General features: G+C 43.1%; 1 protein-coding gene across 3 annotated transcripts; it reads right to left on the reverse strand.

Annotated features, from left to right (window-relative positions):
* Window positions 1-17222: 17222 nt before the first annotated feature.
* Window positions 17223-39675, reverse strand: LAYN (layilin). 3 transcript variants are annotated; one of them, XM_069742836.1, is made up of 7 exons: window positions 38028-39675; window positions 30082-30379; window positions 23626-23783; window positions 22117-22161; window positions 20336-20410; window positions 18553-18649; window positions 17223-18060 (listed from the first exon to the last, which is right to left on the reverse strand). In XM_069742836.1, exons 1-7 carry the CDS (start codon window positions 38104-38106, stop codon window positions 17697-17699), a joined length of 1116 nt encoding a protein of 371 aa, XP_069598937.1. In that variant the 5' UTR covers window positions 38107-39675; the 3' UTR covers window positions 17223-17696. The 3 variants fall into 3 exon arrangements, with proteins under 3 accessions (XP_069598937.1, XP_069598938.1, XP_069598939.1); XM_069742837.1 differs by having other exon boundaries at window positions 22117-22158; window positions 38028-38284; XM_069742838.1 differs by lacking the exon at window positions 38028-39675 and adding an exon at window positions 34015-34342.
* Between the last annotated feature and the right edge of the window lie 14648 nt (window positions 39676-54323).

Below are 54323 nucleotides of genomic sequence, written 5' to 3' on the forward strand. Positions count from 1 at the left end.
AACTCTTGACATGACCAGACTGGGTAAAAGGGAAAACAGGACTCAAAACCCAGTCTGGATCATGACACTGTGTATGGGAGATATCATAGCAGGTAGTCTACGCCCACCAGCTCAGAGACAACTGAAAATTATAAATAGAGCCTGCAGAGGGGAAAACTGGTGACAAATACAAGATACAAGTCATATAATGACAAGAAATAATGTTATTCCTCATGTCCATACACTACAGCTTATTCTGTTGTTACGACAGGTGCAATATGTCACCAAAGATGTGCAAAAAAAGACAAAGTAATGAGCAATTACTGTAAATAGATTGCAGCTATGAGGAGTAAGAATTAGAAGCTTATACTACATAGATACATGCAGTTATATAGGGATGCCACAAGCATGGCAGGAAACAATACATATTATATGATAAATATCACAGGAAATAACAAAAGCTGTGCATGAAGTGAAGCAGAAGTGGCCAAACACCAGCACATGAGAACATGGTGTGAAATCAGCCAAATGCAGGAAATGATATAGTAATGGCACATGCTCGTCATAGTAACAACAACACAAACACGAACAAAGCTAAAAATGAAGACAATTGTCCTGAATATCATAGAGAAGAAGAATATACCGAACATCTGCTTCCACCACAAACGCCATTATGGAAAAATCAAACTCTGAGGACAAACTAGTCATCACCAATTACAGAATTCAAAGAGGCGTAATCAGCGGAGGAAAGAAGGTTAACAAGCTAATGGCGAGGAGCGGCCGGCGCTTTATTATTTCACAATGATAACTGTCGAGACAAGCTGGAGATCGGAGATGCCAGCATATTGCAATCATTTCCAGGGATGCTTGTCTGCTAAGCCGGCGCGTTTCTGCCTGTTGAGGGCCATTCTCTTTTTCTGTCGAGGGGCTGGGTGCGCAAAAACAGTTTAGATACTTATCTTCAAGACGTCAATGAAATGTGTAAGCTGGTGATTTCTCCATCTCGGATGTGAATTTTACTTATCTTCTGATCTAATAGAATTTGTCTGGTGGGATTCCACTTCTTCTACTAAATATTATTTAATAGGATATTGAAGGGATCCTGCAGCCATCGTAAAATGGTGGACTATTCTTAGGATTGGTTATCAGTATTGGATAGGTGGCCGTCTGACTCTCTGCACCACTGCTGATCAGCCGTCTGCATACTCAAGTGTGCCACTCCACATCCATGGGGCCACAAAAATATACAGTAGTGCAGGTCAGGTTCTCCTTTCTCCAGCCCGCCTTGCTTTGACTCAGAGGGACTCTCACTTTATGATACTCCATAGCAGGTTACATACACCTTGTCTAGTCATGCGGTATAATTTTGAGCTTGGGTGAATCGTCCCTATTCATTTCAGTAGATGCCAGATATCTGTCCTGTTATCTTTTGGTTCCGACTGATTTACAGATCAGATGCATTGTGTAACGCTGCCAACAGTCTGACATCAATAATGGAACGGGAAACATAGCGAGGACGGTCATGGTAAATTCCTCAACCCATAATCTGGCTCCAGATCCATCGATAAGATCAGAGTTCAGATACTTGCGCAAACTTTGTTAGGCCGGTTTCACACGTCAGTGGCTCCGGTACGTGTGGTGACAGTTTCCTCACGTACCCGAGACACTGACTCACGTAGACACATTAAAATAAATGTGTCTCTGCACATGTCAGCGTGTTTTCACGGACTGTGTGTCCGTTCGCAAAACACGGAGCCATGTCAGTGTTCGTGGCAGCGCACGGATCACACGGACCCATTAAAGTCAATGGGTCTGTGTAAACACGTACCGCACACGGATGCTGTCCGTGTGCCATCCGTGTGCCACCTGAGTACCACACGGAACAGCGCTACAGTAAGTGCTGTCCCCTGTGTGTGGTGCTGAAGCCGCCATTCATTCCTTCTGTCCTGCTCGGCTGAAAGCAGCGCTCGCAGGAGAGAAGGGATGAAAGATCAAGTTTTGGGGGGGGGTTTGAATTAAAGTTTGGGGTCACCTCCCACCCCCCTTGCGCCCGCCTGCTTGCATAGAAATACTCACCCAGCTCCCGCAATGCCTCCTCTCAGCGCCGGCAGCCTGTTCTGTGTGAGCGGTCACGTAGTACCGCTCATTACAGTGATGAATATGCGGCTCCACCTCCCATAGGACCCCAAACTTTATTTTTAACAAAAAAAAAACCTTGATTTTTAATTCCTTCTCTCCAGCGAACGCTGCTGGGGAGAAGGAATGAATGCCAGCTTCAGCACCAAAAGCAGAGGACAGCACTTAACTGTAGCACTGTCTCCTGCATGCTCCGTGTGGTCCTCAGTCGGCACACAGGCGGCACACGGCTGCCGCACGTGTGCCACACTGATGTGCCACGTGAGCACACGGACACGGATAACTCCGGTACCGATTTCTCCGGTACCGGAATTATCTGGACGTGTGAAACCAGCCTTATGGAGAGCGTTTCTAAACTCTGTCCTGAAGAAAGATCTCAGCGACGGCGGCTGCCGTGCTCCCTGTGTCTATGCTTTATCCATGCCATGCTGTGTATGTAGGGCCGCCACCAGGGCATTACTGCCATTATTGGTAAATGGGCTCGGAGAGCAGAAGAGGGGGGCCTGGAGTGGGTGAGACACGCTGCGCAGCCTGCGTGGAGGCAGCACTGCCAAGCCACTGTATAAACGGCCTGAGAGACTGCGTGGCTCACTGTAATTACTGTACTTTAATTGATTAAGCCCCTGGGCACCAGCCATTCACAGCCGCAGCTATTTGCATTGTATGGTCGCAGCAGAGGGGGCTGGCCGCATCTGACATCAGTGATGTTAGATGCTATCGGACCACCCTCTGTTCCTAAGCTGCCGGCTTTCCCAGGTCCTTGCGGCACATTATATGCAGGAGGTGAGGGCTAGAAAGTGATGAGGTGTGCATGCTCTCCCGCCACTCGCCCACCCAACCTCTAGTTCCCCCATCCAACCTCCCATTCACCCACCCACCACTCTTGTAGTGCCCTCTCCCTGCTCTTGCAGTATGAAGAACTACTAAGTTCAACCCTACTGACTGCTAACTGTTTGCAATAAGGGACACTTGCCTGTCTTAAAGGGGATATTCTCGTAAGCGAATACTTATCCCCTACCCTATGCACAACATATGGAATAGTTATTAGGGACAGTTCACAAGGTTTGAGGTATGGAGGAGGAGCTGGGGTGGAGCCTGGGGGGAGTATCAAAGTTGCCCTAAAATTCCCGGTGGCAGTCCGTGTGTATGTAATGGTGTCCACTGTACAGTATATACCATGCTCGTATGAAATAGTACGAGCCATAGAGGGTATACGTATATAGCATATCAGCAAGGTTGCATGATATCATACCACTATATTAGTGGCAGTTATACCGTCCTCCTAAAGACTAGTCCCTTTCATTGCAGCCTTGCAGCCCAGGGAGTAATAAAATAGCAGGCTCCAGGCTGACATAGCCACACATCGGCTGCCCGCAATCTCATTGTTGGGCAGAGGGTCACTGAGCCATGGAAGGTTTGCTCCATGCAACTGAACTAACTCTGGTTGTTGATGTATAGACAGAGAAGGGGGCTGGTTTAGTTTTTGGAATGAACATTCAACCATCCCTCTTAAAAAACATTCTTCACTAAGCCAGTCTCCTTCACTGTCAGTAGATCAACAAAGGTGGCTAGCTTGGTATTGCAATAATCTACCGTATATAAGTTGCTAATTTAGAGACAGAGAAGGGGGCTAGCTTGGGAATGAAAATGCTACAACCTACATAAAACATGCACAAATGCGTTCAAAGCCTAAGGAGATCACCCATTAAGGAATGCTAATCTTACCCATGAATGTCTGCCAGTGTGTGTCCAGCCCCGAGGAAGCATACGCGAAACGCGCGTCGGGGCTGCAACTGGACACACACTGGCAGAAATTCATGGGTAAGATTAGCATTCCTTAATGGGTGATCTCCTTAGGCTTTGAACGCATTTGGGCCATATATACATTACTGTTTGGAGGACCCCACTTTTTGGAATAGATATTATACGGTTACATAGTTATATATTATACGGTTAGATTTGCAGAGTACAACCATTTGTACAGGGATGCTAGTTGACCCCTTTTTGCTACTTTTGTATTTTATTACATGTTTATATTCTGTTAAATAAAACATAATTAATTTTCTTTATTTTTCTGGACTTTTTACTCCGTGAGCTATTTGTAGGATCCATGTATGAATTTCCAGTTTGGTTTTCTTTCTCTTTTTGCTCCAATTACCGTAGCAGTGATTTTTGAGTTAAGTGTATTTGTGTCCTGAAACAAACCTCTCTGTGTCCAGATCACCAAATATTTCTATATATTTGCTTTTTCACACACGCGATAAACCAAATATTTATCTCTATTTACTTTTTAACAGTTTCCACGTAGATGACTTTTGCCTAGGACGTGTGTAAATGGTTCCTTCGCTGACGTTTCATGGAGATCAGAGATATATATCGCTGTCGTACCTAATAGCCCAGGCCAAAAATAAGTGCTGCGAACGCTGGGGCTCCGACTCATCAAACACATACAAGAAAGTGCTGCTTTCTGGATGATTTTGGGAGACTTTTGTGCCCTCTGGGAGATCTGCCATCTCTTCTGGAGTCTGTGAAGTTTCTAGTTTTCTCTAAAGTTTCCCAAATGTTCTAGGAGAGTTGGCAATTATTGCCATGTGTGTCGCTGCATGGATGAGGTGGACACCACACTTTTCTGGATATTTGGGGGTCTTAGAAGTTTGACATCCTCCCCTCATGCCAAAATATTTTGGACATTAAAGAGTTAACCTAGAGCTCCTATCTGACAAACGTTTTGCTGTTAGTTCTTATAATTTTATGATCAGGAAGCTCTTTCAGATACTTCCCTAATCCAATGTTCTCTGAATCAGATTATCTATCGTCCATTATTAATATATTGCTGAAATATTTCCCATCGCTGTACAATTAGCGCATTCACCGAGATTTGCCTAACTCACCGTAGAGCCGACACTCTAATTTGTCCAATATTTCAAACATTGTAGTCTTTAAAGCCAGTAAAAATCACTAATAATGCAATTTATAGTACTGGTTTTCTTAAGTGGCAGAGGAACTACTGGGACACCACAAACGCAAGTTCCCATGTGCAACTACTGCCTTTAGACCTAACACCTTTAACATTGAACATGATGCTGTCACTGCACATAAATCATTCTAAGAGACCCTTTAAAATGCATACAATATTATCCCACCATAGGGATACTACATAAAATGAACTGAGATAATGCACAGTGATAACTGCACAATACAAATAATATTGGAAGTGACATCACAACATACAAGTAAAGTAAGAGTACAGGAATAATAGTACAAGTGATGTCACAATTAGGGGCAGCCAGAGATATCAAAGAATTGTGTTTGCAGGGGTTGTTGTTGCACCCATTGCGGTCCCTTTGAACCATATGGGAAGACCAATACATATTCTTAATAGCTTAGGGCCCAATTGGAGATCTTGCATTGGGGCCACATGCTTCAAGTTATGTCACTGATCTGAACATCGTGTAAGAATAGTACGTGTCTCTAGTAATAAACTATGAAATGAAGTAGTTCAGTTACTTATAAGCAATATAATACAAAGTAGGATGGCAGTGGCCCAGTTAACTTTACGGTCCCTTGTGCAGTCGCACAGGCTATGAATATGGTTTATCCACCACTGGTCACAATATACCAACTTTTCATGTTTGTCATCCAGGAATGGAACAGTATGTTGTGCAAGAAGAGCCGGTGGAAATTTTTAGCCATAAAGATGGCCTCTTTTTGAAGCCACACTCATTCCACATCCCTTTCAAATAAAGATGTTCTGTAAAAAACTTGACTATAGAGCTTCCTCTTCCATGATCTATGAATAATGTATGAGATTATTACAAAATCCAATTTACTATGGTGTCAAGAGTCTGTGTTACCTTTACTCTTTGACTGAAGCTAAACATTAGGGTCACCATCAAGGCACCGCAAGTGGTGCTGCTGTTGGAGGGCCTAAAAATTAGTGTAAGGTGCTCTTCACGTCTTCTCTAACCTTTTCCCGTTGCAACCAATTATAGTTAGTTTTTTATTTTTTGCGCTTTTGTTTGTACCTTCCCTTCTACTAAGACCTACCGTATTCCTTAAAATTTTCTGTCCACATAACTTCACGAGGGCTTGTTTTTTTGTAGGACAGATTGTGTTTTACAATCACACCATTCATTATTACAATATACTGTAATGCAAAAAAAATTCCAAGTTCGATGAAGTAGTGAAAAAAACCCTCCCTCCCACAATAGTTTTTAAAGGTGTTCGGCATGCTTTAAAAATGCTTTTTTAGAATGATTCTCTTGGTTAAATACAAGTTATTATTTATTTTTTGCTTTTCGACATTACTCATATGGGTTAATTTTAGATTCAGATAGATTGGATCCGCATGGGCTGATACCATATACTGTATACAAGTGCTTCTCACCAAATTAGAATATGATCAAAAAGTTAATTTATTTCAGTTCTTCAATAGAAAAAGTGAAACCCGTATATTATATAGAGTCATTACACACAGAGTGATCTATTTCACGTGTTTATTTCTGTTAACGTTGATGATTATGGCTTACAGCCAATGAAAACCCAAACATCATTATCTTAGTAAATTAGAATAATTAACAAAAACACCTTCAAAGGCTTCCTAAGCGTTTAAAAAGGTCCCTTAGCCTGTCTCAGTAGGCTCCACAATCATGGGGAAGACTGCTGACCTGACAGATGTCCAGAAGGCAGTCATTGACACACTATACAAGGAGAATGAGCCACAAAAGGTCATTGCTAAAGAAGCCGGCTATTCACAGAGTGCTGTATAAAGAATATTAATGGAAAGTTGAGTGGAAGGAAAAAAGTGTGTTAGGAAAAGGTGCACAAGCAACCGGGATAACCGCAGCCTGGAAAGGATTGTTAAGAAAAGGCCATTCAAAAATTTTGGGGGAGATTCACAAGGAGTGGACTGCTGCTGGAGTCATTGCTTCACCACACACAGACATCTCCAGGACATGGGCTACAAGTGTCAAATTCCTTGTGTCACACCACTCATGACCAATAGACAACGCCAGAAGCGTCTTATCTGGGCCAAGGAGAAATCGATCTGGACTGTTGCTCAGTGATCCAAGGTGTTGTTTTGAGATAAAAGTAAATGTTGCATTTCATTTGGAAATCCAGGTCCCAGAGTCTAGAGGAAGAGTGGAGAGGCACAATCCAAGCTGCTGGAGGTCTAGTGTAAAGTTTCCACAATCAGTGATGGTTTGGGGAGCCATGTCATCTGCTGGTGTAGGTCCACTGTGTTTTATCAAGACCAAAGTCAGCACAGCGGTCTACCAGGAAATTTTAGAGATCTTCATGCTTCCCTCTGCCGACAAGCTTTCTGAAGATGGAAATGTCATTCTCCAGCAGGACTTGACACCTGTCCACACTGCCAAAAGTACCAATACCTGGTGTAAAAACAACAGTATCACTGTGCTTGATTGGCAGCAAACTCGCCTGACCTTAACCCCATAGAGAATCTATGGGGTATTGTCAAGAGAAAGATGAGACACCAGACCCAACAATGCAGACGAGCTGAAGGCTGCCATCAAAGCAACCTGGGCTTCCATAACCCCTCAGCAGCGCCACAGGCTGATCGCCTCCATGCCACGCCGCATTGATGCGGTAATTGATGTCAAAGGAGCCGTGACCAAGTATTGAGTGCATTTACTGAACATACATTTCAGTAGGCCAACAATTCGGATTTTACAATCATTATTCAAGCTGGTGTTATAAAGTACTCTAATTTACTGAGATAATGACTTTAGGGGTTTCATTGGCTGTAAGCCATAATCATCAACATTAACGTAAATAAACACGTGAAATAGATCACTCTGTGTGTAATGACTATATAATATACGAGATTCACTTTTTGTATTGCAGAACTGAAATAAATGAACTTTTCGATGATATTCTAATTTAGTGTTTTGTTTTTTTTTTCCTTTTAGGGGACTTGAACCAGCAATCGCTTACTAACTTGTACTATAAACTTCAGATTTTGGGAAGGGGTAAATCATCTCCGTTGCTATGCTACACTGAGTAAGTCTCGGTCCCTTTCCCCTCTCAACCCCCCAAAATATGAAAAAATAGAGAATATACAAGATATTTTCTGCTCTGGACACATACAGAACTATAGTGGTCATGTTTCTTTCAATTCTAAAATATAAAAAAAAAAATGTTTTTAATTCTAACGAGTGTGAATATATCATCTTGATTTATTACATTAATTATTATGAATTATTATTTATTTTGTTTTAAATAAGACAAAAATATAACAGTGGAGTTTTTAGGATGTAAATTCAATAAATCTCTATACGTTTTAGTATCGGGTTCGAGTCACTTTTTCACGGAATTCCTAATTGTTTCCATAGCAACCAAAATAGGCCGACATGTTTCTTCGTTTTCACTGCAGATTAATAATAAAAAAAAAAAGAAAATGATAAAATCGAAACAAAAAAAAAAAAAAACTCCAAACAGTTCCTAGTATGACCCATAAGTGGCCATTACAATGATTTACAGAAATACTCGATGTAATAGCGGATGGTGAGTTATCTATTGTGATCTGCTCCGATGAAATACAAGTGCGCCCTCTGCTGGTCGTATAGGGTATAACAATGAAGAACGGAGGGGAGGGACGGGGTCAGATTGCGCTTGGCGTGTAAACAGGTCCATCGGGTTACAACAGCCGGGAAGGGTCAAAAGATTGTCGTGTACGATCGTATAATCGATGGGTATGATCATAGCCTGTAAAGCATACATATAGCAAGGCGTCCACCATTGCATCACGCTGTGGCGGTATTTTGGTGAAATAACGCTGTCGATGTAGCGCAATCGTTATTGTACTTTGCTACATAAAAAGCTCAGGACTACGCTTCTTGGGTTCTGCACCTATCGTCAATTTGACAAGCGCTACACCTGTACTTTTTTTCTTACCACAGGACCCCATGAGTGATGGCCGCCACATCCCTCCGTATATATTAAAGGGTGACCCGTCACCAGGTCAAAAGTAGCCATTTTTTTTTGCTCTTATTCTAGTTTTTTTTTATCGACCATACTTTTTATTTACTGTTAAATTTTTATGGTCTTTATCAAGGGGGCGGGGCAAACAGCGGAACACGCTTAATACACGCCCCCGAGGAATCCCACAAGTCACGCCTCCTTGGTAGAGACCATAAAAAAATGGCGCAAAATGAAAACCCCGGTATCTCTGGAACCGTACGATGGATTACAAAAAACAAAAAAACCAAAAAGGTTCTGGAGAGACGGAAAAGTATAATAAACATAAGGCGTAAAGAAAAAAATTTTAAAAAAATAATTAATATCTCACGTCTCGCCTTCCCTGGTCCAGTCCTCAGCGCCAATTCTTACCGCGGCTGTGACATCTTTACACCAGGCCGTGGCTGTGCATGAAAGCCCGATAACAGCTGATCAGTGGGGGTGCCGGGTGTCGGACCCCCATTAATCTGGTAATGATGACCTATCCTAGGGAAAGATAATCAACCCCTTTAATGTTAAGGGCGTCGGGTATTTTTGAGGAGTTTTGCAGTCACTCAGAATAATGTTATATCGAAAAGACGGTATCTGCATCACATCAAACATCATTTATCGAGCATCGTGCCGACAAATAAAGGACGGGACGAAAGAACAAAAAGAACCCGGCATCAATATGTCTGGCGGGGTCAGTGGCAAAAACCCTCCACCACCAGCCGGGAATCGATCGCTATTTACCTTGAAGCGGATGAAATATGATTGGAATTCTGAATCGCTTCTTGGGCAACAATACTGACGCCAGCAGCGGAGGACTATGGCCGGGGAGATTCCTCTGCGGGGGCCGAGAGTTCGCTTATTACTGTTATTGGTGTGACTGAACCGTGACACTGATGGATTGTGTGAGCTGCATGATGGTGACGAGCTCAGGGTCAGCTCCTAACATGGATAGATGCCTACAGTGGCGGCATGGAGGCAGGTGGTGGTGGAGTAACGAGTATCAGTAAAACGGACCTGTCATTTCTGGTGACTTTTCAACATAAGCTGTCATGAGGAATAACACTATTCCTGGTCATCATTTGGCTTGTATCATTCATTTTTCACCAGTTTATCTAATTTCCAGTTGTCTCTGAGCTGGTGGGTGTAGACTAGCTGCTATGATGTCTCCCTTACACAGCACACAGCGACATGAGGAATTCCTGCTCTCCTGTCGCTATGTATCACTATGTATCACATGTTCAGAAACAACAGCAGCAGCATGGGAGACAATATTCCGGAGTACTGAGCTGTGTAGCTGTGAATCCAGGGGTGAGATAAACATTTACTAGAAAGCATCAACAGCATAGAGGAGATTATACATCAGTATTGAGCAGTGTATCTGGCCTGAATCGCAATCTTCTTGTTGGATGAGGTTGAGGTCAGGGCTATGTGCAGCCAGTCAAGGACTTTTACACCAGGCCCACCCAACCATGCCCTTTTGGACCTTGCTGGAACAGAAACGGCCATGAAGCTCCCGGTGGGGGAACATTGTTTGTGCTGTTATGCCAGAGGAGGACATGACTCTACAGTTATGGGGTCAGCAGAGTGATGGCGACTTTTCTGCCCTCTGCTCCTCAGCACTCAGCCCCCCGCTCTGTAATATTATGGGGTCTTCACTTCGTGGCTGAGTTGCCGCAGCTCCTTCCATTTCTCAATAATGTCACCCACAGGTGATGGGAGGAAGAAATGTCATGGACGGAGTTGTTACCGCGGTGGTATCAGTGAGCTCTGCACCACCAAATGTTCTGTCCCAAGTTAGGATAGGCAGGAGGGTGTCCGGAGATTATTCAAGGGGGTGGGGCCAGATTTTATACATTTTATGCTTCTCCTTAGGGTCAGTTCCTACATGGAGCCATCTTCTCCCGACCGGAGGGACCATCAGCCCAATAGTTGCCATTAATGAGAATACGGCTTTAATAATTAACGTACAAAGACGCTGTAAAACAATCTGAGGGACATGCAAGATACAAGGTGATACAGTATTACCCAAATTCATATTTTCTAGCACAACAACTTTATAGCTGAACCTAGAAAATATCTATCTTACCTTCCCCGGGATCCATAATCAGACATAATCTGCCTTCTAATCATTTTTGACAGTCCTAAAGTTCCCACCTTATGAAAATAAGTGTCGATTTTACACGCAATACCACCTCCAGCCATGTGGAGTGCTGTGTAGGGAGTACTTTCATTGAGATCACACTCTCTTACGCCACATAGTGGCAGAAACAGGTTCTGCGCTGGAAAGCAAACGAAAGAGGACGCTAATTGTTCAGAGTTAAACGACGTTTGGTCCATTGTACACCCGTATATTTATTTGGGAATAATAGAGCAAAGTCTATTTAGAATGTTTTTATCTTGAAAGATGTATTTTTATGTTACGGAATAGTCGTTGAGATTTAGCGTGTGTCTGAAATGGGCTGATTTAATGCGTTCAGGCAGAGATGTCAGGAGGGATCCATCTGGAATGTGCGCTCGCAGCACAATGTTTGTGCACTTGGTGATAGCACGGAACATTCCATTGTTCTTAGATTATCTTTGTACCAGAGGTTTCCTTTGAGTCACATGCCAATAAAGAGAAGAAGGCTGAACTAATGAGCCATTGACGTGTGCACACAATGTAACGCTTCTCATGGAATAATCTTCTGTATGACATCTGATGCCTTAAAGGGGCTTTTCAGTATTGATTACATATCCTTCAATCACTGAACAGCGCCATACATAGCGTAGTGGCCAGGGATGGTACTGCAAGATCTCTCCCATACAAATGGGCTTGTAGTACCATTCATGGCCACAACACAATGTATGGCGCTGTGCCACATTTAATCAATTGATTGCTGGGGGTCTCTAGGGGGGGAGACTCTCACCGATCTCATATTAATAACCTGATTTGCACTGTAGCTATGGGATTCTTAATGGAATTGTGTTTTAAACCATTTTGTATCAGATCCACGTGTATTGACTTTTAATTGTTGTTCAGGCTCCTGTTGCTATCTGAAATCATACGAAGTCTATGATGAGAAAAACCCTTAAACTCATTAATAACTATGTTGTCTTTATTTATGGTGTGTGGTCCAGAGCTGGGTTTAAAGGGAATCTGTCACCAGTTTTTTTTTTTCTATTTAATCTGTAGGGGCGGAGAGCCTGATTCCAGTGTTGTGTCACTTAATAGGCTGTGTGCTGTAGTTTCAATACAATCAGTGTTTTATCAGCAGACGATTATCACTGCATGACTAGGTGTCACATGCCAGGCAGTCCAGCTAATGTTTGTAACCCCACCCCCAGTACTGATTGGCTGTTTGCTGACAGTGTACACAGGAAGCTGCCAATCAGTGGTGTGGGCGGGGTTCTGACATTGCTACATCTACAGCAGAGAACACAGGGATTCTATCAAAACTGCACCATGCAGCCCCATAAGTGACACATTGCTGGAATCAGGGTCTCTGTCCCTACATCATGCTGCTCTCAGATTACATAGCAAAAAAATACTGACAGATGCGCTTCAAGGCTCCTTCTTCCATCTTGTGAATGTCCCCAAGTGAAAAAAAAGGATAATAGTAAAAGAAAAAAAAACATTCTAAGCCAAAAGTTCAACATTTCCCAGTAATCCGAGCTTATACACCTCAAATGATAAAATCCATTTTGGAAACCCAATTTAATACGTTTTTTTTTAGAATGTAAATTTGCAAATGTAATGAATAAACTATCTGAACTATGTACATATATTTTTAAACTATGTACGTATATATATTTAAAAAAAACTAAAAAACTTTTTAGATCATTTACACCCTAAAAAAACTAAAATAAAAATAAAAAATAATATAAAATAAAATATTTCTATAATAAGCTATTGAAAATAACCATGTTTAACCCTGCTGTTGTCTTCGGTCAAAAAACGACCGACCTTGAATTTCAAATATTCTTTAAAATATTCAAGATGCGGCTCTGAAACCCGTGGCTGACCGACCCATCCTCATTTACGTCAATCAACCACAAGTTTCAGAACCGCATCTTAAACACCCCAAAAAACACCAAAGTTCAAAATCGGTCTCCCTAGACTGAAGACAACAGCGGGGTTAACAAAAAAAAGCCCCCTAAAAATAAAGAAAAAAAGTTTGGGTCCGCAAACCAACTAGTGCTGAGCAGTGCCTGGTCACTAAGGTCCAAAGCACTTATTATAGTCGATCCATAATCACATTTCCCCCCCTTTTTTTTAGTAGGAGTATAATTTATGGGGGCACCGGGTTCCTAATAAAGGGGTTTTCCATAAAAAATAACTTTTTATAAAAAAGTGCACAGATTAAAAAAAAAAAAAAAAAAACAACTGACCTACTGGACCCTGGTCACTTCTTCGTGTCCTCAGCCGGTCTCTTGGTTTCCGGTAGTGGTATCAGGAGACCACTGCAGCCAGTCTCTTTGGAGAATGCAGGTGATCGGCTGCAGCGGTCAGCTAACACAACTGTCGGAAGAGCTGGTGAAGAGGCCAGCAGGATCACCAGCAATGCGCTGTACATTGGCGCTTGGGGCAGCAGCAGGGCCGGGCTCCTGCCCGATCGCTCCCGTCAGGCCCAGACAGGAGGCGTCAGTCCCATCGTTGCTGGCGCTGCCTTTTGTTTTAACACCCCCAGCGCCATCAGGGAGGTTTCCGTACATTTTGCTTTAGGCGTTTTCTAAAGTTCTGTAGAAATAAGTGTTAGAACCTTGTAAAGCGTCAAGATGTCGCAGATGATCAGGGTAGTTGTCTCCTGACATCTCCAGCGATGCCGGAGGACGTGTTTTCTTCCTAGAATACCAGATGAATCTGCCGCCGTTCTGCACTGAACATTTCAGCTGAGAATTTTGGATTTGAACAATTGGTCATATCACAGAATATTTTCGTTTTTTTTTTTTTTTCTGAAAATCATCTGTGCGTTTGCCTGGATCGCTAGGCGATGCCCCCGTAGACGAGATCTTTCCCGACTTTGTGCTGCGCCTTTTTTTTTTATGCCACCAGGTGGGATTAGCAATATAATGGATGGCAGCCCCCCCCATGATTGCTCTGCTTTATCACAGATGTCTTTGGGCCCGTAAAGATCATAATCAGGATTTATCTGCAATTAGACAGGTCCTAGCAGCTCGATGACCACTTTTGGGAGGTTTCTGCTGCAGTCAGTTGTCTTACGGAGAACACAAGTGTTCATTTTCTTCACTTCGGTGGTTTCCATTTTTGGTTGGAGGGCACTTAGCTGGAGCTTAGGTAAAGGCGATGGACTTTCACCTTATTTTCCTCCTTCAACTGAATTTTGGAAAGGGGGAGAGGCTCCTGCTGCAGCATCTGGCCTTACAATCAGATCGTAAGAAGGAAGAGAGGTGGAGGGGGAATTGATGATCTCCCGAGACACATTGGGAACTTTCAGGATAGGGTCACAACAGCGTAGGTTCTCTCATCTGAGAAAATCAGGACGATTATGCTAATAAAAAAAAAACAATATATCAATTTTAATAAATACTACATTAAGATAAAAAAGTAGGACAAAAATATGTATCAAATAGTAACAGGGATAGTAACACTTAGAAACCCATGCCAGGCAGAATGAGAGTATAATCTCTCCACCACGCCCCCCGAGGAAGCACTAACAGCGAAACGCGCGTCGGGGCCTTTCTTCCACATCTTGGCAGTAAGTTAGTACTTTTGTATTTATTCTCTCACTTTTTTCCCCTTTGTTCCGGCATTTTTTATATCTATACCTCTAATTTAGAGGATAGTTTATTGATTATGGTGATACTAAAAACATTTTATGGCTCCTTAAGCATGTTACATTGAATCTATGCACTGGCAGTTGTTTATGGGCCTTTTACCTGTGCTTACTTACATCTTACAAATGTTGCTATAGGAACAAAGAGATCTATTTATTGTAAAGATTGTACTCTCATTCTGCCTGGCATGGTTTCTAAGTGTTACTAGCCCTGTTACTATTTGATACATATTTTTGTCCTACTTTTTTAGTATTTATTAAAATTGATATATTTCGTTAGTATTTTGCTCTGTGACTCACTTTTTTTCGTTTTTTGGGTAATAGTCTGATTTTCCGTGATAGAGCTTTTTATATTTGGCCATCTCTCTTGAAATGCGGTCCTCATTCCGGACCACGCTAAATAGATGCAGCTCAAACCACATTGTGAAGGGGTTAAAAATCAATTAAAACTGAAAAGAGGGTTATGGAAATAGAATCAGTGTGTTTGGAATCCCGCCCGCTATTACTCCTAGGGGGCCGGAACCGGTGCAAGAGCCACGCCCCCGAGGAACTGCATTCTCGCCAAGTCTATAGAAAGGCCATAGAGGGGGAAACATATACAGTGGGGCAAAAAAGTATTTAGTCAGTCAGCAATAGTGCAAGTTCCACCACTTAAAAAGATGAGAGGCGGCTGTAATTTACATCATAGGTAGACCTCAACTATGGGAGACAAACTGAGAAAAAAAATCCAGAAAATCACATTGTCTGTTTTTTTATCATTTTTTTTGCCTGTTATGGTGGAAAATAAGTATTTGGTCAGAAACAAACAATCAAGATTTCTGGCTCTCACAGACCTGTAACTTCTTCTTTAAGAGTCTCCTCTTTCCTCCACTCATTACCTCTAGTAATGGCACCTGTTTAAACTTGTTATCAGTATAAAAAGACACCTGTGCACACCCTCAAACAGTCTGACTCCAAACTCCACTATGGTGAAGACCAAAGAGCTGTCAAAGGACACCAGAAACAAAATTGTAGCCCTGCACCAGGCTGGGAAGACTGAATCTGCAATAGCCAACCAGCTTGGAGTGAAGAAATCAACAGTGGGAGCAATAATTAGAAAATGGAAGACATACAAGACCACTGATAATCTCCCTCGATCTGGGGCTCCACGCAAAATCCCACCCCGTGGGGTCAGAATGATCACAAGAACGGTGAGCAAAAATCCCAGAACCACGCGGGGGGACCTAGTGAATGAACTGCAGAGAGCTGGGACCAATGTAACAAGGCCTACCATAAGTAACACACTACGCCACCATGGACTCAGATCCTGCAGTGCCAGTACGTGTCCCACTGCTTAAGCCAGTACATGTCCGGGCCCGTCTGAAGTTTGCTAGAGAGCATTTGGATGATCCAGAGGAGTTTTGGGAGAATGTCCTATGGTCTGATGAAACCAAACTGGAACTGTTTGGTAGAAACACAACTTGTCGTGTTTGGAGGAAAAAGAATACTGAGTTGCATCCATCAAACACCATACCTACTGTAAAGCATGGTGGTGGAAACATCATGCTTTGGGGCTGTTTCTCTGCAAAGGGGCCAGGACTACTGATCCGGGTACATGAAAGAATGAATGGGGCCATGTATCGTGAGATTTTGAGTGCAAACCTCCTTCCATCAGCAAGGGCATTGAAGATGAAACGTGGCTGGGTCTTTCAACATGACGATGATCCAAAGCACACCGCCAGGGCAACGAAGGAGTGGCTTCGTAAGAAGCATTTCAAGGTCCTGGAGTGGCCTAGCCAGTCTCCAGATCTCAACCCTATAGAAAACCTTTGGAGGGAGTTGAAAGTCCATGTTGCCAAGCGAAAAGCCAAAAACATCACTGCTCTAGAGGAGATCTGCATGGAGGAATGGGCCAACATACCAACAACAGTGTGTGGCAACCTTGTGAAGACTTACAGAAAACGTTTGACCTCTGTCATTGCCAACATCGGATATATTACAAAGTATTGAGATGAAATTTTGTTTCTGACCAAATACTTATTTTCCACCATAATATGCAAATAAAATGTTAAAAAAACAGACAATGTGATTTTCTGGATTTTTTTTGCTCAGTTTGTCTCCCATAGTTGAGGTCTACCTATGATGTAAATTACAGACGCGTCTCATCTTTTTAAGTGGTGGAACTTGCACTATTGCTGACTGACTAAATACTTTTTTGCCCCACTGTATAAAGGCAAAACCTGACACCAAAAAGTGCATCCCCTTCCAAAATCAATAAACGGTATAGTTCTTCTCATGAACGCCGTCTGAGAGGTGGATGATTACCAAGGACAAAGCTGCAGACATATATGATAACGGCATAAAGAAAACATTACGATCATTATTGGCGGATAGGAAAATGCATCTTTATATTTCCATCATACAGAAGGATGCATACAATCGCGTGAGCAAATTGCTATATTAACCAGAAAAAAACAAAAATATCTCAGAGCTTGAGCAATTTTGCCATGTCTGGGGGCTTCATTTGAGGTAGTTTGGATCAGATCTCCGAGGGGAAAACGTGCAAAATAAGAATAAAAACAGCAATTTTCAGGAGAGAAAAAAAAAATACTGCAAGTTTTTTTTTTCCCCTTTGTCAATGCCGCCATCTAGTGGTGAGATGAGTAATTGCATAGAAATTTGCAAGTTGAAAAAATAAATCAAAATCGCATCATGATCATTTTTTGAGGGTTTGGCCATGAAAATCCATTGTATGATGTTATCCGCATCACGTACTTATTCCACCACAAGCAATCTTCCTAATCGTATTTATACGGAATCCCGCCTTACAAATGTGATTTCCTCAGTCCTTTGGGCGATCTAATAGCCGTAGATTTCGTTCTCTACCCAGCCGGACTCTGTGCTCCTTCCGTATCGGTCGTGGCTGAGCTCATAGAGTTCATTGGTGACAAAGCCGCTTTCCGTGCTGGCCAGAGTGACGAATCCGCTCTCTGAGTGATGTCCTGCGATGTTATCGTAATCGCCCGAGAGGTTGTCGGGAGGCGACGTTTCTCCGGAGGGACCCCGGAAGGACGTGTTCCGGATATCTGGCCTCGTGCCTGCTAAGTCGGCGTCCGTCTGCTTCTTAATGACATTGTAGATTTCCAGGTTTGGGCTGTTGCGCCGGTTTGGAGATAACCAGAAGTTCGGCTCTTTCACGGAGGCTTCACTTCGGTGTTGTTTCCTTCAAGAAAATCAAATAATTGGTCATTAATCCTAAAAAAAATTAAGATGTGTAATTCTGCTGCAGTGCAGTATAGCGCAACCTCCACCAGGGGATGCTGGTGAGGGAAAAGAGGTTGTACACGCAGCATAGCACCACAGGTGCCACCAAGTGGCGAGAGAGTGGTCAGACGAGCTGAGTCAGAAACAGTCAGAACAAGAAGTACCAGAGGTCATACCAATACATGTGGTCAAATAGAAGCCAGAAGTCGTGAGCCAGTCGAGAGCAGAGATAACCGAGACATGAGACAGTCAAACAGGTCAGAAGACAAGCCGGGTCACATACCAAGAGGTCCAAGCACTGGGAGTGGCAGGAAAGGGAAGTCACGGAAGGTTTTTTTTTTTTTACAAAATCAGCAGATTTGACTACAGAGAAAGGGCCGTTTGCTGCAAACTTCTCTTCTTAGAAAATATTTACATGGACATAGATAAAAAAAAAATGAGTAAATCTCACCTCCTCTCTATGATGCAGCAGCACAATACTCCGAGGAATATCATCAGCAGTGTCAGCACCGGGATGGTGGCAATCAGGATGAAATGCACGTTGGACTCTAAAATAATGCAACAAGTTATTCTATGCACGAGCCCCCCCGAATTCAGCCATGGTAACAAGCTAAGCCTGATGCATTGTGCTCCCCATACCCCGGAGACACTCCATCCAGGAACTTCAGACAGCCTTTTTTCCTGACCCTTTCCCCATACACGCTCTACTCATGCCTTAATGCTGACTGACCCGTGAGAGCAGAGGATCGGGCATGTTGACTTTTAACATGTCCAACCCATCTTTTCGTCAACATTTACCAATGAAGGAAAATCAAGACACCCCCAATACACAATAGATGGCCGTCCAGTCCTGCTCTAAATTGTACAGCGACCTTAAAGTGTATCTTAACCTTTTTTATACGTATTTGAGACCCTTAAATGTCCAGTCCCAAGACCCCCACTGATCGCTCAATCCGCCAGGAAGAAGGGCTCAATTCCTGCACTCGCACAGTGACTTTCTGTTAAGCCTGTACATTGCTGTGAGCGAGCTCGTGCAGGAGATGGGCGCTTCTGCCCTGTAGTTTGAGCCATTAGGGGGGGTCTAAGGACACGGACCCCCAGCTGATGTACAGGGCATTTAAGGGGCTGTGTATGTCACGGGGTTACTGCAACAGTGTGGAGCCAGGAGACCGCAGCATCTGATTGCTCTTACTCCGGCGCTGAGAAGAAGCACTTCTCCTTCATTTTAAACGCGTTTATTTCTTCTAGCAGAATAGGGGTTAATCGGCCATGTTGGAAATCCCTGTGCTCACAGCTGAGCTCGGTTATCCACTGCTTTCCCCCTTATAATCTGGGCTCTGATACAAATCCTTGTCAGAGCTAGCATTTGCTGCATGGCTAATGGTGGGAGAGGAGCACATATGAGAAGGAGAGTTGGAGAAGTTATCTGTGACTGTTGCTTGGTTTGCACATGTGGTAATTCCTTATTCTTCTCTATTTTGGTTTATTCCTCTACCTCCACGCCCCAATTCCTCTATTACATGTAAATGATTATTTTGCATTCCTGGAGTTTTCTGTTAACCCTTGTTTGTGTTGCCTTGTTTTTCGGGTTGGTGTACTACAGTGCACAGTAGCACACCTCTTCCCTGGGTGGGGGAACAGAACAGACGGAGGGCTAACTCAAGAGATAAGGCAAGGAAGAGGCCCCGACATCTTCACCTTCAGAAGTATCCCAGGGAGCAGGGCGAGCTAGGGAGCCCCTTAGTGTTAGGGACAGGGAAGGAGCCCCTGGTCCCGAGTTTCCCGACAGCTGTGTCGTGACAGTGTACTTCCCAACTATGCTGGATCCAGCAGGACGTTCCTGGATTTGGGAAGCTGTCCAGGGAAGTCGGTAGCGTGTCTCGATATCAGCTGCCGAGCGGGAGCTGAAAGTCTGAGCCATCTCAGGTGCGGTGATGTCACTTGCTGATGGGGGGCACGGTGGGGACATCATGCACTGCGGAGGGGCTTAAAAAGGGTATCGTACTGTTTGAGAACACTAAATGGCTTCACTAGGGGCCTTATTTCTGTCTGGTGCTCAAAAACAAAAGACTGGACAGGTTTAGCGTAAAAAAATAAATAAATGCAGTATATGTGGCTTTTTTCTATCATTTACATGTGAGAGGTGCAGGGCTGCATTAGAGCAAAAAAGTTATAAAAGTTTAGTTACACTTTAGCTTTGTCCTATTTATTGACTCGGGACGGCCCTCGCTCACCTTCAGCATCTTTGGCCGTCTGATTGACGTTCTTTATGGAAACATCCGGCGGTCGGCTGGCGACGGCTTCTACATCTTAAAAATAAGGTAATAATAATATAGCAGTGATCACTTTTTACAGATGTGCACCAGGTATGTTTACAATAGGAGCAGCGAGGAGAGGATGTGCGGCATCGCCTGCCTGGTCAGACCCGGCACAGGGCGTAACACCGTGTAGTAGTTGTCCTTTAATTACACAAACCCCAAACATCTACAGTGGGGAAAATGCATTTTATTGCAAGAAATAAGTATCTGATCACTGTCCAACCTGCAAGAATTCTGGCTCTCAGAGACCTGTTAGTTTTTCTTTAAGAAGCCTCCTACTCTGCACTCATTACCTGGATTAATTGCACCTGTTTGAACTTGTTACCTGAAAGACACCTGTCCACACACTCAATCAATCATACTCCAACCTCTCCACCATGGCCAAGACCAAAGAGCTGCCTAAGGACACCAGGGACAAATTGTAGACCTTTGCAAGGGTGGGATGGGTTACAGCAGCTTGGTGAGAAGGCAACAACTGTTGGAACAATTTTTAGAAAATGGAAGAAACACAAGATGACTGTCAATCTTCCTTGGTCTGGGGCTCCATTCAAGATCTCGCCTCGTGGGGTAAGGATAATTCTGAGAAAGGTGAGTAATTAGTCTAGAACTACACGGGAGGACCTGGTCAGTGACCTGAAGAGAGCTGGGACCACTGTCTCAAACATTACTATTAGCAACACACTACGCCGTCATGGATTAAAATCCTGCAGAACACGCAAGGTCCTCCTGCTCACACCAGCACATATTCAGGTCTGTGTGAAGTTCGTCAATGACCATCTGGATGATCCAGAGGGGGCATGGGAGAAGGTCATGTGGTCAGATGAGCCCAAAATAGTACTTGTTGGTATCAACTCCATTTGCCGTGTTTGGTGGTAGAAGAAGGATAAGTACAACATCAAGAACACCGTCCCAACAGTGAAGCATGGTGGGGAAAGCATCATCCTTTGGGAATGTTTTTCTGCAAAGGAGACAGGATGACTGCACCGTATTGAAGGGAGGATGGATGGGGTTATGTGTTGTGAGATTTTGGCCAACAACCTCCTTCCCTGAGTAAGAGAATTGAAGATGGGTCGTGGCTGGGTCTTCCAGCATAACAATGACCCAAAACACTAAGCCAGGGCAACTAAGGCGTGGCTCCGTAAGAAGCATTTCATGGTCCTGGAGTGGCCTAGCCAGTCTCCAGACCTGAACCCAATAGAAAATCTTTGGAGGGAGCTGAAATTCAATGTTGCCCAGCGACCGCCCCAAAACCTGAAAGATCTGGAGAAGATCTGTATGGAGGAGGGGGCCAAAATCCCTGCTGCAGTGTGTGCAAACCTGGTCAAGAACTACAGGAAACGTCTGACCTCTGTAATTGCAAACAAAGGTTTCTGGACCAAATATTACATTTTGTTTTTCTATTATATCAAATACTTATTTCATGCAATAAAATACAAATTAATTATGTAAAAATCCTACAATGATTTTCTGTTTCTAATGTTTAGATTCCGTCCATCACAGGTGACGTGTACCCACGATAAAGATTACAGACCTCTCCATTCTTTGTAGGTGGGAAAACTTGTATCAAATACTTATTTTCCCCACTGTAGGTTTTCTAGTAATGAACCCTCTAAAGCAAACAACTATCTAATCTGTAGGTTCCCATGTACCCGGGATAACTTCTGCAGCTGACGTGACATTATTACTTAGTTACTTACCGATGTGCGGCCCGTTTTGTGTTGGGGGACGCGTTGACTTCACTGCTAAGAAAAAGAAAAATGTTAAAATCAGATCTAATGTAATTATATGACTCCATATAATAATTTAATAAGTACTGAGCGTGCGAATGGCCGTAGATTTAAAGGGCTACTTCTATCTTAAAAGTGGTGGCAAGCGCTCAGTAGAAGCTTAAACCGATCCTGAGACTAAAGCGGGCACAATGCTGATCTAACTCCGCCGGCACCACCTGGCTGTGCAGGGATAGAGAACCCACTGCTGCATCAGCATTGCAGGATGTGTAGGGGGGTCCCAGTGGTTGGACCCCTCCGATCATAAACTGATGACATTCCTTAGCCATCACATAACATGAGAATATCCGTCTCAGAAGGTTTGGTGAATCCTGCATTGAGCAGGGGGTTGGACACGATGATCCCAGAGTTCCCTTCCAACTCTAACATTCTAGGATTCTATGATCCCTTTAAGATTATTTTGGGTTGTCGTTTTCATGGTGATATTTTTTTTCTCTTCTATGATAAGAGATGAGTGAATCTCCCAAAATTTCTTTCAGGCAGGAATGTTTCAAATAAATTTGGTCTGAATCGAATGGCCTGATTGGCGCAAAAAGGCGTTTATTATGCTCTGAACTGTTTCTAGACCCCCAAAGCATAATCAACAGAGGGGAATAAAGGGGTTAAAAATAAGAAAAACACATACTGTTCGCCTGTACATGTCTCTCCCTTGCCTCATTACGCCGATACAGCTCCCCGGTCCTCCACTTCTGTCTTGGGTTCTTCCCATGGAGAACTTCCATATGGAGAACTGGGGGGGGGGAGAGCTGAGGCAACATAAGGAGTCAAGTGAGGGCCACATATAGGTGATTTTTTTTTCTTAACCCCTTCCCAGCCCTCGAAAGAATTCATCAGTCGGCCGACGTTCGTAAGAACCAAAATCCCCAAATTTTGAGATTCATCAGAACCTAAAATTTCCAGGAAATTTGTAATGAATCCCAATTAATTTGCTCATCTACAGCCATCCAGAAATGTCACCTCTGGTTCTTCATTTCTCGACAACTTTTAACGATGCGAGTTACTGCCTATCTACTGGACCTCCGTCTCCCCATATCTTTCCTGGTCACAGGTCCACAGCAAAGAGGAGCTGAATGCACGGGTGTCCTGTCGCTCCACAAGCCCGTGACCCTGATGAAGATGGCCAAATGCAGAGCAGCGCTCGGCTACCTTGGGTGTCACCTGGGTCAGAGACCTGACCGTCCTACCCACACCCTCCACCAACACCACGACCGGGGTGGAACCAGGGGAAAACAGGTGACTCAAGTCCATTACTCTGGCGTTGCGTCCAATGGTTAGGCAATGACTTGGTTAGGTGGGAAAACCCCTTTAATTCACATCTAAATTTGGAAGCCTGTAGGGAATTCTGGGAGTTGCAATTTTCTTAAAACATGGAGAGAGACTCATTGATCAAAGAATTAGTGAAGAGATGAAAGCTCCGACCTTCTGAATATTTACAGATGAAATTGTTCTTCATGTTGCATCGGTCGTCATTCCACTGGAACATGTACCGTCCGCCCACACCGGGGGAAGCAAACGGCTGGTAGTACATGACCACGCACACCTCGCTGCCGCACGACGGCTCGTCCGCGTACCAATTCCTGCCAAATGAGATGTTAAAAATCCTTACAAAGAGCAATAATGGTGCCAGAAAAGTAACAATCCCCTCACCAGGGAGAATCACATGGATCATACACCGGCTAGGCCTCGTTTACCAAAACCGTCCACTGCCTTTGTTGTCCATAACAACCAATCAGAGCTCAGCTTTCATTTTTCAAACAGCTCTGCTAAAATGAAAGCTGTGCTGTGATTGGTTGCTATGGGCAACATGATGGCCATCATTTTACTAGAAACAAAATGCTAATATGAAGGAATCTATGGCAAAGCTCCAAACGTAGAGGATGCTCACTGAAAAATGAGTTACCGTAATTGTGAGGAAGGCCTTGGCGGTGTGATTTACTAGGCCAGTTAACAGGACAAGTGCTGGGACCCTCAGCATCTGGTGGGTCTGACCTGTCCTGGGGCTCAAGAGCTGCTCCAAACAGCGTGGGTGCCGGCTGTGTGCTGTACAGCTGGCACCAGAGTCAATCTGCTGGCAGTTTAACCCCTCAGATGCTTCAGTTAATTCTGACAGAGGCATTTAAGAGGTTGGAAATGGGGTCCCTACTGAGGGACCACTAGTCTGCCATGATTAGACACTTAAAGAGGTATTCCCGTCTCCAAGATCCTATCCCAATTCGTAGTAGGTGTAATAGTAATATTAGGAAATACCTCCAATTAGAAATGCAGCATAGCTTCTCTGAGCTGCGTCACTTACCTCATGTACAGGGCATCGCAGTGGCTTAGGTATCCATGGTTATGACCACTCATACAGTGACAGTGAGTTGTTATTGGTCGTAACCATGGGTACCTAAGCTTCTGCAATGCCCTGCACATGGGGTAAGCGACATAGAGAATCAGAAGAACTGTACTTCATTTCTAATTGGAGCTATTTTCTATTATTAGGGATAGGATCTTGGAGATGGGAATACTCCTTGAGGCTATAGCTCGGTTTCAAAGGAGATTTGTAATTTTACAATACACGACTATTATACTGTTCCAGTGTTTTATACAAGCGATCGCAGGTTGAAGTACTAATAAATATTGGAAGAAACATTTTTAAAAGATCATATCACCCTATGTTACTGAGAACATTATTAAAATCTAAAAACTAAAAAACATTTCCATATTTGGTATCACCGTGTACATAACCGTCCAAACTAATAAAAGATTATAATATTCGTCCAAGAACGCTGTTTGGATTAATATTGATTCTGTACGGTTGATTGTCCGGGGTCCCAGAACATGGAGTCCAGGAGTTTCTGCTAAGGTGATGAATTATCATGGCTGACTCCATTCTAGGACGTTATCATTTATCGGATTCAGAAATCACAAAAAGAGAAGAATGCTGAAGAAGGGTCCTAGAGTTATCAGGCAACTAGGACAAAGTCTTTAGAAGGAAGGTGGCTCAAAATCAGGGGAAAGAATGGCCATGGTATCCTGCATGACAGGAGAAATGGGTTGTCTGTGTAAAGCATGGGCATACTGGGTGGTCTTCCGTAGCAGAGGAGCCCCATACCGACTCTTCTTCTAGAGGACCACCTTTAGGAGAACACTTTTCGGTGTAATTGTCAGGTCGTCTCAAAGAGATGTCACTATATTTTAAACCCTGAGGTTGGGAAACTGAATTATTACATACACGTGTCCCTCTTCATCCTATGCCAAGACAATAAAAGAAATCAAAAAAGAATCTACTCAATTGTAAGTCTACAGACCACAGCCGGGAACCAAAGGCCATCAATCTCCAACAAGGTGGTCAAGGCTGGAGGACGATATCAATTCTTATAAACTGGACACTATTACCCAAGTGATCGGCTCTAAAGTCGACTCCAATTGGGACGGTCTTCTGCCGGATCTTTCAGGTGCTACTGCGTTAGTGGCCACTTATTTTATCAAGGCCTGAGCCTACAAGAAACGTTCTAGTGCTCAGGTGGGTCAGCATGACCCTCGGGATATCACTCGATCTCTACAGGACCATGGTCACTCTTTGGTCAACCACCTGAAGCTACAGGAGAGGAGTCTTATCTATTCGATACCGTTGATAGCCCCTTAGAACCGATCTGACACCTCCGAGTACGGACCGTGATACTGCCCACAAACTGGCCGCGGGTCTCCTGACCCGAACCCAACAGCCGCATAGGAGTATAGGGACTCCTGGCGCCACAGTGTATTGCTGGTAAATATTTAGCCCCATGTACCTTTTGCACTTGCCCACCTTTGTTTTGCGACATTACATGATTTATGGTTTCCTCATTTGTACCTTGGACTACTGCTGACCACTTACCATTTTTCTTTTGGTCACATCTCATGTGTGCGTTTCAGTTTATATTTACTGCATGCATGACGCCTGTAAACTACTAGTGGCGCCATCCTATGGCTAACTTTACTTTTTATATATTTTACTTTGGTTAATTTACACCTTTTTCTGTATATAATTTATATGCTGTGGTGTAGAACCATCTTTTGTCCTTCATTTTTCACAGTGGTCTTTCCTTTTGTATTTCACATAATGCTTCATTTTGTTTATATATGTCTGCTATGTGTCTGTGTGTGTCTGTGCATGCATGTATGTGATGTATACATGTATACATACGGTATGTGTATATGGCATGTGATGTGTATTTGTATGTGTGTGAGTGTATGCTGTGGCGTGCGTATATATGTTTGTGTGATGTGTATATGTTTGTGCATGCATGTGTGTGTGTGTGGTGTGTAATATACTATATATATATATATATATATACTGCATATATATATATTTATATATATATCTGTGTATAGAGTAATGTGTTATGTGTATGTATCCTGTGGTGTGTGTACAGTGAATGATGCGTGTGTGTGTGGATGTATGTCCGAGTATGATTTGTGACATGTGTATATAGTGTGTATATATATTTGTGTATGGTGTGTGTTATATGTATGATGTTGGATGCATGTGTGTGTGGATGTATGTGTGCTGTGTATATGTTATGTTATGTGTATATATGTGCGTATGGTGTGTGTTATATGTATGGTGTGGGATGCATGTGTGTGAATATATGTGTGCTGTGTATATGGTGTGTTGTTTGTATATATGTGTGTATATATGTGTGTATGGTGTGTGTTTATGTGTATGGTGTTTGTGTGTATGGTGATCCTCAACCTACTGAACTGCTGCATGACCATCTCTACCCTTTCCTACTGTATCCTCACCCATCCCCTGCAGACTGTGAGCCCTCACGGGCAGGGTCCTCTCTCCTTAAGTACCTGTCACGATACCCAGTATTAATGCTGCAGGGAAACTGCACCCCGCAGCATCGGAGCTGGAGCAGACACCGGGTAAATAACCTGATCACCAACGGGACCTTCCACATGAGACAGAGTGATCAGGTAAAGCAACAGGACCTTAGATCATGTGACAGAGTGGGAGGGGGTCAGGGGGCAGAGCCAGACGTCGGGAAACAGAAGGAACAAGCATAAAAGAATACTGAAACAAGCAGAGGTCCTAGCCAGGAGATTACAAGATACCAACAGGGAGAGTCAGGGAATAGTCAGAAGCCAAGCCAGAAGTCAGTAATCCAGGAAAACGAATAAAGCACGTGACAGCAAGACACTATGCAAGCCAGCACACACTTCAGAGGTCAAGCATACAGACTGCAGAAAACCTATAGCTGACAAGGATACCAGGTTAGGAGCAAGTATAAATAGCCCTCCCATCTTGAAAGAGAGGCTAACAACATTAACCCTGAGAGAACAGGACATTAACCTTGTCCTAACCATGACAGTACCTGTGTGCCTTGTTTTTTGCTCATGTTTATTGTACTTGTCTATATTTGCCCCTTTTCACATGTAAAGCGCCATGGAATAAATGGCGCTATAAAAATGTATAATAATAATAATAATAATAATGGTGTGGGATGCATATGTGTGTGGATGTATGTATGATGTGTGTATGGTGTGTTATGTGTATGTAGTTTGTTTATGTGTATGGTGTGGGATGAGAATGCCAAGAGTGTGCAAAGCAGTCATCAAAGCAAAAGGTGGCTACTTTGAAGAACCTAGAATATAAGACATAATTTCAGTAGTTTCACCCTTTTTTGTTAAGTATATAATTCCACATGTGTTAATTCATAGTTTTGATGCCTTCAGTGTGAATTTACAATTTTCATAGTCATGAAAATGCAGAAAAATCTTTAAATGAGAAGGTGTGTCCAAACTTTTGGTCTGTACTGTATATGTGTGTATGGTGTGTGTTTATGTGTATGGTGTGGGATGCATGTGTGTGTGGATGTATGGGTGATGTGTATGGTGTGTTATGTGTATGTAGTGTGTATATATGTGTGTGGTGTGTTATGTGTATGTAGTGTGTATATATGTGTATGGTGTGTTATGTGTATGTAGTGTGTATATATGTGTGTGGTGTGTTATGTGTATGTAGTGTGTATATATGTGTGTGGTGTGTTATGTGTATGTAGTGTGTATATATGTGTGTGGTGTGTTATGTGTATGTAGTGTGTATATATGTGTGTGGTGTGTTATGTGTATGTAGTGTGTATATATGTGTGGTGTGTTATGTGTATATGTGTGTATGGTGTGGGATGTATGTGTGATGTGTGTGGTGTGTTATGTGTATGTAGTGTGTATATATGTGTGTGGTGTGTTATGTGTATGTAGTGTGTATATATGTGTGGTGTGTTATGTGTATATGTGTGTATGGTGTGGGATGTATGTGTGATGTGTGTGGTGTGTTATGTGTATGTAGTGTGTATATATGTGTGTGGTGTGTTATGTGTATGTAGTGTGTATATATATGTGTGGATGTATGTGTATATGTGTGTATAGTGTGGGATGTATGTGTGATGTGTGTGGTGTGTTATGTGTATGTAGTGTGTATATATGTGTGTGGTGTGTTATGTGTATGTAGTGTGTATATATATGTGTGGATGTATGTGTATATGTGTGTATAGTGTGGGATGTATGTGTGATGTGTGTGGTGTGTTATGTGTATGTAGTGTGTATATATGTGTGGATGTATGTGTATATGTGTGTATAGTGTGGGATGTATGTGTGATGTGTGTGGTGTGTTATGTGTATGTAGTGTGTATATATGTGTGTGGTGTGTTATGTGTATGTAGTGTGTATATATGTGTGGATGTATGTGTATATGTGTGTATAGTGTGGGATGTATGTGTGATGTGTGTGGTGTGTTATGTGTATGTAGTGTGTATATATGTGTGTGGTGTGTTATGTGTATGTAGTGTGTATATATGTGTGTGGTGTGTTATGTGTATATGTGTGTATAGTGTGGGATGTATGTGTGATGTGTGTGGTGTGTTATGTGTATGTAGTGTGTATATATGTGTGAATGATGTGTTATGTGTATGGTTTAGGGTGTGTGATATTATTATATATAGGATATTTTGGGCTGACCATACAGTGTATTTTATTATCCAGCTGTTGGCTCTTTTCCATGGATTATGTCTCCGGAGCGTCCCCGGTCCTGTAGATTCCTATGGGTTACTGTTCCGGTAACGGCGGCAGTGCAGCTGTGGTCTGGCGCTGATCCTGAACACATGCAGCCCGGCACTGACTTCTAGTGTTACCTTGTGCTAGAAACTGTGCACAAAGCACACAGCGAAACCAGCACGTTTCTCACGGTTAGTTTATATTTTTACTTTCAGTCATTTCAGCCTAGTTTTCTAGCTGTTTAGTGCGCGGCGTAGAGCAAGGGGCGGTGGATTTTCTTATTTTTGCTGTTTGCTTTTTTTTTTCTTCCTCTCTTCCAAGATCCATAACTTTTTTTATGTATTTATTGACATCGTCGTATTAGAGCCTGTAATTTACAGGATGAGTTGTGGTGTTAAATGACGGCGTTGGTGTTCTTACTATATAATGTGCTGGAGAATAAGAAACAAAAATCCAAATGGGGGGAAATAATGGAAAATAGCCCCAATTAATTCTTTTTTTTTTTTGGGGGGGGAGGGGGGGTTTGTCCATTGTGCGTAAATAATTTTTTTTTTTTATATTTTAGTGGCTTAAAAATTGAGAACTTTGTAAAAAAAAAATGATTGTATTTTTTTTGTCACCATTTTTTATTTTTTTGGCTGCTGGAGCGGTTTGGGGGCTTGTTTTCACGTGCTGACATTATTCATGCCATATGGGGTTTCATGGAGTCAGGCCATGGCGATCCATCGGCACCCTGTGATCGCGTTGTGACTCCAGGCCTCCAGTCGGCCTCCGCAGGTTTAGAACTTTCCTGCAGTTTTGGACTCTACTACAAAATATCAGAAATGGGGATGGACGCCGGGTGGGCAGACTTACCAAAATGTCGGTTTGCTGCCATCCACCCAGGAATAAAGACTCTGACAGTCGCTCGAACTCGGTGATTCGTCCTCGATTCTCCGGAGGCCGAGCCAGAAATCCCCGTCAGAGGCGGTGAGACTCTGGACGAGAATCTGGATGAACTTCTGCTCGGCTTCGGATTTTATAGTCATCAGGTCGCCCCCGTCCCGTCTACATTCGTCCTGCGCTTCCTGGAAGGACAACCGCCTCGACGTATCATGGAAGTAAATGATTTTATAGCACGGCTTCTGGGTGCCTTGCTTGCAGACAATTTGCCCTACAACAGAGAGAGAATTAGTTATTATGCCTGGTGCCGCTGTCACGTGTATCTTTTAAACATTTTTTGGTAATTTTTATTTTTCTTATTACACTCTTCATTAAAAACAAATTTAGTAGTCTTGCAATTTTCACATGGACCACTGAGTGCATTTTAGACTCATATCTCCTGTTTTTTCATAAAGAGTTTTCAGCAGGCTCCTTATCATCAGAGACAGGATTACAATGACAGGTAGCACTTCTATACACCTAATAACACAGGATCCACCATTCACAATAGGTGTTTTCACAGCTCACCTCCTCCTCCTGTACAGTGACTGATAACACCTCTATATACAGTAGATAACACAGGATCCACCATTCACAATAGGTGATGTCACAGCTCACCTCCTCCTCCTCCTCCTCCTGTACAATGACTGATAACACCTCTATATACAGTAGATAACACAGGATCCACCATCCACAATAGATGATGTCACAGCTCACCTCCTCCTCCTGTACAATGACTGATAACACCTCTATATACAGTAGATAACACAGGATCCACCATTCACAATAGGTGATGTAACGGGGTCTACTGTGCTGTAGTACCTCTTTCAGCATCTCCCCCCCCCCCCCCCCGTGTTTCAGGAGGTCCACTCTGCTTTTGCTGGATTCTGAATGAAGGACGATGGCTGGAACTCCTTGATTACGTGAGAGCATATAAAAGCTGACTGCTACTCCACGTATTTCCAGTCTAAAAGAACACACTTTATTCACAGCACACAGAATATATAACACAGATACACAGGGCAGGCCAATAGAAAAAGCAGGCCAGACATACATTACAATAGACGCAGGGGGCCGAGCCTGCTGGTATTTACTGTGGGAATTACAAAGGTGGGGGAGGTCAGAAGGAGATTATTTTGTCCAGGGGCGCAGCCTGTGGACTGATGAATTTCACATGGAACCTATTATACATAATATATACTGTATAACATATTCTTGGTGCTGGGGGTTCTGTAACAGGTGATGTCACAGCTCACCTCCTCCTCCTGTACAATGACTGATAACACCTCTATAAACAGTAGATAACACAGGATCCACCATTCACAATAGGTGATGTCACAGCTCACCTCCTCCTCCTGTACAATGACTGATAACACCTCTATATACAGTAGATAACACAGGATCCACCATTCACAATAGGTGTTGTCACAGCTCACCTCCTCCTGTACAATGACTGATAACACCTCTATATACAGTAGATAACACAGGATCCACCATTCACAATAGGTGTTGTCACAGCTCACCTCCTCCTCCTGTATAATGAATGATAACACCTCTATATACAGTAGATAACACAGGATCCACCATTCACAATAGGTGATGTCATAGCTCACCTCCTCCTGTACAATGACTGATAACACCTCTATATACAGTAGATAACACAGGATCCACCATTCACAATAGGTGACGTCACAGCTCACCTCCTCCTCCTGTACAATGACCGATGACACCTCTATATACAGTAGATAACACAGGATCCACCATTCACAATAGATGATGTCACAGCTCACCCCCTCCCATCCCTTCACATTGATTTTTGCACAGATGTTTCAATACAAAAGATGGGGTCAGGGTCTGTTCATTGCTGCTAATGTACATGTGTTGTTTCCTGAAACAAAAGGAAGTTAGAGTCTACAATAGCCGCAGTGGTCAGTGTGAAAAGGGCAAGATTTCTAATTTTTATTTTTAATACAGCTCGTGATTTGAGAAAAAAAAATGTAGAAAATGAAAAAACCAAAACATTTAATGCAAAAACCTGATCAGAACAATACGATCAATCACCGATATCAAAAGAGCAAATGCGGATTGTAGGGGGGCGACCAATCATTGATACAGTCGGATGGGGCTCATACACGTTACATATTCTCGGCAGCACAGTTTATGTGAATGTATGAGCTGCCGACATACACTGAACGTGGAGGTAGTTGAAGGCAATGGCTCATACGTCTCCCACTCCGGATTCCTCAGGATAAGTCACAAGGAAATATGTAAGGCTATGTGCACACGTAGGAAAAGAGGTGCAGAATTTTCTGCACAAAATCCATATCTCCTGGCAGAATCCGCAGCTGTGGATTTGCTGCGGTTTTTATGCGGATTTTGTGCGGTTTTTATGCGGAATTGATGCGGATTTTGTGTGGATTTTCTGCGGTTTTTGCCACTGCGGAATTTTATCATGGAGGGGTGCAGAAACGCTGCAGATCCGCACAAAAGAAGTGACAAGCACTTCTTTGAAATCCGCAGCAATTCCGCACTGATTTTTCCGCACCATCTGCACAGCTTTTTTTTTTCCCCTTGAATAACATTGTACTGTACATCACAGTGCGGATCTGCAGCGTTTCTGTGCGGAAAAATCCGCTGCGGATCCGCAGCAAATCCGCATCGTGTGCACACGGCCTTACTCTGCACGACCAGTTCCCATTCTGGCAGACTCAAGCCCTCCTTGTATTACGAAATCGGCATTTTCTGCCTACGGTGCCCGAAGCGGCCACATTTTGAAAAGAATTGTCTCCGGTGAGGCATCTCCTTTAAGTAGTAGCCTGTGAAACTTCACTTTAATTGTTTTATCACTAGAAGAGATCGAGCAAAATGAAAAAAAAAAATATATAAAAGTAAATGAAAAAAAAAAAATTAAACAAAAAATTGCAAAAATGTCACCTACCTGGTCTGTGTGTCATATCCACTGATGGAAAGCAATGAGACAGAGAACGAACGATATTAGTATCGATAATCATTCCAATGCGTCACAAAATATTAATGAGCGTCGTTAGGGGGGCGCTACTGGGGGCAAAGCGACTGTGTGAACCTATCACCTGGTCAGTGAGATCGGTACCAGTCACTGACGCAGATAGAGAAGTGCACAGAACTCGTGTCCTCCAGAGTCCAATGATGGCGGCTTTACACCTCTGCATCCGATGCTCGGCATTGTGCTTGGTGATGTACGGCTGCATGCAGCTGCTCGGCCATGAAGCTCTCGGGGGGGGGGGGGGCGCAGTGTCTGTGCTGATGTTGTGCCAGAGATGGTCTAGACTCTGCAGTTATGGGGTCAACAGAGCGATGGTGACTTTTCGATCTTCTGCTCCTCAGCCATTGGTGACCCCGCTCTGAAAAAATCTTCGCTTTCTTTCCACAGCTCCTTTGCATGCCCATGTGTCTCCATGGAAACAGACAACAAATAAACTCTTTGTAGTCAGATCCTGAAATCGCACTCCCCGGTATCTGTCCGTAACTTCTTACCAGTCTGCCTAATAGTGAAGTAGGGGTCAGACACAGGATCAGACGCAGGCGCGGGATCGGTGAGTGTGCGCGGGATCGGCACAGTATGGGGTACGCTGACGCCAAACACCACTGGCGGCAGCTAATCCCCAGGGACTATGGAGGATCAGGAACTGAAAATTCAACATGCCCGATCCTTCTTTTTCCCCCATCATCATTACCATCGGGTGACAATTAGGAGACCTTCACAGTGGGCTCCGCCGAAATCGATGGGTCTGGCTTACTTTAATCTACTGTGCATAAGGGCCTTAAAGGGGTTGTCCAACTGACTTTTTTAAGGCAATGAATATTACAAAAAGTTTCAGTGATACTCACCAGTTCTAACCCCCCGTCACTCGGGGGCAGTCGCCCTAGTGGTCTCCGCTTGGACCTTGAGTGATGAGGTCTTATTCTTCAGGAGACCGGATGTGAATCCTTTGATGTCCAGTCACGGGGCGTATCGGTCAGAGGTCATCCACTATAGGAGTTAGGGCTACACCTTCTGTAACCTATAATATAGGGCAGCCGTCTCCTGCCTCCAGCATGCCCCGACAGCCGAAGGTTGGGGACCACTGGTGTAGGGACCCTGTAGTCCATCTGGTCTCCAGAGCCCAGGAGCAGCACACATCACTTTTCAGCAGGGTCTTCCTCAGTCTGTGCAGGCGCCTGTCCTCTGCACCACGAGATGTTTAGCTCCTTTGTGACCGGATGGAAGATCTTCCCATATAAAGACCCTGAAGGCGTTTTTTCCAAAAACTGACGACTTTTCAGACCGTGAAGCAGGAAGCAGATTTTATTATTGCATTTCTTCCAAGGCCAAGAGTTCAGCAGGCGAATAAATGATCCTTTTCACAAGAGGCCAAGGCCTGAATATAAAGTGCCGGGATGTGAGGATTTCACTGTCTGGTTAGGACGACACAGTGTAGAGTGGGGGGCTCTGGAGACAGATTGTCGGGGTCCTGCAGCAAATATCTAATATTACGTGAGAAACTGCTGCTAAACTGCAGGGTTTATATAGAGCTGCTGAGGCGTGGGGGGTTATAGGGATTTCTATGGATGCTGACAGCCCACCATACTGGGTGTTACAGGGGGATCCCATGCTGGGGTCTCTGCTCTGTCCAGTGGTCTAATAATGATAAAGACAAGGAATGTTCTATAATGGCTATGTGATTACTGAAACCGATGTTGATAGACAGACAGATAATGATATATAATAGATAATAGATAGATATGATAACAGATAGATAAATAATAGATAGATAGATAATAGATAGATATAGATAGATAACAGATATATAGAAAATAGATAGATAGATAATAGATAGATAATAGATGATAGATAGATAGATAGATAGATAATAGATAGATGATAGATAGATAATAGATAGATAATAGATAGATAATAGATAATAGATAGATAATAGATAGATATAGATAGATAATAGATATATAGAAAATAGATAGATAATAGATAGATAATAGATAGATGATAGATAATAGATAGATAATAGAGAGATAATAGATAAATATAGATAGATAGATAGATAACAGATATATAGAAAATAGATAGATAGATAATAGATAGATAATAGATAGATGATAGATAATAGATAGATAATAGAGAGATAATAGATAAATATAGATAGATAGATAGATAACAGATATATAGAAAATAGATAGATAGATAATAGATAGATAATAGATAGATGATAGATAGATATAGATATATAGATAGATAATAGATAGATATAGATAGATAATAGATAGATACATAATAGATATATAGATAGATAATAGATAGATAATAGATAGATAATAGATAGATGATAGATAATAGATAGATAATAGATAGATATAGATAGATAATAGATAGATACATAATAGATATTTAGATAGATAATAGATAGATAGATAATAGATAGATAATAGATATAGATAGATAATAGATAGTTAGATAATAGATAGATATAGATAAATAATAGATAGATAATAGATATAGATAGATAATAGATAGTTAGATAATAGATAGATATAGATAAATAATAGATAATAGATAGATGATAGATAATAGATAGATAGATAATAGATAGATGATAGATAATAGATAGATAGATAGATATATAATAGATAGATGATAGATATATAGATATAGATAGATAATAGATAGATGATAGATAGATATAGATAGATAATAGATATATAGATAGATAATAGATAGATAGATAATAGATAGATAATAGATAGTTAGATAGATAATAGATAGATAATAGTTTGGTGCAGTGACCCATGTTACAGCCAGGGGGCGCTGTGTGTGCTTCAGGATGCTCTTGGAGGCATAATTATGGTGATGAGACAAAGTCCGGCAGGATTGTAAATGGCCGGTATGTGTCGCAGTGGTGCTCTGTGCTGTAAGCCCAAAATGATATGGTTATGCTGGGACTTATAGTTCCACAAGAGTTTTGTTCTGTTTACTTATAAGGGCGGGCTTATAGGGTTAGCTGGTGAGCTGGGCGGGACTGGCTAACCACACACACTCCCATCTAGGGGAGTGGTTACAACCATATAATGTGACTGAGGTCTGGTCACATGGTCAGAGTGTATGGATCTGTATGGTCCATGGGCAAGGTCCTGGACGGTCGGTGTCAGAAGCTCCTGTGAGTGGAGTCTTCCTGGAAGCACCTGAGAGACTGTGGACCTGGACGGTCGGTGTTGGAGTCTCCTGTGAATGGAGATGTCCTGGAAGCACCTAGAGAGACTGTGGACCTGAATGCTCAGGGTGTTGGATTGTCCTGGGATGGACTGGAGTCCTGCGAGCACCTGGTGAGACCATGGGCTGATGGCCTGTGTGTTGGAAATGCCTGTGATTGGACTTCCTGGAAGCGCATGGAGAGGCTGCATCTACAGAGTCTGATACGGTATCTGTGTTGGGGAAGCTACAGTTCTTACTGTGAGTCTGGACTATCCGAGGTGCCCTGGTCACAAGGACGGTGATCCCAGTAAGGGTATGTGTACACGTTCAGGATTTTTCGAGTTTTTTCACGATAAAAATGCATAAAAAACGCATACATATGCATCCTATCATTTAGAATGCATTCCGCAATTTTTGTGCACATGATGCTTTTTTTCCACGAAAAAAACGCATTGCGGTAAAAAAAAGCAGCATGTTCATTAATTTTGCAGATTGTTTGCTTTTTTCTTCTATTTAATGCATTGGGAAAGCTCCGAAAAAAAATGCGAAAAAACGCGTAAAAAACGCAAAAAACGCGAAAAATGCACATGCTGATTTCTGGCAGAAATGTCCGGTTTCTGTCAGGAAATTTATGCAAGAAATCCTGATCGTGTGCACATACCCTGAGGCAGGTTTCCCCTGTGAACCAGCACTGGCAGGAGTCAGTGTGTGGAGCCGGAGCTCCTGTAAGGTAACTCCAGATAACAAGGGGTTACGGGCAGACACGGATCTGCCATTGGAACAGACTCTTGATTGTTAATGTGTTCCGTTGATGTGTATAATGAACTGTTTAAGTTATGTGGTTTATGACGTTTAATAAACCAAATAGACTGACTTAAGTGGAGAAATCGTGCCTGAGTGATTGAATCCCGTGCCAAGCGAGTGTCCCCCAACCCACTCAGGTAGTGTTTCACCACAATAGAAAGATAGATAGATAGAGATAATAGATAGATAGAGATAGATAATAGATAGATAGATAATAGATAGATGATAGATAATAGATAGATAGAAATAGATGATAGATAGATAATAGATAGAGATAGATAATAGATAGAAATAAATAACAGATAGATGATAGATAGATAATAGATAGAGACAGATAATAGATATAGATAATAGATAGATAGATAGAGACAGATAATAGATATAGATAGATAGATTAGAGATATATAATAGATAGATGATAGATAGATAAAAGATAGATAATAGATAGATATTAGGTATATAACATATACATTTTAGATAGTTATTAGATGATAGATAGATGATAGAGAATAGATAAATAGATAATAGATAGATAGATAGATAGATAATAGATGATAGATAATATATGACAGATAGATAATAGATAGAGATAAATGGATAGATAGATAATAGATAGATGATGATAGATAATATATGAGATAATAGATAGATAATAGATAGATAATAGATGGATAATAGATAAATTGATAGATAATAGATGATAGATAGATAATAGATAGATGATAGATAGATAATAGATAGATATTAGGTATATAACAGATAGATTTTAGATAGTTATTAGATAGATGATAGATAGATAGATAGATAGATAGATAGATAGATCTGATGAGTCCTGTCCATATTCCTTTGCACTCACCACTCTGCAGTCTGGTTCCTCTACACCAGTGGAGACAGACCCAGACAATGGTGAGGAGAGCTCGGAGCAGATCCATCATTACTGGTCCCTTGTGGTTGGTGTCCTGTGTATGAAGTGTCCAGGAGAAGCAGGTGGAGAGCGAGGATGCTCAGAGAGTCCAGATGTGGCGAGCAGGCAACTGATCCTCCATCCCTCCTGGCATTGATGCAGTGATCTGTAGGGCAGTGTGCACACTAGCCCCGGCACAGAATAAAGAGAGCGCCACTGTAGGGTGATCAATACTAGTCTATGTGACACATTGCTGGAGGGCAGGATCCAACCTCGGCCAAACCAATCCGGGCAGCAGGTTGTTCCTGCTTCATTAGAGAGAGCCCTCGTCAGGAGTCGCACCGCTCAGTGCTGTCATTTTAATTACTTGAAAGCAGCGACTTCTTAAAACTGGATTGATTCCTCCGAACAGCAGCTTGAGGAGTCGCTGACATGCACGATATATTCAGATCGCTCTGCTCACGTCAACGGACAGGTGATATCTGGTTCCTGGACGATAATCCTCCTTTATATAAGGTAATGAGAATCTGCATCCTGCTCATTGACCCGAGTCCGTGATGGAAATCTATTGATCACATGGTTCTTATCAATGGTCAGACTATCGATTACGCCTTAAATCTTGGAGACGTTACTGGAAATTAGGCCGGGTGATATTGGACAAAATATAAATTGATCCATAAAATAGAGCTGGAATCGAACACTTTGATTTTTTTTTATCTAAAATGTTCTCGAAAGACGAGTTGGTGTAGCAGATGCAACAAGAAGAAAAAATTTTCCAGCTTCTGGTAAAATTTTCAGAGTAATCTTTATTCCATCAAAAAACAATGAAAAAATGGTGGACAGGAACAAGAGCAAGCGAAGGGTTTCGAACACGGTTGATCTTTATCAAGCTAGAAGAGCCAAGTTTGTTTTTGTTCTCGAAAAATGAGTCAAGGTAGCAGAGCCAAGTCTGATTTTGTTCTCGAAAAATGAGTCAAGCTAGCAGAGCCAAGTTTGTTTTTGTTCTCAAAAAATGAGTCAAGGTAGCAGAGCCAAGTCTGATTTTGCTGAGGTAGCAGAGCTAAGCTTGTTTTTGGTGTCCTGCTCTGCTACATCCGAATGATTGCTACAGAACAGGAGTTTCTAAGAAGATGCAGCAGATGCAGAATGATCTTCCCCTCTAACTAGATAAGCCACCAGTCATTAAATCATCACATCCTTGGGTAGAAGAAATAAATCTTGGGGCGGCTGCTCCAGGATGAAGACAGATATTGATCCTTCGGTCCTCTTTAGCATTTACAAAAAATGGCCATTTTTCTCTCCGCACTGAGCTGTGTCAGCAGAAAGCCACAGTCCACACACTGGCCGTTAACTTTTCTCCATGGAAAACTCACTCAGCAAAAATGTCCATGAACCCGAAGCTTCTGGGGGGTGAAAGAAGCCCTGAAATCCTAAGAATCAGAGACGTTAAGAGCTCGGCTCAGCAGATCTCATGCAGAGTGTGGTAGGAAGCAGGAGGACCCGGCCACCGAATGTCTCCGCACCCTGCAATCCTCTCTTTTTCTATCTTTGGCTGAGCGTATTCATAAGCTGGAACACTATTTCCTTTTTCCCCTGCTGCAGAGCGAATGACTGCGTAGCGAAGCCAGAAAACAGAGTGAGTGCAGATGATCCTGCTATTTATGAAGCGGCGGGGATGGGAGCGTGAAAGGAGCTATTCATGGAGGCCGTTGAAAAGGCTTCAAAAAGTTTTTAACTGTAAGAACATCTTAAAGCAAAACTTTACTGGTAAAGGAGTTCTCAAACTTCTGGGAAAAAAAATAAAAACAGCCGCAAATAATAATAATAATAAAAAAATAATATATAGAAATAGACACCACTCGCCTCTTTTTTTGGAGCTCTGGCAATCATGCTAAGGTAGTCCTCCTAAACTTCGAAGAAAAAGGAACTAATTACACAACCACTGAAAACACCAATTTTTTTTTATTAGAATTCCATTCAGACCACAGAACGGACAAAAATAGAAAAAAACAAAAAATACTGTGCTCAAAAAACAAACACTAAGTTTAAAAATGGGGTATACTGTGTATCCCTAGTGAGCACTACACTCACAACCTGCCTGGCTGTGGGGGTTGGCACCCTACAGGGAAACGTTATGGCGCCCCCACTCCACGGCGGCTGTCCCTAGATGTCCTGATGTACCCTATGATAACCACGGGACACCCACTACCCACAGCCTAGGACCCACTGCAGGCTAGACAAAGATACTCCTGCACTAAAGGAATACTAGATCCCCATGTATAAAAACAAATGTAAAGAACACAGAAGGCAAACAGGCAATGACGTGCTATTGAGGGAGTCTTTTTTTGGGGCACAGTCTTTTATAGGTTCATTATACCAGTCATGGCTAATCCCACCAACTATGGCTGAACCAATTGAACAGTGTCACCCAGAGATACACAAATGTGTGACCATATGTAGCGATACCATAGTCCAAACACTTATCTCCCTCTATGCGTCGTTTGCCGCAGACCACAGCGCCTCTACACGTTTCGCCCTATGCGGGCTCCTCAGGAGGCAAGATTCATTGATGCAGTGTGTCCTGATGCGGTGTCATGGCCATGACATGATAAGTGTTTGGACTATGGTATCGATACATATGGTCACACATTTGTGTATCTTTGGGTGACACTGTTCAATTGGTTCAGCCATAGTTGATGGGATTAGCCATGACTGGTATAATGAACCTATAAAAGACTGTGCCCCAAAAAAAGACTCCCTCAATAGCACGTCATTGCCTGTTTGCCTTCTGTGTTCTTTACATTTGTTTTTATACATGGGGATCTAGTATTCCTTTAGTGCAGGAGTATCTTTGTCTAGCCTGCAGTGGGTCCTAGGCTGTGGGTAGTGGGTGTCCCGTGGTTATCATAGGGTACATCAGGACATCTAGGGACAGCCGCCGTGGAGTGGGGGCGCCATAACGTTTCCCTGTAGGGTGCCAACCCCCACAGCCAGGCAGGTTGTGAGTGTAGTGCTCACTAGGGATACACAGTATACCCCATTTTTAAACTTAGTGTTTGTTTTTTGAGCACAGTATTTTTTGTTTTTTCTATTTTTGTCCGTTCTGTGGTGTGAACCAACGTATAGGTTCAATTAATAAAGATTTACAATTTTAGGATAGTTTATATATTACAGTTGAGATCCTATTTGGTATTACTCTCTTCGATATAGAATTCCATTCAGACCCATAGCTGTCATGATCCCAATGGCAGGGGATCACAAAAGGACAAGCACACAAAAAACAGAACAAGCTCTAGGGTGATGGAAACTGAGCTGACCGCGATCCTGAACCTAATTCACAACACTAGCAGTAGCCGGGGAACGTGCCTATGATGATTCTAGACGTCTCGCGCCAGCCGAAGGACTAGCTTCCCCTATTAGAAGAAACAAAGACCTCTCTTGCCTCCAGAGAAACACCCCACAGAAATAGCAGCCCCCCACATGTAATGACGGTGAAATGAGAGGAAAGCACATACGTAGTAATGAAAACAGATTCAGCAAAATGAGGCCCGCTAAAACTAGATAGCAGAGGATACAAAAGTGAACTGCGCGGTCAGCGAAAAACCCTACAAAAAACCATCCTGAAATTACCTGAACTCATGTGCCAACTCATGGAACATGAGGAGTAATATCAGCCCAATAGAGCAACCAGCAACAATGAATCACATAACTGCAAGCTGGACAAAAACAAAAATAAAGCAAAACGTGGAACAGGAAAATCAAAAACTTAGCTTGTCCTGAAGATTACTGAAGCGGAAAGCAGAGGTAACAAGACACACTGATTACATTGATCGCCGGCGAGGAAATGACAAGAAAGCCAGGTTAAATAGGAAACTCCCATATCCTGATAGAACAGGTGGACACCAGAGACCGCAGAGAACACAAGTCACCCAGTACCATCTGTAACCACCAGAGGGAGCCCAAAAACAATCCACAACAGTACCCCCCCTTGAGGAGGGGTCACCGAACCCTCACGAGAACCACCAGGGCGACCAGGATGAGCCCTATGAAATGCACGGACCAAATCAGCAGCGTGAACATCAGAGGCAACCACCCAAGAATTATCCTCCTGACCATAACCCTTCCACTTGACCAAATACTGAAGTTTCCGTCTGGAAACACGAGAATCCAAGATCTTCTCCACAACATACTCCAATTCTCCCTCCACCAGCACCGGAGCAGGAGGCTCAAGCGAAGGAACAACAGGTACCTCATACTTCCGCAACAACGACCGATGGAACACATTATGAATAGCAAACGATGCCGGGAGATCCAAACAAAACGACACAGGGTTAAGAATTTCCAAGATCCTATAGGGACCGATGAACCGAGGCTTGAACTTAGGAGAAGAGACCTTCATAGGAACAAAACGAGAAGACAACCACACCAAGTCCCCAACACAAAGTCGAGGACCCACGCGGCGACGGCGATTAGCAAACTGCTGAGCCCTCTCCTGGGACAACTTCAAATTGTCCACCACATGACTCCAAATCTGATGCAACCTATCCACCACCATGTCCACTCCAGGACAATCAGAAGGCTCCACCTGACCAGAGGAAAAACGAGGATGAAACCCCGAATTACAAGAGAAAGGAGAAACCAAGGTAGCAGAACTAGCCCGATTATTAAGGGCAAATTCGGCAAGCGGCAAAAAGGTAACCCAGTCATCTTGATCAGCAGAAACAAAACACCTTAAATAAGTTTCCAAGGTCTGATTAGTTCGTTCCGTCTGGCCATTCGTCTGAGGATGGAATGCAGACGCAAAGGACAAATCAATGCCCATCTTAGCACAGAACGTCCGCCAAAATCTAGACACAAACTGGGATCCCCTGTCAGAAACAATGTTCTCCGGAATCCCATGCAAACGAACCACGTTCTGAAAAAACAGAGGGACCAACTCAGAGGAGGAAGGTAACTTAGGCAAGGGTACCAGATGAACCATCTTAGAAAAGCGGTCACACACAACCCAGATGACGGACATTTTTTGAGAGACAGGGAGATCCGAAATAAAGTCCATGGAAATGTGCGTCCAAGGCCTCTTCGGGATAGGCAAAGGTGACAACAATCCACTGGCCCGAGAACAGCAAGGCTTAGCCCGAGCGCAAACTTCACAAGACTGCACAAAAGAACGCACATCCCTCGACAAGGAAGGCCACCAAAAAGACCTGGCCACCAAGTCTCTAGTACCAAATATTCCAGGATGACCTGCCAACGCAGAAGAATGGACCTCGGAGATGACTCTACTGGTCCAATTATCCGGAACAAACAGTCTTTCAGGCGGACAACGATCAGGTTTATCCACCTGAAACTCCTGCAAAGCACGTCGCAAGTCTGGGAAGACAGCCGACAAAATCACCCCATCCCTAAGGATACCAGTGGGCTCAGAATTTCCAGGGGAATCAGGCACAAAACTCCTAGAAAGAGCATCCGCCTTCACATTCTTTGAACCTGGCAGGTATGAAACCACAAAATCGAAACGGGAGAAAAACAGTGACCAACGAGCCTGTCTAGGATTCAGACGCTTGGCAGACTCAAGGTAAATCAGATTTTTGTGATCAGTCAAGACCACCACACGATGTCTAGCACCCTCAAGCCAATGACGCCACTCCTCAAATGCCCACTTCATGGCCAAAAGTTCCCGATTACCAACATCATAATTCCGCTCAGTGGGCGAAAACTTTCTAGAAAAGAACGCACATGGCTTCATCACCGAGCAATCGGAGCTTCTCTGTGACAAAACCGCCCCCGCTCCAATCTCAGAAGCATCAACCTCAACCTGAAAAGGAAGCGAAACATCTGGCTGACGCAACACAGGAGCAGAAGAAAACCGGCGCTTAAGTTCCTGAAAGGCCTCCACAGCCGCAGGAGACCAATCAGCAACATCAGCACCCTTCTTAGTCAGATCCGTCAAAGGCTTAACAACACTAGAAAAATTAGTTATGAAACGACGATAAAAATTAGCAAAGCCCAAGAACTTCTGTAGACTCTTAAGAGATGTAGGCTGCGTCCAGTCACAAATAGCTTGAACCTTGACGGGATCCATCTCAATAGTAGAAGGGGAAAAAATATACCCCAAAAAAGAAATCTTCTGGACTCCAAAGAGACACTTTGAACCTTTTACAAACAAAGAATTGGCCCGCAGGACCTGAAACACCTTCCTGACCTGCTGAACATGGGACTCCCAGTCATCAGAAAAAACCAAAACATCATCCAAATACACAATCATAAATTTATCCAGATATTCACGGAAAATATCGTGCATAAAGGACTGGAAGACAGAAGGAGCATTAGAAAGTCCAAAAGGCATCACCAAATACTCAAAATGGCCCTCAGGCGTATTAAATGCGGTTTTCCACTCATCACCCTGCTTAGTCCGCACAAGATTATACGCACCCCGAAGATCAATCTTAGTGAACCATTTAGCCCCCTTAATGCGAGCGAACAAATCAGTCAACAATGGCAAAGGATACTGATATTTGACCGTAATCTTATTCAAAAGACGGTAATCTATACAAGGCCTCAAGGAACCATCTATTCTGGCCACGAAAAAAAAACCTGCTCCCAAAGGAGACGAAGATGGACGGATATGTCCCTTTTCCAAGGACTCCTTAACATAATCCCGCATAGCAGTATGCTCTGGCACTGACAGATTAAACAAACGACCTTTAGGAAATTTACTGCCAGGAATCAAATCTATAGCACAATCGCAATCCCTGTGAGGAGGAAGCGAATTGAGCTTAGGCTCCTCAAAAACATCCCGATAATCAGACAAAAATACAGGAACCTCAGAAGGAGTAGATGAAGCGATAGAAATTGGAGGTGCATCATCATGAACCCCCTGACATCCCCAGCTTAACACAGACATTGTTTTCCAGTCCAGGACTGGGTTATGAGTTTGTAACCATGGCAGACCAAGCACTAAGACATCATGTAAATTATACAGTACCAGGAAGCGAATCACCTCCTGATGAACGGGAGTCATACGCATGGTCACGTGTGTCCAGTACTGAGGTTTATTCATAGCCAAAGGTGTAGAGTCAATTCCTTTCAAAGGAATAGGGACTTCCAGAGGCTCCAGACTAAACCCACAGCGGTTGGCAAATGACCAATCCATAAGACTCAGGGCAGCGCCTGAATCCACATAGGCATCGACGGAAATGGCTGATAATGAACAAATCGGAGTCACAGACAGAATGAACTTAGACTGTAAAGTACTAATGGCAACAGACTTATCAACCTTTTTTGTGCGTTTAGAGCATGCTGATATAACATGAGCTGAATCACCACAATAAAAACACAACCCATTTTTCCGCCTATAGTTTTGCCGTTCACTTCTGGACTGAATTCTATCACATTGCATTGTCTCAGGTGCCTGTTCAGAAGACACCGCCAAATGGTGCACAGGTTTGCGCTCCCGTAAACGCCGATCAATCTGAATAGCCATAGTCATAGACTCATTCAGACCTGTAGGCGCAGGGAACCCCACCATAACATCTTTAATGGCCTCAGAAAGGCCATCTCTGAATCTTGCAGCCAGGGCGCACTCATTCCACTGAGTAAGCACCGACCATTTCCGAAATTTCTGACAATATAATTCTGCTTCATCTTGCCCCTGAGAGAGAGCCAATAAAGCTTTTTCAGCCTGAATCTCTAGGTTAGGTTCCTCATAGAGCAAACCCAATGCCAGAAAAAACGCATCCACATTGAGCAACGCAGGATCCCCTGGTGCCAATGCAAATGCCCAACTCTGAGGGTCACCCCGCAGGAAAGATATTACAATCTTGACTTGCTGAGCAGGGTCTCCAGAGGAGCGAGATTTCAAAGAAAGAAACAACTTGCAATTGTTCCTAAAATTCAGAAAACTAGATCTATCTCCAGAAAAAAACTCTGGGATAGGAATTCTAGGTTCAGACATAGGAGCATGTACAACAAAATCTTGTATATTTTGAACCTTAGCAGCAAGATTATTCAGGCTGGAAGCCAAACTCTGGACGTCCATGATAAACAGCTGAGGTCAGAGCCATTCAAGGATTAAGAGGAGGTAAGACGCAGCAAACTCTGAGGGAAGGGGGAAAAAAAAAAAAAACTTCCTCAGACTACTTTTCCTCCTACTTCAGCCAATATGATTACCACTTTTCGGGCCGGCGATACTGTCATGATCCCAATGGCAGGGGATCACAAAAGGACAAGCACACAAAAAACAGAACAAGCTCTAGGGTGATGGAAACTGAGCTGACCGCGATCCTGAACCTAATTCACAACACTAGCAGTAGCCGGGGAACGTGCCTACGATGATTCTAGATGTCTCGCGCCAGCCGAAGGACTAGCTTCCCCTATTAGAAGAAACAAAGACCTCTCTTGCCTCCAGAGAAACACCCCACAGAAATAGCAGCCCCCCACATGTAATGACGGTGAAATGAGAGGAAAGCACATACGTAGTAATGAAAACAGATTCAGCAAAATGAGGCCCGCTAAAACTAGATAGCAGAGGATACAAAAGTGAACTGCGCGGTCAGCGAAAAACCCTACAAAAAACCATCCTGAAATTACCTGAACTCATGTGCCAACTCATGGAACATGAGGAGTAATATCAGCCCACTAGAGCAACCAGCAACAAGGAATCACATAACTGCAAGCTGGACAAAAACAAAAATAAAGCAAAACGTGGAACAGGAAAATCAAAAACTTAGCTTGTCCTGAAGATTACTGAAGCGGAAAGCAGAGGTAACAAGACACACTGATTACATTGATCGCCGGCGAGGAAATGACAAGAAAGCCAGGTTAAATAGGAAACTCCCATATCCTGATAGAACAGGTGGACACCAGAGACCACAGAGAACACAAGTCACCCAGTACCATCTGTAACCACCAGAGGGAGCCCAAAAACAGAATCCACAACACATAGCAAAGCCAGGTAGGCTAGGGTTAAATCCTAGCTGTACAGGTTTTGATTAACTGCGCCTGGCTGGCTCTGCATATAACCAGGCTAGGTGTTCACCTTAGCCAGTCACCTGGAGATAACTGACCAGGGTGGATTGTATTCGACCTGGAGAGACAATCCAGATCTCTCTTTGAGAAGAGACCACACCTTCCATGTGCATCAAACTGCAAGTATCATTGGTTGCTATGGACAAGAGCCGTTTTGTTTGACCGAAGCGGGACCAGCTCAGTTGTGCATAAGTAGCCAGGGTCCATTTTGTTTAGTTAATGCTTGGACAAGGCTAGGGACTTTGTGTTTATGGTTTCGTTTTTCGGTACTGTGCAACCCATGACATAAATATCAAATTGTTTTGACAGAAGAATACAGTACCTGTGTGAATGTTGCCTACACTGAGCATGAATCCCTTACAAAAGGTGGAGTATGCGGGCACTGTCCCAAAGAGCATGGGTGATTCCAGTGTAAAGATTGAATCTCTTATTGAAAGGCAGCCACAGCATGGAAAACACAGTCTGAAAGCATGGAGGAGTTTGTTAAGAAATTGGTTCAAGTGCAGCAGCAGTAGTTAAAGCAGCAATTACAGCTGCAGCAGCAAATGGTTCTCCTGACAGAAGCTATCTGGGCCAGGGAGACGGCACTTTCCGCCAGCCAAAGTGATTGTATGCATGTGAAGAGAATAGTAAAAAAAATTTAATCACCATTGGTTACAGACTTAACTCATCTATGTTTGCCAGCGGCCAGCATGTGACTGCTGCAGACAATCAGTAGCCACAGTTGCCATGTGCCATACTTCATTGACACCACTGCTCAGTGCAGAGCCATGACCTGTGAAAGCAGATAAATCAGGCTTATGAGCCACAAGCAAGCTAACAGGGAAGTGCACTATCGGAAGATACACAGACACGCCCCCAATGCACCTCCAGGCTAATCTGCATAAACATATACAGCTTGATTTCTTAGCACTGGCATATTGGATGACAACAAGACAGGAATCATGTTTAGTGTTATTCTATGACCAATGATTATTTTGATTAGTACAATTATCCTGAGAGGTTCACTTAAAAAAGGGAATTCCAGCCTAGATGAGACTTTTCTGAAGCTCTATTAAAATGACAAAGAAAACTAAGAACAGTTGTGGATTTTCCATAAGTGATTTCTTGCCCAAAGCAATCCAAAGACTTGGTGATAACTCAACCAGGAAGTCAAAAAATCCCCGGAGATGATAAAAAACACATGGGCCTCACACATATCAGCGTCCATGACTGTACAATGGGAAAGAGGCCGGGTATGTGATTCATGGTGGACTAGGAAGGGAGAAACCACTGCCAAGACTAACAATTCAATTCATGTTGGTTAAAGCAGAATGACTGCCACCTAAAACACAGAAGTTAAAATCTAAGTTGAGGAGAAGATGTATCTGTTACACTCTAAGGCTCACCAGGACACACACTTGTGTCTTGATATTAAGACTTCAGTGTTGCTAGACTCTTGCTAGCTCCATACACCTGGATGTCCTCCACCTGCTTGCCTGTGATCTCCTGGATGTCTCCCACTTGCTTATTTGTGATCTCCTTGATGTCTCCAGCTTGCCTGTGGTCGTCTCCTTGACATCACCACCTGCCAGCGGCTTCCAGAATCCCATTGCCTACCTGCTGTCTCCTGGATGTCTCCCACCTGCTTGCCTGTGGTTTCTTTGACTTCTCCTGCTTGCCTACTTGCACTCTCTTGGACGTCTCCCGCATGCGGTCTGACTGCTTATTCAAAGAATGGAACATATAGCTTGATGTACACATTCTTCACCTACAAGTCACAGGATTGTGTTGGGCTTAGAGCTTCACTTACTGTTTGTTCCCTCTGCAAGTGACCCGAGTGGCAGGAAGTTGGCCCTTAAGTCACCTGGGTCATATAGTGAATATAGTGCACGTTTACTACTCCTAATAAAAACATACATACCCACTGAGTCTTATTTTAAGCAATTTAGCTTGGAAACTGGTATATCAGGTGGATGGGCTATAAACAGGGCAACCAGAAGGGCCAGTCCACTTGCAATAGTGTGACCGCTGACCAGTAGTACTACGTTCTTATATTTTTCTATGGTAACCTTCCGCCTCTGAGACATAGCATTGCTAGCGTTTCAGAGTAATGGGTTCTTCTCCTCCCTTGAAGCTGTTACTTACGACCGTTCGGAGGGCAGAATAACCTCACACAAAGACAGAGGTGAAGCGTAGAATGCTCGGAATTATTTATTTCAACATCACATATCATTAGCGAGATTCTTATCAATCTTATTCTTTAACGCACAAGTTATTACTTCTGTTCCAGTGCTGCTGCTCATGAGGATTGGGTCTCACGGATTAGGTGAGTATAAACCCTGTTTTTTTTGTTGGCTGCGGCAGGAAGTTCTCAATGGTCCAAAAGAAGACGCTATACACCACCAAAACCAAAAGAAAGTCATTAAAACTTACCCTTCAATAGTAATCATATAGGATAAAAAAAATTGGGAGAATGTGCTCATATAAAAAAAACATAATGCTAACGTGTTTTGGGTTGAAAAACCTTTAATTTTTCTATCCAATCAGATTAAAGGCTAAGTTTTACCTACTTCTGTTTGGTGTTGGAGTACACCTTTTGGACCATTGAGAGCTATTTGACCAGTGCATACCCCGAGCTCCACACCCAGACTGTCCACCCCGATGGTTTATTACTAACACAGGAGTGGAGAGCGGAATTTACACTTTTTCTATTTTCTTTGTGTAGTGGCTAGTGATGAGCGAACGTGCTCGGAAAGGGCGGTAACCAAGTGTATTCGGCACGCTCGACTATGTTCTGGTCTCGTGGCTATTTGAAAGATGCAACACATGGAGGGATTTCCTGTTTGTTGCGGCTGTTGAACAGCCACGAGATATGCAGCTGCAGGGACTCGAACATACTTTTTGAGCATGCCGGTGACACTCGGTTAGCACCCGAGCATGCTCCAATAGCACCTTATCCCAGCACGCTCGCTCATCACTAATAGTGGCACAAAAGTGGTGGAGGAGACTCTTGGAAGGCATCATTACTTATTTGTTTTAAGAGGGCACTTAGCGGGCGTTGGTACTGGGTAGAGGGTGCAATAATTGCTTGGCCCGGCTACTGACAGTCCTTTTCAGCCTTCGTACACACTTTGGTAAGACGAGGTCTAGATTTATCACAGATCCAATAGATTGAGTTATGTTAGTTTACAAAGCATTTTGGGTTAAATTTCCCCCATAATAGACTTCTGACTCTCAGCCATGCTTTCATTTCTGGTGAAGAAAGACTGATGCTCACAATTTCCTGACCACTGTCCAGTTGGTTTACTCTTCCAAATGGTTTGACGTGAAAGGAAATCCTGAGCTGGAGGCTTCTTTATGAGAAACGGACAATAGGAAACTGAATGAAAACAAACAATAAATACTATTTAAAGAGGGATGAATATAAACCATGGTCATGTTTCGGGTATGCGCGGAAGCTAAAAGTGGGAGCTGCGGTTGTTTCTTATACTGTAAGTGTCCAATAACAAAGCAATAAGGGCCACAGGCCGGTACTGGAGAAGAGATACACCTCTAGGAAACTATTAACCGCTGTGGGCAAAAACTAAAAGTAGGAACATGGCAGATTCCATGCAAGTCCTAGTCAATAAGTTCTGGATGCAGTAGTGATGTGAGGATATACACACTAGACAACCACCAAGGTATTTTTTTCAGCTAAGTGTGACTGTCGGCTTGTGCTGCATCAGGGGTTAAGGAGCCCATAGGCTTTAGATGAAAGGAAGCCAAACCGGTCTATTTTCGCAAATCTGGCTGATCATCTGATATATATGGAGGACTGTGGTGAAATATGTATGTATATATATATATATGTATATATATACATATATATATACATATATATATATGTGTGTGTGTGTGCAGTGGACTATGTATAGATTTTTTATGTCACTGGCAATAATGTAACATCTGTCTTGAAAAGATGCAGGTTGGACCCAGGTGTTAATGAATTTTCCTGAGACAAGTAGGCTTCTGTCTCCAATCTCACCAGGGGGTCCTGCTGGAAGCCAAGAAGAAAGGTAACATTTGACACCTCCTAGCTCTTGGAAGAGAGATGGTAATTACGGCCTGACAGTATCTCTGTGAGAACTTTTACACAAAGGATCTCAAGAGAAAATAATATATTCATTGGGGGGGCATGGCTGTGGTCCAATCAAAAAACAAGCAATTATATTAGCCTGAGTGGCTGGTCTAGAAACCTGACCTCCAGACCAAAGCTATAAATTAGGGCTGTATACAGAGAAACGTGTTCACATGTGAGGGCAGCCTGAGACGCTGATGTGTTCCACCAACACCACTCACCCCCCTCAGGGAGCAGAAAGCAAACTACCAGTTAGATGATTTCTGTAAGTTTCTCCTGTTCATATTTATACTGTTTTGCATAAGTTGTATGTCTTTTTATTATCATATTTTTATACCTTTTCTTACTGTAAGCACTGAACCTTTTTGTATTAAAGTATAAAACTTTAACAAGTTCAACCTAGAATGTTCTAAAAGAATCCATAGCCGAAGGTGTGTGAGCCTTATGAGTGGTAGACATTATTAGTACTAATATTTCCGGGACTCATCGCCCATGTAGTCGGTGAGTGGTGGCAGCGTGTATGAGCGGGTGTGTGGCCTGGGTCGGTGTGTGATTTATGCTCCCATTACAACATAGGACAGAGGTTGGATGCTGGACTGAGAGTGGAGATAGATTAACCCTTGCAGGCAGAACCCAAGTCACGTGCCGAGAGCAGGCACGTGACAAACTAGTTACACCATGGAGTAGGGATCCGTGACATGGACTCCTGACTCTTCCTTGACAAATGAAGAGAAGGATCGGGCAGGTGGAATTTCAGTGCCCAATCCTTTTGCTTTGAGGAAAGATATGCCACCGCTAGAGGTGTATCTTGAACAGGAATACTAAATGTTTAAAATGGATAGCAACGCCCCTTTGACGTTTCGTTGCACGCACCTTCTTCAGGGGTGTACAGACCTTTGACCTTGACTCTGCCTTTTTATATGTGCCCTGATATCTGATTCATTTTGGAAATGGTGTTTCCAGTAAAAAGGCTCTTCTCTTAGGGTATAAATCTGTTAACTTGTACCTGCATTATGTAACCCCTGTAGAATTTAGGCTGTATCCTGTGTTGTTCATTGGAATCTGCCGTCTCTCTCACCCCCCAGCAATGACAATCGCCTTATCGTAGCTGCCGGGGACACATGAATTGGCCAATTTATTCACTAAGTAGTCTCAAATTTTCATATTTTCTAGTGCAGTAATGCAACTCAAATTTCATATTTACATGCTATAGTGCTACAGAGTGCTACTTTGTTAGTTATACATGGAGATGACTACTCTTAATAAGCACCTGTTCACACCTGATTTCTGTTTGGAAGTGACGATCAGTCTTTTGATATTTCCCTCCCTTTCATCTCCCACCTTGACTACTGCAACCTCCTGGTTTGTGCCCTCCCCTCTAACACACCTCCAATCTATACTAAACTCTGCTGCCAGACTAATCCACCTGTCCCCCCGCTATTCCCAGGCCTCTCCTCTCTGTCAAGCCCTGCACTGGCTCCCCATTACCCAACAACTCCAGATCAAAACCCTAACCATGACGTACAAAGCCATCCACAACCTGTCTCCTCCATACATCTGTGACCTCGTCTCCCGGTACTTACCTGCACGCAACCTCTGATCCTCACAAGATCTCCTTCTCTACTCCCCTCTCATCTCCTCTTCCCACAATCGTATACAAGATTTCTCCCGCGCATCACCCCTACTTTGAAACTCTCCACCCCAACGTATCAGACTCTCACCAACCATGGAAACCTTCAAAAGGAACCTGAAGAACCACCTCTTCCAACAAGCCTGCAACCTGCCGTAAACCCCAGATCCACCATATCGCTTCACGGCCAGTTCTATTCTCACCTACTGTATCCTAACCCATCCCTTGTAGACTGTGACAGGGTCCTCCCTCCTCCTCCACCAGTCGGGACTTGTATTGTTCATGATTATTGTACTTGTTTTTATTATGCATACCTCTTTTCACATGTAAAGCGCCATGGAAAAAATGGCGCTATGACAATAAATAGTAATAATCTGTGTGTATATCGTGTACTCCATAAGGTTTGGCTTTACATGGACTTTCGTTAGGAGTCTGCAGGTAAACTCTGGATTGCCTTGATGTCTTTCTGTTGGTGGATCATAAAGAGGATGTCCACTATTTTGATACTGATTAATCCTTAGGATGGGTCCTCAGCATACCGGTGGGAGTTAGACATCCACCACCTTCACTGATCAGGCTGTTCTGTGGCACCGCAGCTCAGCTCCCATTGACTGGATGTTCATCTTGTCATAACCCGTTGCTTTGCCCAAGCTCTTTTAACACACGCCGCTGCTGGTGCATGTTCCTGAGCTGCAGACTCTGTTCTACTGTCTGTAATCCAGATGAATATCCTAAACTTTACAATGTTTTTCCCGGTACCCTGTATATGAGGATGAAATAAACTCTGCTTTGCTATAGTAGACTACACTCTCACCTCTGCTATTCCTGGACACACTGATTCTGTACTTCCTGAGCTTTGTATCGAGGCCAAACCACAGATTTCACCAATATCCAAAATTCTACATTCTGTGTCCAAAATGCAAGCAGAATATAAAGCTGGATTCACACGTGCAGCTTTTGATGCAGTTCATAGCGCAGAATTTTACATTTTTTTTTCTTTTTGCATCCATTCCCAACTACGGCTGAAAGCATGCACACCACAAATTGCACCAACAGACTTATAGTTTTGGCCAGTGAAGAATGAAGGTGAGAAGATACAATATGAGGAAGCCCTGCAAAAGTTCAGCCAGGCAGCGAGGAGCTGAAAAGTCAATAACACCGGGACAGAGAGAGGCGAAGGATGGAAGAAGCTGCTGAAACTAGAGACAAAATAAATCATTGTGCGGAAACAAATCCTCAGAAGAGAGAAAGTCACAAAAGGACATATATGAAAGATCGAGATCAGGAAACAAAGAGAGAGGCTGAGCGCTGGCCAGGAGCCGCAGATGATATTTTGGTTACCAGCCATTTACACGACTCTGGAATCTGAAATTAAATTGATCAGACTGGATTTCATAAATGCATCGGCTGTAGAACAGATCACCGATGGCTCAGAGTCTAACACACCAACTAAGTAGGAATTGATAAGAAATATTTCTTTATGTAGGAGATG

Source organism: Ranitomeya imitator, chromosome 10, assembly GCF_032444005.1.
Source record: "Ranitomeya imitator isolate aRanImi1 chromosome 10, aRanImi1.pri, whole genome shotgun sequence".
Classification (NCBI taxonomy): Eukaryota; Metazoa; Chordata; class Amphibia; order Anura; family Dendrobatidae; genus Ranitomeya; species Ranitomeya imitator.

Bases quoted from the DNA above. Each gene is read 5' to 3' on its own strand.
- LAYN (XM_069742836.1), bottom strand. From the start codon at position 38,106: ATGATGGATCTGCTCCGAGCTCTCCTCACCATTGTCTGGGTCTGTCTC. The intron at 23,784-30,081 runs GTAAGTCTGCCC...CTCATTTGGCAG, and splicing joins GGCAGCAAACCGACATTTTG to GAATTGGTACGCGGACGAGC. The intron at 18,061-18,552 runs GTGAGATTTACT...ATTTTCTTGAAG, and splicing joins TGCTGCATCATAGAGAGGAG to GAAACAACACCGAAGTGAAG.